Genomic DNA, 72089 nt, shown 5'->3' with positions numbered 1-72089 from the left:
TGACTACAGCTGCTTGTCTGTAACATTCTCCCCGTGACCTGCGTGGGTTTTCTCCAGGAGCTCCAGTTTCCTCCCAAACTCCAAAGACGTACAGGTGCACAGGTTTGTAGGCCAATTGGTTTGGTAAAACTGTAAATTGTCTCTGGTTATGTCAGTACGCAGTGGGCCGAATGGCCTGATTCCGCGCTGTATCTCTAAACTAAACTAAACTATAGACTGCTGCATTAATTTAACACCTAATCTGAAAGACAGCAGCGACATCCAACTGCTTCAGCATTGCATTGGACTGTCAGCATGAGCGGCAGGTTGAAATCTCTGAAGTGGGATTTGAGCCTGCAATAGTCTGATTTGTCAGTAATGGGGACTGAGCCATGACTGGCACTGTATTGAGGTAGTCAATGCTCAGTCAGGCTTGACTGTCAGACAACTTCACAGGTAGAAAAATGCAACAACCATGCCGAGATTTCCTTCCTTTTTTTCCACTGCTTTTTATTTTTCACCAGTAGAGAGATATACGATAAAGCCTTCAAGGAAAAATTAAGTAGGGTGCAATCCATTGAAAAAATGAATATAAATAGGGTTGTGGCACCAGACAATTACACCTTAGTTCCAAGAATAGTAGTTACATTCTCTGGTGTAGCGCTCGGTTGATTTGATAACTGACAATGAATGAACGAGATTATTCCTAATAATATAGGAGCATAAGAAATGGAAGAAAGAGTTAACCATATGACCTTGCGCATCCGCCCTGCCATTCAAAATATTCATACCCAATTTTCTATTTCAACACCCGTTTCCATCCAATGCCTCTCAGCTTTGACTGCACCGAAACGAAACACTCACATTTATATGGCTCCTTTGATGTGCCCCCTAGGATGACTCGAAGTGCTTTGCAAACAAGTGAATCATTTTTGAAGATCAAAAGTTCTGATGAAGGGTCATTAACCTTAAATGGCAACTCTGTTTCCATTTCCACAGACACTACGAGATCTGCTGGGCATCACTGGCATTATCAGCTTCTCCTTCAAGGACTTTTAAGTTGCACAGTTTTACAAAGCAGGAACCGCAGAAGCCAGTTACACACAGAAACGGCAATGAGATCGTGCCCGGACAATATATTCAACGACTTAGCCAGATCTGAATTTCACAGAGAAACATAAAACAAATCTCACGCCAGTCTTTGGCAGGCTATTGCTTCTCCTGTCTCTAGTTCAAGACTTTTGAGCCTTTGGAAACAACCTCTCCATCTTTCTCCTGTCATTCTTTTCCAGAATATTGCACATTCATATCACCTCCCAGAGGGAATAACCCACCTTGCTGAACTTTCCTTAAAAGGCAATATTCTCTGTCTAGGAATGAATCCAGTAAACCTTAATTCATTGCCCCAAACACAACTCGTTCCTTGGAACAAAAACTGAACGCAGAACAACTTTTTTTTAAGTTCATGGGATGTTAGTGCCATAGACGGCATTTATTGCTTGTTTTCTAATTGTTCTTGAGACATTGGTGATGAGCATTCATTTGAACTACAACAGACATGTGGGGAAGATAATCACACATTGTTAGGTAAGTAGATAAGCCCAATTAAGGTGATTTGCAACTGGTGGTGTGCCGATGCCATGCTCCCCTTATTATTCTTGATTGAAATTTCTCCCCAAAACTCCAACAGCTTTGCAATGAAGACTAAATATACCATTTATCTTTCCACTAATTATTTACTTTAACTGCTTGCTAGCTTTGTTCTTTATGTGCAAGGAAACCCAAATTGTTTATGCACCAACATTTAGCAATAGACAGGAGTAGGCCATTCGGCCCTTCGAGACAGCACTGCCATTCAATGTGATCATGGCTGATCATCCACAATCAGTACCCTGTTCTTGCCCTCTCCCCATACTCTCTGACTCCACTACCAGTTTCTCATTGTTTCATAAAATGCTTTTCCAATCATCTAACCAAACTGCCTGAAAATTTGCTCACAAGAGAGTTTAAAAATTCAACATTTTATCCACAATTTACATATGAAGACTCCTTACTGTATTATTGCGGATATTATTTCATTTATTTAAATTCCTAATGACCAAGTAGAGATAGAGAAGAAGCATACTCGAGCACATTAAACATTCATTAATAAATTCTGTCAAATAGCTAGACAATTTATTTTTGAAATATTAGCACCATTCTACATCTTGGAAAACTGTAAAGAGATTCATTTTGGTTTTAATGAAATACTGAAGGGTGGAAATCTTTGTGAATGCATTTGCAATGGCATGTTACCCAGCAGCTAAATGAATTCTTATTCCATTGAGGTTCCTAATGTTCTCTTTCACAATTTGTCTGCAAAATTCTATTTTAAAATGTGACCGAGGAAATAAATGGTAGTACTCACTCGAGCCCTTGAATCAGACAGTAAATTACCGCAAAATTTGATGGCAAACTCAGGAGATAATTTTGTGCATGCAACACCCAAGAAAATCTTACATTTTTCCTGAGCTGTGTGATAAACAACTAGTTTTACAAAATTGAACCAAAATTACAAAATCAGTAACTTTATAAAATAAGAGTTATAGTTCATGCATTTCTATTTTCTCTTCAACAATAATGTACATTGGAACCCATTTTGCAAATGCCTTTTGTATCTCTTTTTTTTTAAGTCCTATTTACATGCCAGTAATATAATTTTTCTAGTAATACAGCATTTATGCATTGGACTTAACAACCCGAAGAAAATATAGAGCTTATTTTTCACAATCTAATATGATCTTCGTGCTGAAGCTGAACGATAATGAAATTTTTGCATGAGACTCTGAGCTAATGCCACAAAAATAAGAATAAAAATGAAGCATGAATAAAATCAAGCTAATCTAATTTGATTTTTTTTTCCAATTTTCATGTGACCTTTTCCAGTTAAAATTTTTTTTTACACCCATTCTACAATGTCACTGCATTTGTCCGATAATTCACTGTCAAAATATTGTCCATGCTCAGAAATGATCTCTGAAAGAGCAGCGGGAGAAAATGCAGTAAGTGCTCAGCAGGTCAAGCAGAATCAGCTGTGACAGAAACAGAGCCAATGTTTTTGGTTTCTGTCCCCTCATAAATGCTGCTGGGTATTCAATACCTTCAGTTCTTATCCCAGTTAGAAAAGCGCAGAGGTTGGATTGAGCAAATTACGAAGCGGTGGAGGAACTCAGCGGGTCAGGAAACACCTTTGGAGGGAATGGACAGCTGATCTTTCGGTTCGGGTCCCTTCAAGACTCCTGACATGAATTCCGCAGGATCCCGACCCAAAATATCACCAGTCCATTCTCTCCCCAGAAGTTGCCTGACCCATTGAGTACTTCCAGCACTTTGTGTTTTGCTCAAAATTCCAGTAACTACAGTCTTAAGGATAGCGGAGTCAGGGGGTATGGGGAGAAGGCAAGACAATAGACAATAGACAATAGACAATAGGTGCAGGAGTAGGCCTTTCAGCCCTTCGAGCCAGCACTGCCATTCAATGCGATCATGGCTGATCACTCTCAATCAGTACCCCGTTCCTGCCTTCTCCCCATACCCTCTCACTCCGCTATCCTTAAGAGCTCTATCCAGCTCTCTCTTGAAAGCATCCAACGAACTGGCCTCCACTGCCTTCTGAGGCAGAGAATTCCACACCTTCACCACCCTCTGACTGAAAAAGTTCTTCCTCATCTCCGTTCTAAATGGCCTACCCCTTATTCTTAAACTGTGGCCCCTTGTTCTGGACTCCCCCAACATTGGGAACATGTTATCTGCCTCTAATGTGTTCAATCCCCTAATTATCTTATATGTTTCAATAAGATCCCCCCTCATCCTTCTAAATTCCAGTGTATACAAGCCCAATCGCTCCAGCCTTTGGAGGAGGTACTGATTGAGAATGATCAGCCATGATCACATTGAATGGCGGTGCTGGCTCGAAGGGCTGTATGGCCTCCTCCTGCACCTATTGTCTATTGTCTATTGTCTCTTGTACCTCCAGAGGTTGAATTGAGATGGATTTCTTTCCATTACATTCATCTGTATTCACCTGTATTTCTTTCCATTACATTAATCTACATTTACAGTGCAGAAGCATTATGAAAAGGGCACTAAGCCAAAAATTCTGATTTATGAACTGGGAGTGATAAATCCGTCTTTCAAGGGGAATCTGCAGGGTGAGGAGGGAGGGAGGGAGGGAGGGAGGGAGGGAGGGAGGGAGGGAGGGAGGGAGGGAGGGAGGGAGGGAGGGAGGGAGGGAGGGAGGGAGGGAGGGAGGGAGGGAGGGAGGGAGGGAGGGAGGGAGGGAGGGAGGGAGGGAGGGAGGGAGGGAGGGAAGGGGGAGGGAGGGAGAGGACGGGAAGGGAGGGAGAGGAGGGGGAGGGAGGGGAGGGGATGGAGGGGAGGGAGGGTGAAGGGTGAGGGGGGAGGGGAGAGAGAGGAAGAAGTGGAGAGGGGAGGGGGAGGGGGGGAGGAGAGGGTGCTGCACTAATGCAGGAAAGGTTTGGGCCCAATGGGTCCACTTGGTCTAGTATCTCCCTAAACCTTTCATATCTAGCTACCTGTCAAAGTGACTCATAAATGTCAGGATTTTAACTGCCTCTACCACTTTGTCTGGCAATTTGTTCCATACCCGCATAATCCTACAGTGCCTGGAGGGCGTCACATAACGTCTGATGCCTCAAACGCAAGAAGATCATCCTCTGTGTGAAAAAGTTGCCCCTTAGATCCCTTTTAAATCTTTCCCCTCCCAATTTAAACCAATGCCCGTCTAGTTTTAAAGTCCACTACCCTGGAGGAAATGATTGTGGCTATTCATCTTATCGATGCCCCTCACAATTTTCTGTACCTCTAAAAGGTCACCCATTTTGCCTCCTACATTCCAGGGGTAAGAGATCCACCTGATACAGCCTCCTCCTATAGCTCAAACCCTCCACACCTAGTAGCATCATCATAAATCCTTTTTACAACTTTTCCAGTTTAAAATCACTCACCAGTGTTTAACCTCAAGGATTTGTCAGTCTATATTTTCTCTGCATTTTTTTTTTTTTTTTCAAATTAATCCCTTATTTTTGCTGGTGCGTTTCCTGGTAAAGAATTGCCTGCTTGTGAACTACAATGACATTTTTCTCCCCGGTTTCCCCATAGCCGAAAGGTATTAGCAGTGTCAACTTGAAAACCCTAAAATGCTGGAAATCATTCCTTCTGAATCCTATGCATTAAAAGATGCACGTAGGCAATCACCTGTCCCAGGTGATATTTAACAGGCGTTATGATTGGAATAGGATGGAAGACTGCCTGTGAATCTGCATGTATTAAAATGCAAACCTATGTATAGATCATTTGTTAAACTGCTCTCAAAGGAAAGAGATGCGTTTTAGATGGTGGTATCATCTTGATGACGCACGAAGTTTGAAGTTAGTCCATTCAGTCCTGTGAGATTGTGATTGCATTCAATATGATCAAAGCTCATTCTGTTCCTTTGAACCATATCTCTGCCTTGCATCCACTTTTCTTAACGCCATTCCCAAAGTAAAATGTGTCAAACTCAATTTTGCCATTTTCAATTTCTCATCAGCATCCACAACTATTTTGGGGTGAGGGAAACCTTTATATTTTTGTTAAAAAAATGCTTCCTAATTATTGGAAATCAATATTAAACAAATTACTCACAGAACTGTGTAGGTCAGCTCTATTGAACGAGGAAAGGTCCAGGTTTACAATTAAGATGTAATCTTTCACGGACTTCAGTAGTCAATGTTTGAGATGGCATTATTTATAGGATTGACATAAATAAATCAGCACAAGAAAATATTCCTGGCTTGAGGATGTCTTATGCAGGACATAATGGCCAGATAATTTCCTGGTAACTGATGATTTATCTTTTCATGATATACTCCCAATGATTCTCGTGCAATCAATCAGTCCACATCAAAAACACTGTTAAGCAAGTACTCTGTATTATGAAAAGCAGGTAAAATATTAGAATCCAAATTGAGTACAACCACCACATTAAATCTGAAATATATACCATTTAATAGAAACATATGTTGATTCTGAAGTAAATTGGGCAAAAAGCATTTTTTTCATTATACATTTTCCTCTATAGATTAGAAAATAGTCAAATTGCTAGATTAGACAGATGTATGGCTTCAGTGTATTCATGACGTGTCTGAATTCTGAGCATAACAGATGTTAAAAAAAATATTTAAAGATATTTTTCAGAAAAGTTATGTCATTCCAGTACCAAACTAAATAACTAGCTTATCGTGGGTTTGCTCTAAAATTGGTTTGATATATTTTTATTACATCAATGCTATTTTTAACATAGCCACAGATTTAACTGGACAGGTAATATTTTTAGCTCTGGGTCTGTCTATTGATTTCATGACATGAAAGTGTTTACTCAAGGGAACACATTTTCTGTAACTCAGCTAGTACTGTTCTTAAAAAAAAAAGGAAGTCTTTAATGGAAAAGTGATAAATGTTCAGTTTATTACAAGCTGTTATTTAATCCTGAGTGAATAATGGAGCTGTAAAGAAATTCTAGGTATCCGGAGAGAGGATATACCAGGATCTTGACTCAAATAATCCAGTCATTGTCAGTGGGATACTTAACTTTGAATGATTTTAAGGTTAGTGTCATTACTATCCTCATCTTATGTCCACATACATCCTGAGCTCACTGGAGTACTGATGAAGGGCCACTGACCTGGAATGTTAACAGTTTCTTCACAGATTCCACCTGATCTTCCTGAGGATTTCCAGCAACTTCAGCTTTCATCTAAGAGGCATAATCCTTGTGGTTCGGTGTTGTGGAGAAAGTCCCTGACCCCTTTCCCACTTTCCATCATTGTAAAAGGCAATTTGACAACTTCACAGGGGAGCTCTACTTTTTGGACTTCAATCCTCAGATTATTGTACAAGATAAGCAAAGCTGATACTCTTGACTTTCTCCTGCCATTCAGTGAGATCATGACTTAACAGAATCCACCAACCGTGGTCCCAACCCTTGCTCTATACTTGTCCGGCAAATAAAATCTATCAGCCCAGATTTCAGATTTCTCAATGATTTTTTATGCGGGAGATTGCAGCACTTACGTTACCCTTTATGTGAATGAAGAGTTCCATACCTCTCCCTTGAATAATCTGGCTCTGACCTCAAGGTTATGTTTCATTATCCTAAACTCGTTCACCAGCAGGTCAAGAGCTTTCCTCAGTTTACAATCAAATCAAATCACCTGTTAACTGACATTGTTCCACGAATTATAAATATAGTCCATGTAGACAATAGACAATAGGTGCAGGAGTAGGCCATTCAGCCCTTCGAGCCAGCACCGCCATTCAATGCGATCATGGCTGATCACTCTCAATCAGTACCCCGTTCCTGCCTTCTCCCCATACCCCCTCACTCCGCTATCCTTAAGAGCTCTATCCAGCTCTCTCTTGAAAGCTTCCAACGAACTGGCCTCCACTGCCTTCTGAGGCAGAGAATTCCACACCTTCACCACTCTCTGACTGAAAAAGTTCTTCCTCATCTCCGTTCTAAATGGCCTACCCCTTATTCTTAAACTGTGGCCCCTTGTTCTGGACTCCCCCAACATTGGGAACATGTTTCCTGCCTCTAATGTGTCCAATCCCCTAATTATCTTATATGTTTCAATAAGATCCCCCCTCATCCTTCTAAATTCAGCATTATGATCTATACCTCAGATCCCTGAAAAACCTTTGGTGCTTCTACACAGAATTCCCCCTAATGTCAATAACTTGTCTTTAGAGCCCTTCACTGCTCACTGTATTTCATATGCGGTCCCACCAAATCTTTACATAGCTATAGGAAAACAACTCTCCTATGATCTGATCAGTGTCATAAAGATAACCACTTCATTATTCTTTCTGATCTAGATGCCTGCTGTGTTTTAATTATCTTTGTACATGAAGCCCCAGAGATTCACATGTTCCTCCTCCAACCTGATTTATTGCATTTAGCGCTCACGATGTTGTCTCCTCTACATCGATGGAACCCGACAAAGTCTATGTGACCGTTTCTGCTGTATGATAGCCATCTTGATCTACCGGTTACAAGTTAGTTCAACTTCCCAACCCAATCCCACAATGACCTACATGTCCTAGGCCTCCACTATTGTCACAGTGAAACCGAACTACACGAACAATACCTCATATTCCATTTCGATTGCCTTCTGCTTAATGGAATGAATAATACATTTTCCAATTTCAGATAACCAACACCCCTGTGTTCCTTTCCCACTCCCACCATTCCACAGTCCCAAGGTTCTCTCTCCCTTTGCTCCCTTTTTCCATTCCTCCCTCATCATTACCAATACTCATTGTTGTTCCTCACCTTCTTCCCATCACCAAGCAACCCATCCACCTGCTGGCTCGATGGGCCGAATGGCCTCCTCCTGCACCTATTGTCTATTGTCTTTGGTTCAGCATTCATGCACCTTCTCTTGCTTTGTGGCACTGGGCCTCTATTTGTTGGAGTTTAGAAGGATGAGGGGGGACATCATTGAAACTTACCGAATAGTGAAGGTTTGGATAGAGTGGATGTTTCCAATGGTGAGAGAGTCTCGGACCAGAGGTCATAGCTTCAGACGTAAAGGACATTCCTTTAGGAAGGAGATGAGGAGGAATTTCTTTAGTCAGAGGGTGGTGAATCTGTGGAATTCTTTGCCACAAAAGGCTGTGGAGGCCAAGTCAATGGATATTTTTTAGGCAGAGATAGATTCTTGATTAGTATGGGTGTCAAGGGCTATGGGGAGAATGCAGGAGAATGGGGTTAGGAGGGAGAGACATATCAGCCATGGTGGAAAATGGCGGAAAAGACTTGATGGGCCGAATGGTCTAATTCTGCTCCTAATTACAGTATGATCTTTATCTCTTGCGTTATCATCATGCGATAAATGCTTTATCATATTCTGGGCGTCACTGCAGTAATATGTGGGAGTATGGAACACACTGGAAGTCCAGAGCACCAGACTTCTTGCTCACCATTAAGTCCAGAGGTGTTCAGATACACTTTGCATCTTACCCCCTCAGCTCACACCAGCCAGAGTTGAGGCATAAACACATTTTATTTATTTGAAAAGCCCCCCAACCATAATTAAAAGGCATCTTTAACAAGATTTTTTTTCAATTTAGTTTCCTTTATTTCACAATTATCTTTTTGTTTTGAAAACATTGATATTGTGAAGTGCTTTTACCTTAATGAATGTTTAATCTTGTTTCAATAATGAAAACCACTATCAACAGTTTCTAAATGTCTTTGGTTATGAGCACAGGTTTTTGCCAGCAGAACTATTACCAGATTGGAGAGTTTAAATTACAAGAGATTAAATCGGCCAGGGGTTATTTTCCTGGGGCATAGGAGCCTGAGGGATGACCTTATAAAATCATCATGGCCATAGATAAGATGAGTGAACATCATCTTTTTCCCAGGAAGGAGAGTCTAAAACTAAAGGACATAAATTTTATATGAGAGGGGAAAAATTTAATGGGAGCCTGAGGGTGACTTTTTCACAAAGAGGATGGTGGGCATGTGGAACAAGCTGCCAGAGAAAGAGGTAGAGGCAGGTACTGGTACAATGTTTAAAAAACATTTAGGCAGGTACATGGAGAGGAAAGGTTTAGAGGAATACTCGACCAAGTGGACCCGTTGGGCCCTAACCTCTCCTGCATTGGTGCAGCACCCCCCCCTTCCCTCCCCTCCCCTCCACTCCATCCCCAACCCTCCTCAACACCCCTTATCTTCCCTCCTCCACCCCCCTCCCTCCCCTGCTTTCCCCTCCTCCCTTCCCCTCCCCCCTTAAACCACCTTATCCCCCCTCCCTCCTCCCCTCCTCCCTCCCTCCCCCCCTCCCTCCTTCCTTCACCCCCCCTCCCTCCCCCTCCCTCCCTCCCTAGGAGATAGATTTAAACTTTAAAATGTGAATAACTTAAAAAATATAACACCAATTTCAATTACACTTCTTCCATTAGCACCAAAGAGACGACGGTGAGTAAGGTGGCCCTAAAATTGTCACGCTATCGTGTACCGTTTTGGCTGTAGTTCAGGAACAAACAAACAAACAAACGAGAGTTTTAGTATATAGATATGCCAGATGAGGGCTGATGGGACTATCTTAGACAACTTGGTCAGCATGAACAAGTTGGGCTGAAAGGCCTGTTTCCCGTGCTGTATAATGCTATGACTGTTAAAAACCTTCAAGTCAGGGACTGGTACATCGGGATGCATCATCCAGAGAGTAGAAACCAGGAACTGCAGATACTGGTTTACAAAGAAAAGATACAAAGTGCTGGAATAACTCTGGAGGTTAGCTAGCAACTCTGGAGGGTCCAGACCCAAAACGTTACCTATCCATGTTCCCCAGAGATGTTGCCTGACCCGCTGAGTTACTCCAGCATTTTGTACCTTATTATGCATCATCTAGAGACCTGTCCACCATTTAAAGCCCAGCTCTCCCATGGAATAGCCTGGGATCCGGGGCCTCAAGTACATTGGCAGCAGCACGGCTGCCAGACTAGCGCAGGGGCCAGCAGGATCAATAAATTACAATCCAGCTCAATGTCTCAATTATCCTTACTGAGTCAGCAATGAGATCCGTAAACCAGTTTATGGGAAGTGGCAATTTGCTTTATGTTGATCAATGACAGCAGTCCAGCAGCACAATTACCAAGCACATTTTATAAGAGTTAAATTACTGAAGAAAAATTCAAACCTCCTATGAACTGCATCAAAAATGCAAGCCCACCCATGCATGAAACTTAAGAGCTGAGCAATTAACCACTGTCTTACCCATGGTAATAGCTACTAAAGTGCTTTAAATTTCACTAATTTAGCATACATTAGATCTGCTGCTAAACAAGTTAATTTAATAGATCTTGGTATATTTTATTTAATCAACGATAATTGACTTGATAAATGTAAAATATAAGAGTACAAAAGGACATTATTTAAAACACTCGGGAATTGGTACTTTGTAAGAATGAATTCATTTTTTGTTATTGCATAATTCAGAAACATTATGAGCAACACTCAAAGGATGAGTCATTTTAATGTCTCAGAAACTGAGGAGCTTAGTGATAATCCGCATTGCTTGCCTTATGGACGTTGAATGTTTTTTTTGGATTCTGCCAATGAGCTAACCAAGCACTCCAGGGACAGGACAAAACTAGAAATATACTAACACATACTCCAGTCTTGACTGTGGTTTGGTTTATTGGTAATCTTGTCGGACCATATTCCCAATCTCCCAATCCATCTTGTTGCAGCCTTTCTCGATCTGCACTTTCTCTGTTGCTGTAACACTATTTTCTGTATTCTGTTTCTTTTTTTGCACTCCCTGTTGTATTCACACATGGTTTGCTTGCACACATGCGTGGTATGATGTGCCTGGATAACACACAAAACAAAATGTTTCCCTGTATCTAGATACATGTGACAATAAAAGACAATGCCAGTGCATGATAGAAGGCTTTGTGGTGGAGTTAGCATATGGAGTATAATGTGAGAAACGAGAGGTTGTTCACTTTGATGAGATGAATAGGAAAACAGAATTTATTTAATGGTTGAAATTCTTCTTGGGCATTCCTTCAAATTCTACTTTGCTATTTAGTACTGAGGTGATTGGTAAGGCCAACATGGGAATGGCAATCTGTTCCACAGACGAGGCAGGAGGTGACCCTGTTTGGTAGATAGTTTGCCAGGTGATGTAATCCTTCTGCCTTTTATGCAGGGCTTCCTTTATTGCCGATGTATGGACTCCAGGTATAAAATAAAGGTGAATGTTTACACTCCAGTGCTGGAGTAACTCAACGTGTCATGCAGCATCTCTGGTGAACATGGATAGGTGGTGTTTCAGTTTGGAACCAGCATCTACAGTTCCTTGTGTCTCCAGTGAATGTCTACATACTGGCTTATTAAGCTCAGAAGAACACCATTCAAATAATATAATAATAATAATAATAATAAACATTTATTTTTTATAGCGCTTTTCCAAATGCTCAAAGACGCTTTACAAAAACAGTCAAGACATAAAAACAAACAGACAAACTATCCTGACGGAGAAGCGGCGAACAAATAGCGCCAGCGTCCTCTCACGTCAGGGTCCGGCAGTAGACAATAAAGAACACAAGACACACAATTACAATTTTTAACACAAACAGCCATCACAGTGATTGCTCCAGGCACACCCTCACTGAGATGGAAGGCAAAGAAAAGTCTTAACTCCTCCTCATTCTTCTCCCGTGGTGCCACGAGGTGATCGAGGCTCCCGACTTTTGAAGCCCCCACCGGGCGATGGAAAGTCCCAGGGCCGAGCCGAGCAGGCCGATGAAGGTCCTGAGCCCCCACCGGGCGATGGAAAGTGCCGCGGCCAGGCCACGCAGGGCGATGAAGGGCCTGCGAGCGGGTCAATCAAACCTCGCGCTTCGGGGTGGTCGAAGCTGCTACGGCTGGAGCTCCCGAAAGCCGGTCGCCAGCCAGGGACCTGCGAGCTCCCGATGTTGCGGTCTGCAGGGCCCACGGCCGAAGCCTCCGAGATGGTAAGTCCAGGCCCTGCGACCGGAGTCTTCAAGGTCGATCCCAGCTGGAGGCCGCCAGCTGGGAAATAACAAGGCATGTAGGCCTAGAATTCGGACTATGCCCTCATTCTGTGTAGCCAGATGACAATTGTGCTCAATTGTAATGTCAAATTGTTGGACTTCCAGAAATCACCAAACTGGGAACATTTAATTTTAAAACATGTAAAGGGTGGCACAGTGACGGAGTTGCTGCCTTACAGCACCTGGGACCCAGTTTCGATTCTGACTATGGCTACTGTCTGTATGGAGTTTGTACATTCTCCCTGTGACTGTATGGGTTTTCTCCATGTGCTCCAGTTTCCTCCCACATTCCAAAGACGTGCAGGTTTGTCGGTTAATTGGCTTCCGTAAATTGTCCCTAGTGTGTGGGGTAGAACTCGTGTACAGGTGATCGTTGATCGGCGCGGACTCGCTGGGCCAAAGCACCTGTTTCCACACCGTACCTCTAAACAAAACTAAGAATCACTCATTTGGTTTGCCCCCAGAATTAAAATGCAGCTTGCGCCGTTCCGATAACAGCTGCCTGCTGAAAGGTGGCCTGCTGCTCAGCAGTGAGAAGAGTAGATCACAGTCTTGAAGAACCATTCCCATTGCAGCTACGGTACAGGTGTGAGAGAAGTTGCCATGAAGGTGAGGGAGGATGTGGGGTGTGGGAGAATACAGATGTTCAATATGTACAGCTACACCCCTCCATGTTTACGGTGATATCTGTACTCTGCAATCCGCAGTAAACAATATGAAACCCAGTATTCCTGTAACCAATAGATACCACATTTTAAACTGCAAACCGATGCAGTCAGCAATACGTCAGTGGAGACTAAAAAGACTGCAGGTAGAGTCATATAGCATGGAAATAGGCCCTTTGGCCCAACCTGTCCATGCCAACCAAGATGGCCCATCTAAGATAGTCTCATTTGCCCCCAATTGAACTATATCCCTCTAACCCTATCCTATTCATGTGCCATCCAAGTGTATTTTTAAACTGTTAGAGAATCTGTCTCAGATACCTCCTCTGGCAGCTCATTCCAGATACCCAACAAACCCTCTGAGTGAAAAAGTTGCTCATCAGGTTCGTATTAAATCATGTCCATCTTACCTTAAACAAATGTTCCCGTGTTTTTGATTCCCCTACTCTGGGTAAAAAGACTCTAATGCATTCACCCTATCTATGCCCCTCATAGTTTTATACACCTCTATAAGACCACCCCTTAGCCTCCTGGGTCCAAGGAATAAAGTCCTAGCCTGCCCAAACTCTCCCTATATCTCAGCCCCTCAAGCCTTGGCGACACTCTCCAGCTTAATGACATCTTTATTATAGCAGGGTGACCTAGACTGGGCTATGGTACATTTACAGAGACTGAAGAATAAAAGTACCAAAGTCTTCTTCTTGTTGTTCAAGACTTTAATCAGACCAGAACCTGGAATGATGTGCAGTTTTGTTGCTCTGACAAAGGAAAAATGTGCTTCCCCATGAGGCAGAATAAAGTTGATTTACCAAATTAATTCCCATTTGTAAAGATCGGCTGACTCAATGGAGTTTAGGAGAATGTGACTGAAACATATAAGAACTTGAGAGAGATCGACAAGATAGTTAATGAGACCCGGGATCATGTTGTCTTAGGATGATGATTTGGCCTTTTGTTCTAGGGTTTTGATTACATCTGGTTCAGATCTTAAGAATTCTCTAATCCAAAGAGTTGAAATTAAAATTACCTTTTGATTTCAGTTTTGAATATGTTGATCACATCGTTCATCATGTTCAAAACTGCAATCAAAAGAAATGTGGACAAAGGATATCAAAAGTTCTGGGGAACAGGCTGGAAAGTTAGGGTAAAAGGTCAGTTGGGATGTTATTGATAGGAGAGGAGCTGATTCCTGCTTTATTTCCAACAAACTATTTTCAAGAACTTGGATTAAATTTCAGTCCAGTGGAGGTGTGCTTGCCAGAAGCTGACTACAAAGTGGAATTGGACACAGATGTGTAAAGTTATTCATTGATTTTCTGCCAAAATATTTCACAAAGCAATCACAAATAAGTAGTCTGGTAACATTTTCAATTAGAGGTATAAATATCAAATTGGTGATTTACTGAAACTTACACACAGAAAGAATCAAACTTATTTGAATGTAAAACCTTCCACTTAATGTTATTTTTGTAGTGTTCACAATTTATAGGTGTTCAGGCCTTGTCACTGATCACTTTAGATCTGCAGCATTTCCAGAGTCTTTCCCATTCATTTTGATAAGTGGACTCTCCACAGTAAGTCGTTTAAAAGCAATATATCAAGTCAGGCTGACCACAGTTAGTGGTTCTGAGCTTCTGGCCAAGCATAGCACATACTGGCTAAAAGCTCATAAACTATTCCCCTTAGTATCAGATATTGATTAAACCACTAGTTTTGCTCTTCTCATGTCAGGTTATATGATCATCTGTCACGCCAGTCTAAAGAGGTTTTAAACAAAGTCGGTCAGAGTTTGTGTGAATATTGGAACCACCCTAACCCCGGGCACTTTCCCTTGCAACCGCACGAGATGCAACACCTGTCCCTTTACCTCCCCCCTCAACTCCATCAAAGGACCCAAACATTCTTTCCAGGTGAGACAGAGGTTCACCTGCACCTCCTCCAACCTCATCTATTGCATCCGCTGCTCTAGATGTCAACTCATCTATATCGGCGAAACCAAGCGCAGGCTCGGCGATCGCTTCGCTGAACACCTGCGCTCGGTCCGCATTAACGCCACTGATCTCCCGGTGGCCCAGCACTTCAACTCCCCCTCCCATTCCCAGTCTGACCTCTCTGTCATGGGCCTCCTCCAGTGCCATAGTGAGGCCCGCCGGAAATTGGAGGAGCAGCACCTCATATTTCGCCTGGGCAGTTTGCGGCCCGGTGGTATGAACGTTGACTTCTCCAACTTCAGATAGCTCCTCTGTCCCTCCCTTCCCCTCCTCCTTCCCAGATCTCCCTCTATCTTCCTGTCTCCACCTATATCCTTCCTTTGTCCCACCCCCGACATCAGTCTGAAGAAGGGTCTCGACCCGAAACGTCACCCATTCCTTCTCTCCCAAGATGCTGCCTGACCTGCTGAGTTACTCCAGCATTTTGTGAATGAATGAACTCCACTGCAGGGGCCGGGCCGGGAGCTGAAATTCTGGAGGACATAATTTTTCAAATTTCATCTCCAGCATTTTTGTAACTCGTATTTTTTTTCTCTATGATGTCTGAAGAAAAAGTGCCTGATTAACATGGTGTCATCAATACTACTGATGTTACATCCTTCGTTATAAATGAAAGGGCAAGCAGAACAGAAAACAGATCTCATGTAACTATCCAGTCTCCAAGCACGGTATTTTGGCACAAAAATGTTCAGATATTTGAATCAAATGGAAGTCCTTTCAGATCCCCACACTTGTTCTTCTGACATGAGATGTCCCTCCTATGTCATGGCGCTATATTATCTGGACTATGGTGAGTGCTGAGCCACCCCTTCAAACTGCCATGTCTGGTATTGATCTGTTGTGGCTTCACCTTCACCATGTTTCTAAGCCTTAGTGAAGGCTGGTCATGGTCATGAACAATTGTTTTTCAGACTCGACAAAGATGAGTAGTGGTGTTCCCAGGGACTGTGACCATTATGTTTTCTGATCCAAAATGACACCAAACTTCATGGAGTGGTGAACTGTAAAGTGGATTGTGATCGGTAGAAGCAGGCTATTGGCTATTGGTGATATTGGTGGAAAGTGAAGTGCCTGGCAGATGCTTAGAGAAATATCACACGATGCATTTAGGTTAGACTAGACCAAGTGGACCCGTTGGGCCCAAAAACTCTCCTGCATTGGTGCAGCACTCTCTCCTCCTTCACTCCCCCTCTCTTCTCCCCCCCTTTCCCCCTCCCCTCCGGCCCCATACGAGAACTGAACAATACCTTTGCACTAGGCAACACCGTTAAAAAATCTTGTACTTAATATAATTGTATTTATTTGTATTTATTTGTTTTTGCATTTATTGCATATATGTTTGTACGCACCGTCAGGATTGGCTATTTTTTAATTTCGTTGTACTCGTTGCAATGACAATAAATGAATATTATTATTATTATTATTATTATTATGTGTGGAGGGAATGGAGAGGTGACATTTAAGATCGGAATATTTCTGTCTGAAGAAGGGTCTTGACACAAACCATTACCTGTCCATTTCCTCCATAGGTATTTGTCTCACCCATTAAGTTCCACTAGCACTTTGTGTTTTGGAATAAACGATATTGTTCTAAAAGTCGTGCAGGAGCAGAGGGACTTGCAATATGTGTACACTGGCCAATGAAAGAGGCCTGGAAAAATGAGAAAGCCGTTAATAATGCAAACACAGTTCTGGACTCAGTAGATATATGAAATATAAAAGCAAAGAAGTTATGCTGAACTTTTGTAAAACACTAGTCCAGCCTCAACCAGAGTCTTATGCTCACTTCTATGCCCTAAATGGACATTCCCCCCCCTACATCAAAAATCTTCTAACCCCCCTCTCTAACTCCAGGTCCCTCAGGTCGGCCGACTTGGGGCTACTCACTATCCCGCGGTCTAGGCTTAAGCTCAGGGGTGACCGCGCTTTTGCGGTTGCAGCTCCTAGACTGTGGAACAGCATCCCTCTCCCCATCAGAACTGCCCCCTCCATCGACTCCTTTAAGTCCAGGCTCAAAACCTATTTCTACTCCCTAGCGTTTGAGGCTCATTGAGGAGGCACTGTGAACTGTTTGCGTGCTACTGTATGTTTCATTTTTTTCCTTAGTACCTAATCAGATGTACAGCACTTTGGTCAACGTGGGTTGTTTTTAAATGTGCTATACAAATAAAATTGACTTGACTTGACTTGACCTGGTCACCTCAGTATAGGAAAGGAGGATTTAGAGAGGATTTAGAAAATATTTATGAAACTGGTTTCTGGAATGAGGTACTGCAGTTAGATTAGAGATGCTGGGACAATTTTCTTTAGAGAATTGAAAACTTAGGGGATATCTGTATAAAATAATATAAGTAAAATAAGGCGAATAGAGTGGATAGTGGGAGGCTGTTCCTTTTGGTAGAGCGATCTAGGTCTAGAGGCCTTATGTATAAAATAAAATGGAAAACAATTTAGAATAAGAAGATATTCATTGGCTCTCCAAGACAGACGTTAAGCCCACTGTTTGACCTGTTTTTACAAAATCAAGATCAAGATCAAGATCAAGATCAAGATCAAGATCAAGATATCTTTATTTGTCATCCAAAAAACAAGTTTTTTGGACGAAATTTTGTTAAATAGTCAGCTCGACATATGATTTCCTTCGGCTTTCATTCCAGGGATTCCTGGAACGGTAACATTCTCTCTGATCATGACCAATGAAATCTAACAACATCTTTCATCGGTTCAGGTTATCTCCTCAGGCCAACTAAATACAGCAGGTAAACTCTTGCTTTTACTCCTAATGCTTCAGGCAGCAGGTTGGGAGTCTTTAGGTGTTCCAGTGTGTTCTCCCTTAATTGCATCGTGCAGGTTGGTGATTTTTGGTGTACAGATCCATATTGTCTCATTTTGGAGGAAACATGTTTGGCACCAGTATTCTACTTCAGGCACTGAATCTAAATGTCGTGGTTTCATTCACCAGATCCATTGACACCATGTCTCAGTATCTTTGTCTCTCGTTCAACTCCTGAAATACCCGAGATCAGTCAAACTAATAATGTGCTCTGTTAAACAAAAGGCAAGCACTGTTTCTCCATGGTGTGCTTTAAAACCCCAGGCAAACCAGTTCTGTCTGGTTTGACACACTGAGAGCAGTTGCTCATGGACTTTTATTAAAGATGTAATTCACTTTGGGGATCAGAGCATTGCTGCAACTGGCAGCATTTATTGCCCGTCCGTAATTGCCCCCTGCGGAGGTGGTGGTGAGCCAATTACAGCGGAATGGCTTGTCAGGTCACTTCAGAGGAAGTGTAAAGCCAACCACAATAGTAGATCTGGAGTCACATAATCAGCCAAGTTACATACAGATGGAAAACTCCTTGGAGAATCACACGTCTTTCACAATTGTGCACTGGGGATTTACATTACATTATCCATTGATTATGTCAACTTTACTTAGATAAGAACATTGTTCCAAGTTTCTAAAGGTTAACTGAATTTAAATTCCAAGTAGGATTTGAACACATTTCTGTATTGTTTTCTAGATCTCTGGATTACTGGTCCAGTAATTTAACAATAGTTTTTTAAATGGTACCAGCTTTTTTCTCCAGAGATGCTGCATGAACTGCTGAGTTACTCCAGCACCTTATGCCTATCTTTGGAATAAAGCTACAACTGCAGTTCCTTTCTACACACCAGCCAATAGTAAATGTGTTCATGGGAGTGCATTAGAAAATTTGCAAACAGTAAGCTCCCTGGTTAAGTGATATTGATTGTGGGGTAAATATTAGGCAGTACCCCAGAGAGGATTATCTTCTATGAAATAGGTTCATGGGATCTTTTGCATCCATTTTAGGGCTCAACAGAGTGGATTCAGGGAGAATGTTGCTCTCAACCAGCTTGTCGAGAATGAGGGGTCAGTCTCAGCTCCCCGGCCAAAGGACTGAGATGGGATCTTTCTTGTCTGATAATGTACCTGTGGAATTCTCTACCAGAGAGCATGCAGAGGGCAATCCACTAAATACATTTTGGAAGATGCTGATAAAAAAAAACATCGAGGGGTTTGAGATCGCAGAAATATGGTGCTGAGTTAATGGAGTGGCCATTATCACATGACACAGCAAGCTTCGAGAGTCAAATGGCCTAGTTTTCCTTTTACTTTCTATATTTCCATTTCATACGTTCAGAACTAATAGGGGTAGAATTAGGCCATTCGGCCCATCAAGTCTACTCCACGATTCAATCATTCCTTAACTGGAACCTTGGTCTAGCATCTCATTGAAGTGATCTTCCCTCTGACAACACAGCACTTCTCAATATTACACTATTCAAAGGAACGCCAGCGTTAATTTGTTTGTGCTTAAATCTCTGGAGTAAGGTGAGAGCGACCTGATAACTATTGAGTTGCAGAAAGAGATACGACTGAATGAAGCTGATGCGCCTTTTCAAAGACCTTTTATCACCATGAAAGATCTATAATACTTTCCCATTGTTCCCTTGCTGATTCACAATACACTACTGTTGTTGAGTTGGAAGCAATGTTCAGCTTGTGTTGCTTTGCAGCTGTAATTCAGGGGCAGCCAAGTCCGTGGTAATTGTGGCAGAAGGTGGCAGAAACCTGAATCGAATGATGGATGAGGCAGTTTCTAGCACTTCATTGTTGGTCCTAGAGCTCTTCCATGAGATGTGTGGCAGAACTTTTATCACTGCTCTCTTCCTTTCTCTATTTCTGTCTCTCTTTTGATGAATGGAGATGAAGAAAGCAGGAGCAAGAGTCGGACATTCAGCACTATGAGATTGCAAACCATTCAATACAATCATTGCTGATCCCCTATCTCAATGTCATATTCCCACACTCTCCCCAAACCTCTGGATGCCTTTTGCTTCTTGAATCTTCTGCAATACACTGAGCAACCTGGTCACTATAGCACTCTCTGGCAGAGCATTTCACAAGTTCACCCTTCCCTCCCTTTGAATGAAGAAATATCTTCACATTGGTAATAAATCCCTTGTCCCATAATTTGAATGTGTGAACACCCCATCCTCCCGCCATTCTGCTGGACATATCCTAAACATTTTAAACACACAAGACCACACGACACCAAGGACAACGTCCTTCTGAGATTCTGTCTATCCACCCTTGTAAGAATCCTGCACGTTTCAATTCTTCTGGACACTAGTGAACACAAACGTAATCAACTGAACCTTATCTCACACAGTGGTCCCAACATCGCAGAAATCAGTCTAGTGAACCTTTGCTGCAATCTCTCCATGGCAAGTGTGTACATATAGAGGTAAAAAAACAAACATTTACCAGTTGGTTTAAACATTCACAAAACTCTGTTGCCCAGTTGCCTTCACCTGTCATCAATTCCCCACTTGCAGATGAGCATCCGATTTTGAAAAGTCCAGGCTGATATCAACCTAAGAGAACCAAACCCTGGTTCTCAGATTGCTTCTTCTGTAACCGGGCGTGCAAAATATTAGCTGCATAAAAATACAAATTTCTGGGGGATCCCAACAGGACATGCAGCATCTGGGGAGAGATATTAAAGCGAAGGTTGGCAGAGGAGCAGCAGTCTGACAGTCAGACAGGTACATGGATAGGACAGGTTTGGAGGGATATCGACCAAATGCGGGCAGGTGGAACAAGTGTAGCTAGGACATGTTGGCCGATGTGGGCAAGTTGGGCCGAAGGGCCTGTTTCCACTCTGTATCACTCTCAGACTCTATATATGGCCAGACAACGTTTCGGGTCAGGGCCCTCCTTCAGACTGAGGTCAAATATTCCAGCATCTGGAGTCTCTCGTGTCTCCATGCAATATTTATTGGAATGCTGGATAAGGTTTATCCTGCATAATAAGTACAGAAGTGTAAATGTTTTACTGAAACAGTTAATAGAGATGAGTAGCAATTTCCCTAACGGCCTTGCACACATGATACAGGGTAGCATTAGGGCTGGAATTACCATGTCGGTACATTTGAAGCAATTTGTGCATAATTGGCACAGTAGTTATAAGTAATTATCATCCAAACATTAAATGGTAATTTCTGCCTTTTCATATGGTAATTTAACATTAAGACACCAATTTGGGACACCATGCAATAATCTTAATTATGCAGAATAATTATACTTCCTTTAAATTTTAATCACACTGGAAAACTTCCACAATGCTCTTTACCTTCTGTACAGAAGGTTCCAAATATTGCTGCATTCTCAGCATGGAAATAGTACGTATAGTAAAACACAGAAGGGATGTTGATACACGTAGGGTCCACAGCATGGAACCTCTTCAGTGATTCAAAAAGCACACTGTTGTTTGCTGCATTGTGTGTGTGGGGTTAGCAAAGGGTTCAGAAGTGCCAAATCCCAAAACTTAGTGCGTGTCATAGAGCCCTTGCGTGTCTAATGCCTCCTAAAGCCTTTGTTAGCTCGGGCACTGTGACTAGAGCGGATCATGGGGAGTTTGTGGGGAGCACGGGAGGCGGGACAGAAAGAAAATCAGGGCAGTTCATCCATGCCACAGTAAATCTTCACAAGCTGAATTTGTTGTTTCCAAATTGATGTTGAGCCCAGTGTCAAAGAGTGATGTATAGTTGTTGACATTAGTTTATCCTTAGAGCTGACATATAAATATTAGGTAGCAAGAAGAATAGCCGTGTTAAGCTCCAATTACTGCAATTTGTCATTCATTGTGTAAAGCAATAATGCGAGGATTCGATGTATCCTTTCCATCGCTCCATTCTCCTCCGAGAGCAGTTTGCAATCACTGTAACCTAATCAACCCTTAGCTTAGCTGCCGTCCCATGTACGCTCCATCACAAACACCATCTAATTCCTCCTCAATAACATAATCTGCCTGTAATTCTGCTCTCATCTATCTGTCAATGTTATACTGATACCTTGCTTAGTCACATTCAGAGTTGACAGCTCCCCATAGTGGGCAGACCCCCACTATGCCAATGCTGTGAAAGTCAACTCAACAAAACTCGGCTGCTCACATCTTATCCACAAGTTAATTCATCCACCAAAATTTTTAACCATATCTGTTGGCAAACGTACATTATTGCCTCGTTAACACCTGTTACTAGTTCTCGTAAACTCAGCTGTTTAATGGTAAAAAGATGCACACATAGAGTTATGGCGCAGAAAGAAGCAGTTTGGCACATCAAATCCATGCGGTAGAAAGTTCTGTAGGACAATTCGCGCATTTCCATTCTTTCTTGTGAGTTTCCTTTCCTCAAACGTTCAACCAATTTTCTTCGAAGATCATTGAGTATCTTCACTTGTCAAGTCAAGTCAAGTCAATTTTATTTGTATAGCACATTTAAAAACAACCCACGTTGACCAAAGTGCTGTACATCTGATTAGGTACTAGGGAAAAAATGAAACATACAGTAGCACACAAACATAACAGCACATACAAAACAGTTCACAGCACCTCCTCAATGGGCCTCAAACGCTAGGGAGTAGAAATAGGTTTTGAGCTTGGACTTAAAGGAGTCGATGGAGGGGGCAGTTCTGATGGGGAGAGGGATGCTGTTCCACAGTCTAGGAGCTGCAACCGCAAAAGCGCGGTCACCCCTGAGCTCAAGCCTAGACCGCGGGATAGTGAGTAGCCCCAAGTTGGCCGACCTGAGGGACCTGGAGTTAGAGAGGTGGGTTAGAAGATTTTTGATGTAGGGGGGGGAATGTCCATTTAGGGCTTTATATGTGAATAGGAGTAGCTTGAAGTTGATTCTGTACCGTACAGGGAGCCAGTGGAGAGAGGCCAGAATCGGCGTGATGTGGTCCCTTTTACGGGTACCCGTCAGGAGTCTCGCTGCGGCGTTTTGGACCAATTGCAGGTGGGCCAGGGATGATTGGCTGATCCCAGTACATAGGGAGTTGCAGTAGTCTAGGCGGGAGGAAATGAAAGCGTGAATGATTTTTTCAGTGTCGTCGAATTGGAGGAAAGGTTTGATTTTAGCTATGGTACGAAGTTGGAAGAAGCTGGCTTTTACCACAGCATTGACTTGCTTGTCAAACTTTAATGCAGAGTCAAATATCACGCCGAGGTTTTTGACATGCGGTTTGACTAGGCAGGATAGGCTTCCAAGACTGCCTGTTATCGATTTGATGGAGTCGGGGGGGCCGAATAGGATGACCTCAGACTTGCTCTCATTTAATTGGAGGAAGTTCTGTGCCATCCAACATTTTATGTCCTCAAGGCAGTGTAAGAGGCTGTTTAAATTTGACTGGTTGTTGGGTTTCAGGGGGAGGTAAAGCTGAGTGTCATCGGCATAGCAGTAGAAAGAAATGCCGTGCCTTTGAATGATTTGGCCAAGGGGGAGCATGTATAGAGAGAAGAGAATGGGGCCTAGGATGGAGCTTTGTGGAACTCCGCAGGAGAGGCTAGCTGGAGCAGAGGAATAACTGCCTATGTTGATGGCGAAACTCCTATCTTTGAGGTAGGAAACGAACCAGCTCAGGGCAGTGCCATCAATGCCAACCGCGTACCGGAGACGGTCAATAAGGATGGTGTGGTCCACTGTATCGAACGCTGCGCTGAGATCGAGAAGGAGCAGGATTGCACAGTCGCCGGTGTCGATGGCGAGAAGCAGGTCGTTGTGTACCTTCAACAAGGCAAACTCTGTGCTGTGGTGGGCTCTGAAACCTGACTGGAAACTTTCCAGGATGGTATTTTGGTGTAGGTAGGGCACTAATTGGTTTAGAATTGCCTTTTCAAGGACTTTTGACAGGAATGGCAGTTTGGAAATGGGTCTGTAGTTGCTAGGCAAGGTGGGGTCTAGGTTAGGTTTTTTCAGTAGGGGCTGGACCACCGCGTGCTTGAAACAAGTTGGAACAGTGCCAGTGGCCAGAGAACTGTTGATAATAGAGGATGCTGGGACCGGCTATTGCAATGACATCCTTCAGAAGGGCAGTGGGGGCAGGATCAAAGGGGCAGGTTGCAGGTTTCATAGCGGAGACAAGCTTTGCAAGGGAGGATAGAGTGACGGGTTGGAAAAGTCCAATTTAGATGAACAGACTAGTGAGGCAGCTAGGTCACGGGTGGGAGGGGAAATGTTCATTCTAATGTTCTCAACTTTGCTGGTGAAAAATTTAGCGAATTCTTCGCACTTAGCAGGGGACCCAACTAAGCTGGTACTGGGGGCGGGACATATGACAGAGGTAATTGTGCTAAATAGGACCTTGGAGTTATGAGAGTTTTTGGAGATAAGGTCGGAGAAGTGTTGTGCTCTAGCAGACTTTACTGCTTCCTGGTATTTGAGAAGATTGTTTCTCAGAATTTCGAAGGAAATTAGAAGCTTGTCACATTTCCACCTCCTTTCTGATTTTCTGCACTCCCTTCTTAGGGCTTTGGTGGTGTCATTGAGCCAAGGCCGACGTTTGGGTTTAGGCTTTTTCATTTTAAGGGGAGCGATAGAATCCAGGATGGAAGTGCAAGTGATATTAAATAAAGAGGCGAGATCTTCAGTGCTGAGATGGGGGGGAGAAGCTTCAATAGTGCAGATGTTGGGGGCAGCTGTGAGAGCTTCGGAGAATTTACTGGCAGTCAATGAATTTATGTCGCGGGAGTAACGAACAGGGAGATGAGATTTTGCGGGAGATAAAGGCAGAGATGCGTCAAAAATGATAACGCTGTGGTCCGATAGACAGGCCTCAGTAGTTTCAATGTTGTAGATTGGGAATCCGGACAATAACACTAGGTCGAGTGTATGGCCTAACTTGTGAGTGGGTCCCGTGGTGTGAAGAGTCAGATTGTGCCCACCTCAGAGGCAGTGAGTTGCAGGTCATCGCCAGTCACTGGGTAGAAAGGTTCTTCATATCTCTGCTGTCCAAAATTTCACATCTGAACCCCCCCCCCCCCCCCCCCCCCCGAGTCATTCCTCCATCAGCTAATGGGAACACCTTTTTCTTTGTCTACCATATCTGGACATATTGTAGTCTTATACGCAAATATCAAATCTCCCTTCAAATTCCTTTGCTCCAAGGAGGTGGTGTTGCATTTTGGGAACTCTAACATGGGCAGGACCTACACAGTGGAGAGTGGAGAGTGTTGCAGAGCAGAGGGATCGAGGAGTACAGGTGCATGGTTCCTTGAAGGTGGAGTCGCAGATAGATAGGGTGGTCAAAAAGGCGCATTGGCCATCAGAGGATAGAAGTTGGGAGGGCATGTTGCAGTTGTATAAGACGTTGGCGAGGGCGCATTTAGAGCATTGTGTTCAGTTCTGTGCACCATGGTATAGGAAAGAGTTTGTCAAGCTGGAAAAGGGAAGATTTGCAAGGATGTTGCCAGGGCTAAAGGTTCTGAGGAGAGGTTGAGTAGGCTGGGACTATTCCTTGGAGCGCAGGAGGATGAGGGGTGATCTTATTGAGGTATATAAAATCATGAGAGGAAAATCATGAGAGGGTAGATGCACAGAGTCTCTTGCCCCGAGTAGGTGAATCGAGGACCAAAGGACATAGGTTCAAGGTGAAGGGGAAACAATTTAACGTGAGGGGTAACTGTTTCACACAAAGGGTGGTGGGTGTATGAAACAAGCTACCAGAGGAGGTAGTTGAGGCAGGGACCATCCTAACATTTAAGAAACAGTATGCAGGTACATGGATAGGACAGGTTTGGAGGGATATGGACCGAACGCGGGCAGGTGGAACTAGTGTAGCTGGGATATGTTGGTCAGTGTGCGAAAGTTGGGCTGAAGGCCCTGTTTCCACTCTGTATCACTCTATGACTCTATGAGGACAATCCCAGGTTATCCTATCTAACACTGTGATTCCCCCATCCCTGGAACCTTTCTTGTATATCTCCTTTGCACCTCCTTGAGAACCTTTACACCCCACACCATTAAATGTGGTTACCAGAAATGGAAAGAGTCCCAGCAAAACCATTTTGTTAGACTCAAAATATTGAAGTAAACAATGGCATTGTAACTATTGAAATTGTGTTGCATCACCTGCAGTTATCACTGTTCTTCAGTGTATGCAGGTTTTACATACTTTGAGTTCAGAGAGATTGTACTGAGAGGCTCACCAACTGAATGTCTAATTCTTCTGATGAATACAGACTTTCAGATCTCCAACGTTAATGCCTCCAGGAGACACAGTTCATGAGTTACAACACCCCAATCAACACCTTGGCAGTGAAAGATCTCCGCTGTCACCACTCTGTAGTTCTTGTACATCTCTGAAATTTGCACGGAAAATTTGCTTCTCTCTCTCTCTCTCTCTCTCTCTCTCTCTCTCTCTCTCTCTCTCTCTCTCTCTCTCTCTTTTTTTTTTTTTTTTTTTTCCTTTTCAAAGACTTTATTCAGCACATTCACATGATACATCACATCAAAACCACATTCAAGGGTTACAAGTCATCAAATAGTCATTATAATACAATGTTGCCTTCATTATTTACAATGCTCTCAACCCCCCGCGGTGACCAGCGCCCACGGAAGGCCTCCATAGTCCCCGTGGTCTCCGCGTGTTCCCTCTCTAGGGTCACGCGCGCACGGACGTAGGCCCGGAAAAGGGGAAGGCAGCCGACTCTGGCAAGACCATCGACCGCCCGCTGCCTGGACCCGCGAATGGCCAACTTGGCCAGGCCCAAGAGCAAACCGACAGGGAGGTCCCACCCCCCCGAAAGACCCTCCCCACCCCCTGCCTTGTGTCCAAACACTAGAATCGTAGGACTAAAGTGTAACCAGAACTTGAGGAACAACCCCTTCAGATATTGGTACAGGGGCAGTAACCTCTCACATTCCATATAGACGTGGAACACGGTCTCTTCGTCACCGCAGAAAATACAGGCGGTCGGCGAGCCCGTGAACCGGCTCAACAGTTTATTACACACCACCGCTCTGTGCAGCACTCTCCACCCCAGGTCCCCGATGTAAAGGGGAACAACTCCCTTATAGAGAGCCCCCCACTGAGGACCGTCCCCGTCTTCAGGTGGTAACACAGACCGCCAAGATGTATCAGGGCGGTGTACGAAAACAAGGAGGTGTAGAATGTGCAGGAGCATTCTGTACAGTGTGCGTCTCTTCGCATCACGAAACAGCACGCTGGGCATCTCGGAAAGGCGGCTCAAGTTGTGCGGAGCCGGCGCCCGGGAGAGATCCCGGAGCCTAGGCCCGATGAGCAAATCTGACGGAGCGGGGGTAAGCTCAGTCAGAACTACTCTAGGCACACGCCTCTCCTCGACACCCGCCATGACAGGGTGAGGACCAGCTGCTCCCGCAGCCACAACGTCCCCCTCCCTTTGTGGAGCAACACGTCAGCTGAAAACAACCAAATTCCTCACTCTAAGCACGTCCCGATAGAAACTAGGCAGACCCCGTAAGGCGGGTCGACTGATGCCCGCCACCGGCAGCCGCGAAACCCCCCGTAGGCAACAACCCCGACGAAAAAAATACGTGGCCAGAGCGTGCCACCTGGGGGGGTTCTCCGTGTACATATACCTCCGCAGAGTCCTGAGACGGAGAGCCGCCACCTGGGTACGCACGCATACCAAGGACTGGTCGCCCTCCTCCAACGGGAGACTCAGGACTGGTGCGGTAACCCAATGCTTCCTATTTCCCCAGAAGAAGTCCACCAGCTTCTTCTGTAAAGTAGTTGCAAAGATGGAGGGCGGGACAAGAGTAGCCAGCCGGTACCACAACATGGAGGCCACCAGCTGGTTTATGACCAGCACCCTCCCCTGAAAGGAAAGGACTCCAAGCAGGCCTGACCAGCGTCCCAGCCGGGCGACGATTTTCATCTCCAGCTCCTGCCAGTTCGCCGGCCAGGCATCCTCAGTGGGACTCAGGTACACCCCCAGATAGAGGAGGTGCGTGGTGCTCCACGCATACATCGCCATCTCCTCCGGCAGGGAGTCTACCTGCCACTGACCCACTAATAGTCCAGAGCATTTACTCCAATTAATCCTGGCGGATGATGCAGCCGAGAAAGTCCTCTGGCATTCACGCATCCTCCGCAGGTCACCAGGGTCAGTGAACGTAAGGAGCACATCATCGGCATAGGCTGAAAGAACCACTTCCACCCCCGGACCTGGTAGAGCCAGGCCTGTCAGCTTCCTCCGAAGAAGACACAGGAATGGCTCTACACAGACCGAGTACAACTGACCGGACATGGGGCACCCCTGACGAACCCCCCTCCCAAAATGAATGGGAGCCAACAACACCCCATTAACCTTCACAAGACACTCCGCTGCAGCGTACAAGAGCCGGACCCTGGCTACAAAATGCGGTCCAAATCCGAACGCTTGCAGCGTCCCGAGTAGGTAGTCGTGGTCTACCCTGTCAAAAGCCTTCTCCTGATCAAGAGACAGGAAGGCTACTGACTGACCAGTGCCCTGAGATAGATAAATCAGGTCCCTAACCAGGTGGATGTTATCCTGAATGGACCGACCAGGGACTGTATAGGACTGGTCCGGGTGAATCAGTTGAGACAGCACAGAGCCTAGGCGATTTGCCATCGCCCGTGCAAAGATTTTGTACTCTGTACAGAGGAGAGAGACCGGGCGCCAGTTCTTCAACAGGCGGAGTTCACCCTTCTTGGGCAGCAGGACAACGACTGCTCTGCGCCACGAGAGGGGCATCTCCCCGGTCGCCAAGCTCTCCCCCAGAACCTTCATATAATCATCCCCCAGGACATCCCAGAAGGCTCTAACAAATTCTACCGTCAACCCATCCAGCCCAGGGGACTTGCCCCTCCTGAGCTGGTGCAGGGCACGTGTCAACTCCTCCAGTGATAAGGAGTCATCCAGAAGATCGAACGCTTCCCTATCTACAGTCGGTAGACCCTCCCACAGGACCCGCTGAGCCTCCCCGCTGCAACCATCTGCGGAGAACAGGGTCCCATAAAAGGACCGGACTAAAGCACTGATCCTCTCTGGATCTGTGACAGAGGAGCCATCATCCGCGAGCAGCTCTACGAGCTGTTTGCGGGCTCCCCGCCCCTTCTCCAGAGAGAAAAAGAAAGGTGACGCTCGGTCCAAATCGTGCAGCATTTGGACCCGCGACCTCACGTAAGCTCCTCGGGACCGCTCAAGCAGCAGGTTCCTCAAAGCTTCCTTCTTCCCCTGAAACTCTCCCCATTCACAGGAGTCCTCACCAATCCGACCCAGGCGAGACTCCGCCCCCGATAGCTCCCTCTCGAGCCTCTCAACCGCTGAGTCCCGCCTTCCGGTCGACCCCCACGTATATTCCTTACAAAAGAGGCGGATGTGAGCTTTCCCCACATCCCACCACTGCCTAAGTGAAGAAAAGCTCCCCTGCCTCTCTCTCCACTTCACCCAACTCCGTCTGAATGACTCCCGGAAACACCGATCCTCCAGCAGCTTGTTATTGAAGTGCCAGTAAGCAGACCCAGCCCGCGTGCGCCCCGGATTGAAGTCCATGCGCACCAGACAGTGGTCCGAGCACGGCACCAGCCGCATTGAGGCCGCTGAGACACGGGAGACAAACGCACCGGAGATATACATCCGATCAATGCGGGAACCGCCCCCCTCAGACCTCCGCGAGAATGCGTTTGAGTCAGGGTGGAGGTTCCGCCATGCATCCACTAGCTCAAAGGAATCAAGCAAGCCTCTCAGTTTCTTTGCTACAGCAGGGGCACACTGAGTACCAGAACGATCTCGCACCTCAAGTGTGCAGTTGAAATCTCCCCCCAGAAAGACACATTCTCCTCTTTCAATAGTGCTCAACAGAGCAGTCACCTCCTGAAGTAGGCAGGCCTGCATCGTGCCACTGCTGGGGGCATACACGTTAATAAAATGCAACGGCATGCCATCCAGACTCACAGCCAGATAGAGCAAACGACCTGGCACCACTTCCTGCACCTTCAGGATCTCTGGCTGAAAAGTCGGGGCCAACAGAAAAGCCACCCCGCTCGAGTTTGTGCTGAGGTGGCTCATGTAAACCCCCCCTTCCCACTCCAGTCGCCAGGTGGGTTCGTCACCGACAACAGTGTGCGTCTCTTGCAGAAAACACACCGCGTATTTCCCCTCTCTCAGGACTTGTAAATGCTGAAATCTGCGAAAGCTCGCTCTACTGCCATTTAAATTTAATGTAACTACTGTGAATTTGCAAACACGTTGGAATTATTTCCTCACATTGCTCTTGATCACAGAACCTTCCCCCTTGAGGAACCTTGAGAAATCCCCAAGCTGATGCCTCACAGACGCAGTAATATCACTATCCTTGCTGCCAAGGATGCTATCAAGATCCTCAATAAATCCTGGCAGCTCTCCCCACCGCCTCTTCGCTGTTTCAACTTTAGTCTTGTGACTTTTAGATGTTTTGAGAAAGTCCTGAATCTCACGGATAAGGGTTGCGTTAAACACAGCCCTGAAGTCTGGGCGCCCCGCCAACCCACTCACACCTGGAGCAGCAGCCTCCTCTGCACATCGCTCAAGGCCAGTGTCAGAGTCCGTGGGACTACAGCTTGCTGAAAGCTCACCCACCCCACTGCACAGGCCGAGCCCATCGCTCTCCCCCTCCTCCGGCATGACACCACCCCCAGGATCAATGCCGAGGGAGGGTCCCGATGCCTCTGACAGCAACAAGCTGTCCGGTAAAAGGCTAGGCTCCTGCACTCTCCCATCACACCCCACCTCTGGGTCTGGGGAAGAAAAAACAGCAGGCACCCCCGGGGTCCCAGGTGTTCTTGGAGTCTCCCCTACTACCTCAACCGATGAGGCATCACTCCCCTCATCACTTCCACTGGTTCTAATACAGAGCTCAGAGTGGTACGTTTGATCTCCCGCTCCTCCCCCCTCAGGCTGACTCTGCTCATCCCCCATCCCAGGGAGCACATTTCCAGGGGAGTCAAACCCATCGACCGGCGTGCCATCACCCTCAGAAGGCCCCTGAAACGAGGGGACCTCCTCCGACCCAGCGGACACACTCCCAGGGGCATCAACCCCGCTACCCGATGAGATGACTTCCACGGAAGGCCCCAGAGACGAGGGGGCCGCCACCAACCCAGAGGACACGGTTTCAGGGGAGGCGATCCCAGTAACTGGTCTGGTAACACCTGCAGAAAGTCCCTGAAACAGAGGCTCATCCTCCGGCCCACAAGTCACCAGTCCGTGGTCACCGCTCTCGACAGGGGTGGAAGGTCTCGAAATATCCGTCCCCCTTAATTTGGGCCCACGCTCATGCTCTTCCTCGCTTTCCGACAGCCTTCTTTTTGTCCCGGTGGCTATGGGAGGTGCGGTGACCTCCATAGAGGAAGGGTCCTCCACCTCCGCACCACCCGTTGCCCCCTTTCTACTCCCATGTTTGCTCCCACCTGCCCCCTTCCGGTTCACCTCAGCTCCTTGCTGAGCCAAACCAGGTGCGCCCTGGACTTCACTGGGCCCACTGGGCAGGAGCCCATCTGCTATTGATTGATTCCCTTGGAGGGACTTATCCTTCTTCTTATCCTTATTCTTAGTCTTCCCCTTCTGCGTCACCCAACCTCCCTCCCCCCCTTCACCCTTCCCCTGCGCCTTGCCATCTACCACCTCCACAGGTTCAGGGTATGGGGGGGGGGGGCCCTCACTGCTCCGGGTCACCAAGGTAGTACTTGCAGCCTCTGATGGGTTGGCAGTGCCGTCCCGGGTCACCGAGACGGAGTCAGCAGCCCCAGCCGAGTCAGCAGTTCCACCCCGGGCCACCGAGGCTTGGAGGGCCGCCCCGGATGGGCCAGCACTGCATTCCTGGGCCCCTGCGTTAGAATTTCTCGCAGTGGCCCGGCTCCTGGGACACTCTCTACGGAGATGTCCAAACTCCTTGCACGCGTGACACTGTGCCTCTCCCCAGCTCCAGTACACGCGATTAGAGAGACCCTTATGCTCCACAGCGAAACTCCCCTCAGCACCCAACCCCACTTCCACCTTCATAAACACGCGCCTCTTGAAGCTCAGCACCCCTTTCTCATACGGGTCATTCCCGGGGTGCATGAGCCTAGTAAGCTTAGACCGCACCTCCCCAATCTTCATCAAGTGTGGAAGGATTTTTGCATCCCGGAGAAACGTGGGACAATTCCGTAGGAGAACCGATTTTACATTGGACACCCACGGTTCCACCTGTAGATGGACCCCCTCCACCGTGAGCCCCTTCTCCAACACTTGGGCCACATCCTTCCGGGACTTCAGTATCAACTGAACCTTCCCTCCTGCACTCTCGGAAGAGGCAATGACATCCCTCTTGAACAGATCATGCAAGCCCTTTGCAATTGCAGCCCTGCTCCACGTGAACCCGGTTTGAACCGAGATCCCGTAAATATCCCAGTCCAAGTCAACATGAGGCTCATCCACGAGTGGCCTCGAGGCCGCCGTCGAAGCCGCCACTGCGTAGCTCTGAACCTTAGGCCGAGCCCCCGCCTTCATGACAGTGGCACACCTCAGCTCCAGGGACAGCAGCACCTCAGCTCAAACGCGATCCTCAGAGACAGTCACAGTCTGAATGAGCAGCAGTAGCAGTTTCCTCCAGCCAGAGAAAGGAAAGTCCCCAAGCTCACCTCCACAGTCCAGAGCAGCTTTTGGAAGGCTCTTCAAAGCCCTGACAGAAGCAAAAGATACCCTCTTCACGTTAAGCCCAGGCAACAGCACTGTGCAAAACGGTATTGGGGCAGAGAGTCGGTGCTATAAATGTCAAAGACACCGAAATCATTCCTACCCACGATCTCCAGGCACTCTTGGCAATCCGCCAGCCACGGCTGCTCCCACCGCGGTGCAGAGGAACTCAGGAATTCCACACGAAATGGAGAAATCCTTAAACAAAGGAAAGTTTCCACAGTCCGACGTTCGGTCAAACTATGAAATCTCACTGCAACTGTTCCTCCTCCTTCGACAAGAACCTTGAAAGGTTGCTTCAAAACTTCTCAGTCGCCGGAGCAGAGAAAAACACGACCTCTCTCTCTCTCTCTCTCTCTCTCTCTCTCTCTCTCTCTCTCTCTTTTTTTTTTTTTTTTTTTTTTTTTTTTTTTTTTTTTTTTTTTCATTTTCAAAGACTTTATTCAGCACATTCACATGATACATCACATCAAAACCACATTCAAGGGTTACAAGTCATCAAATAGTCATTATAATACAATGTTGCCTTCATTATTTACAATGCTCTCAACCCCCCGCGGTGACCAGCGCCCACGGAAGGCCTCCATAGTCCCCGTGGTCTCCGCGTGTTCCCTCTCTAGGGTCACGCGCGCACGGACGTAGGCCCGGAAAAGGGGAAGGCAGCCGACTCTGGCAAGACCATCGACCGCCCGCTGCCTGGACCCGCGAATGGCCAACTTGGCCAGGCCCAAGAGCAAACCGACAGGGAGGTCCCACCCCCCCGAAAGACCCTCCCCACCCCCTGCCTTGTGTCCAAACACTAGAATCGTAGGACTAAAGTGTAACCAGAACTTGAGGAACAACCCCTTCAGATATTGGTACAGGGGCAGTAACCTCTCACATTCCATATAGACGTGGAACACGGTCTCTTCGTCACCGCAGAAAATACAGGCGGTCGGCGAGCCCGTGAACCGGCTCAACAGTTTATTACACACCACCGCTCTGTGCAACACTCTCCACCCCAGGTCCCCGATGTAAAGGGGAACAACTCCCTTATAGAGAGCCCCCCACTGAGGACCGTCCCCGTCTTCAGGTGGTAACACAGACCGCCAAGATGTATCAGGGCGGTGTACGAAAACAAGGAGGTGTAGAATGTGCAGGAGCATTCTGTACAGTGTGCGTCTCTTCGCATCACGAAACAGCACGCTGGGCATCTCGGAAAGGCGGCTCAAGTTGTGCGGAGCCGGCGCCCGGGAGAGATCCCGGAGCCTAGGCCCGATGAGCAAATCTGACGGAGCGGGGGTAAGCTCAGTCAGAACTACTCTAGGCACACGCCTCTCCTCGACACCCGCCATGACAGGGTGAGGACCAGCTGCTCCCGCAGCCACAACGTCCCCCTCCCTTTGTGGAGCAACACGTCGGCTGAAAACAACCAAATTCCTCACTCTAAGCACGTCCCGATAGAAACTAGGCAGACCCCGTAAGGCGGGTCGACTGATGCCCGCCACCGGCAGCCGCGAAACCCCCCGTAGGCAACAACCCCGACGAAAAAAATACGTGGCCAGAGCGTGCCACCTGGGGGGGTTCTCCGTGTACATATACCTCCGCAGAGTCCTGAGACGGAGAGCCGCCACCTGGGTACGCACGCATACCAAGGACTGGCCGCCCTCCTCCAACGGGAGACTCAGGACTGCTGCGGTAACCCAATGCTTCCTATTTCCCCAGAAGAAGTCCACCAGCTTCTTCTGTAAAGTAGTTGCAAAGATGGAGGGCGGGACAAGAGTAGCCAGCCGGTACCACAACATGGAGGCCACCAGCTGGTTTATGACCAGCACCCTCCCCTGAAAGGAAAGGACTCCAAGCAGGCCTGACCAGCGTCCCAGCCGGGCGACGATTTTCATCTCCAGCTCCTGCCAGTTCGCCGGCCAGGCATCCTCAGTGGGACTCAGGTACACCCCCAGATAGAGGAGGTGCGTGGTGCTCCACGCATACATCACCATCTCCTCCGGCAGGGAGTCTACCTGCCACTGACCCACTAATAGTCCAGAGCATTTACTCCAATTAATCCTGGCGGATGATGCAGCCGAGAAAGTCCTCTGGCAGTCACGCATCCTCCGCAGGTCACCAGGGTCAGTGAACGTAAGGAGCACATCATCGGCATAGGCTGAAAGAACCACTTCCACCCCCGGACCTGGTAGAGCCAGGCCTGTCAGCCTCCTCCGAAGAAGACACAGGAATGGCTCTACACAGACCGAGTACAACTGACCGGACATGGGGCACCCCTGACGAACCCCCCTCCCAAAATGAATGGGAGCCAACAACACCCCATTAACCTTCACAAGACACTCCGCTGCAGCGTACAAGAGCCGGACCCTGGCTACAAAATGCGGTCCAAATCCGAACGCTTGCAGCGTCCCGAATAGGTAGTCGTGGTCTACCCTGTCAAAAGCCTTCTCCTGATCAAGAGACAGGAAGGCTACTGACTGACCAGTGCCCTGAGATAGATAAATCAGGTCCCTAACCAGGTGGATGTTATCCTGAATGGACCGACCAGGGACTGTATAGGACTGGTCAGGGTGAATCAGTTGAGACAGCACAGAGCCTAGGCGATTTGCCATCGCCCGTGCAAAGATTTTGTACTCTGTACAGAGGAGAGAGACCGGGCGCCAGTTCTTCAACAGGCGGAGTTCACCCTTCTTGGGCAGCAGGACAACGACTGCTCTGCGCCACGAGAGGGGCATCTCCCCGGTCGCCAGGCTCTCCCCCAGAACCTTCATATAATCATCCCCCAGGACATCCCAGAAGGCTCTAACAAATTCTACCGTCAACCCATCCAGCCCAGGGGACTTGCCCCTCCTGAGCTGGTGCAGGGCACGTGTCAACTCCTCCAGTGATAAGGAGTCATCCAGAAGATCGAACGCTTCCCTATCTACAGTCGGTAGACCCTCCCACAGGTCCCGCTGAGCCTCCCCGCTGCAACCATCTGCGGAGAACAGGGTCCCATAAAAGGACCGGACTAAAGCACTGATCCTCTCTGGATCTGTGACAGAGGAGCCATCATCCGCGAGCAGCTCCACGAGCTGTTTGCGGGCTCCCCGCCCCTTCTCCAGAGAGAAAAAGAAAGGTGACGCTCGGTCCAAATCGTGCAGCATTTGGACCCGCGACCTCACGTAAGCTCCTCGGGACCGCTCAAGCAGCAGGTCCCTCAAGGCTTCCTTCTTCCCCTGAAACTCTCCCCATTCACAGGAGTCCTCACCAATCCGACCCAGGCGAGACTCCGCCCCCGATAGCTCCCTCTCGAGCCTCTCAACCGCTGAGTCCCGCCTTCCGGTCGACCCCCACGTATATTCCTTACAAAAGAGGCGGATGTGAGCTTTCCCCACATCCCACCACTGCCTAAGTGAAGAAAAGCTCCCCTGCCTCTCTCTCCACTTCACCCAACTCCGTCTGAATGACTCCCGGAAACACCGATCCTCCAGCAGCTTGTTATTGAAATGCCAGTAAGCAGACCCAGCCCGCGTGCGCCCCGGATTGAAGTCCATGCGCACCAGACAGTGGTCCGAGCATGGCACCAGCCGCATTGAGGCCGCTGAGACACGGGAGACAAACGCACCGGAGATATACATTCGATCAATGCGGGAACCGCCCCCCTCAGACCTCCGCGAGAATGCGTTTGAGTCAGGGTGGAGGTTCCGCCATGCATCCACTAGCTCAAAAGAATCAAGCAAGCCTCTCAGTTTCTTTGCTACAGCGGGGGCACACTGAGTACCAGAACGATCTCGCACCTCAAGTGTGCAGTTGAAATCTCCCCCCAGAAAGACACACTCTCCTCTTTCAATAGTGCTCAACAGAGCAGTCACCTCCTGAAGTAGGCAGGCCTGCATCGTGCCGCTGCTGGGGGCATACACGTTAATAAAATGCAACGGCATGCCATCCAGACTCACAGCCAGATAGAGCAAACGACCTGGCACCACTTCCTGCACCTTCAGGATCTCTGGCTGAAAAGTCGGGGCCAACAGAAAAGCCACCCCGCTCGAGTTTGTGCTGAGGTGGCTCATGTAAACCCCCCCTTCCCACTCCAGTCGCCAGGTGGGTTCGTCACCGACAACAGTGTGCGTCTCTTGCAGAAAACACACCGCGTATTTCCCCTCTCTCAGGACTTGTAAATGCTGAAATCTGCGAAAGCTCGCTCTACTGCCATTTAAATTTAATGTAACTACTGTGAATTTGCAAACACGTTGGAATTATTTCCTCACATTGCTCTTGGTCGCAGAACCATCCTCCTTGAGGAACTTTGAGAATTCCCCAAGCTGATGCCTCACAGACGCAGGAATATCACTATCCTTGCTGCCAAGGATGCTATCAAGATCCTCAATAAATCCTGGCAGCTCTCCCCACCGCCTCTTCGCTGTTTCAACTTTAGTCTTGTGACTTTTAGATGTTTTGAGAAAGTCCTGAATCTCACGGATAAGGGTTGCGTTAAACACAGCCCTGAAGTCTGGGCGCTCCGCCAACCCACTCACACCTGGAGCAGCAGCCTCCTCTACACATCGCTCAAGGCCAGTGTCAGAGTCTGTGGGACTACAGCTTGCTGAAAGCTCACCCACCCCACTGCACAGGCCGAGCCCATCGCTCTCCCCCTCCTCCGGCATGACACCACCCCCAGGATCCATGCCGAGGGAGGGTCCCGATGCCTCTGACAGCAACAAGCTGTCCGGTAAAAGGCTAGGCTCCTGCACTCTCCCATCACACCCCACCTCTGGGTCTGGGGAAGAAAAAACAGCAGGCACCCCCGGGGTCCCAGGTGTTCTTGGAGTCTCCCCTACTACCTCAACCGATGAGGCATCACTCCCCTCATCACTTCCACTGGTTCTAATACAGAGCTCAGAGTGGAACGTTTGATCTCCCGCTCCTCCCCCCTCAGGCTGACTCTGCTCATCCCCCATCCCAGGGAGCACATTTCCAGGGGAGTCAAACCCATCAACCGGCGTGCCATCACCCTCAGAAGGCCCCTGAAACGAGGGGACCTCCTCCGACCCAGCGGACACACTCCCAGGGGCATCAACCCCGCTACCCGATGAGATGACTCCCTCGGAAGGCCCCAGAGATGAGGGGGCCGCCACCAACCCAGAGGACACGGTTTCAGGGGAGGCGATCCCAGTAACACCTGCAGAAGGTCCCTGAAACAGAGGCTCATCCTCCGGCCCACAAGTCACCAGTCCGTGGTCACCGCTCTCGACAGGGGTGGAAGGTCTCGAAATATCCGTCCCCCTTAATTTGGGCCCACGCTCATGCTCTTCCTCGCTTTCCGACAGCCTTCTTTTTGTCCCGGTGACCGGGGGAGGTGCGGTGACCTCCATAGAGGAAGGGTCCTCCACCTCCGCACCACCCGCTGCCCCCTTTCTACTCCCATGTTTGCTCCCCCCTGCCCCCTTCCGGTTCACCTCAGCTCCTTGCTGAGCCAAACCAGGTGCGCCCTGGACTTCACTGGGCCCACTGGGCAGGAGCCCATCTGCTGTTGATTGATTCCCTTGGAGGGGCTTATCCTTCTTCTTATCCTTATTCTTAGTCTTCCCCTTCTGCGTCACCCAACCTCCCTCCCCCCCTTCACCCTTCCCCTGCGCCTCGCCATCTACCACCTCCACAGGTTCAGGGTATGGGGGGGGGGGGCCCTCACTGCTCCGGGTCACCAAGGTAGTACTTGCAGCCTCTGATGGGTTGGCAGTGCCATCCCGGGTTACCGAGACGGAGCCAGCAGCCCCAGCCGAGTCAGCAGTTCCACCCCGGGCTACCGAGGCTTGGAGGGCCGCCCCGGATGGGCCAGCACTGCATTCCTGGACCCCTGCGTTAGAATTTCTCGCAGTGGCCCGGCTCCTGGGACACTCTCTACGGAGATGTCCAAACTCCTTGCACGCGTGACACTGTGCCTCTCCCCAGCTCCAATACACGCGATTGGAGAGACCCTTATGCTCCACAGCGAAACTCCCCTCGGCACCCAACCCCACTTCCACCTTCATAAACACGCGCCTCTTAAAGCTCAGCACCCCTTTCTCATACGGGTCATTCCCGGGGTGCATGAGCCTAGTAAGTTTAGACCGCACCTCCCCAATCTTCATCAAGTGTGGAAGGATTTTTGCATCCCGGAGAAACGTGGGACAATTCCGTAGGAGAACCGATTTTACATTGGACACCCACGGTTCCACCTGTAGATGGACCCCCTCCACCGTGAGCCCCTTCTCCAACACTTGGGCCACATCCTTCCGGGACTTCAGTATCAACTGAACCTTCCCTCCTGCACTCTCGGAAGAGGCAATGACATCCCTCTTGAACAGATCATGCAAGCCCTTTGCAATTGCAGCCCTGCTCCACGTGAACCCGGTTTGAACCGAGATCCCGTAAATATCCCAGTCCAAGTCAACATGAGGCTCATCCACGAGTGGCCTCGAGGCCGCCGTCGAAGCCGCCACTGCGTAGCTCTGAACCTTAGGCCGAGCCCCCGCCTTCATGACAGTGGCACACCTCAGCTCCAGGGACAGCAGCACCTCAGCTCAAAAGCGATCCTCAGAGACAGTCACAGTCTGAATGAGCAGCAGAAGCAGTTTCCTCCAGCCAGAGAAAGGAAAGTCCCCAAGCTCACCTCCACAGTCCAGAGCAGCTTTTGGATGGCTCTTCAAAGCCCTGACAGAAGCAAAAGATACCCTCTTCACGTTAAGCCCAGGCAACAGCACTGTGCAAAACGGTATTGGGGCAGAGAGTCGGTGCTATAAATGTCAAAGACACCGAAATCATTCCTACCCACGATCTCCAGGCACTCTTGGCAATCCGCCAGCCACGGCTGCTCCCACCGCGGTGCAGAGGAACTCAGGAATTCCACACGAAATGGAGAAATCCTTAAACAAAGGAAAGTTTCCACAGTCCGACGTTCGGTCAAACTATGAAATCTCACTGCAACTGTTCCTCCTCCTTCGACAAGAACCTTGAAAGGTTGCTTCAAAACTTCTCAGTCGCCGGAGCAGAGAAAAACACGACCTCTCTCTCTCTCTCTCTCTCTCTCTCTCTCTCTCTTTCTCTCTCTCTCTCTCTTTCTCTCTCTCTCTCTCCCTCTCTCTCTCCCTCTCTCCCCCTCTCCCCCTCTCCCCTCTCCCCCTCTCCCTCCCCCTCTCCCTCCCTCTCCCCCCTCCACCCCTCCCTCCCTCCCCCCTCTCTCTCTCCCCCTCTCCCCCTCTCCCCCTCTCCCCCTCTCCCCCTCTCTCTCTCTCCCCCTCTCTCTCTCTCTCCCCCTCTCTCTCTCTCTCCCTCTCTCTCTCTCCTCCTCTCTCCCTCTCCCCCTCTCTCCCTCTCTCTCCCCCTCTCCCTCCCTCTTGAAAGCCAATCAAATACCTCTGGTTGTGTGATCAAACTATTTTTGCTTGCCGGCCGGAGCTAAAAGGAACTCTCCTTGCCCCTTCAACGCCCTTGTTTCCAATAGTACATCGTCTACCTTCATCATCAATTCCACTCATTTGCCTTTCATCCTTTCAAATATTTTGTATCCATGAATAATAAGTCCCAAGTCTACAACGATTTTAAACCACATTTCTGTTTCTCTCAATGCATCATATCCCCACACAGATTCTTGTTCACCATTGCACTTATGCAAAATATAGTGCTTCCAATCCTACCTATGTATTTCCCTATGCTTTCTTAGTTTGTTTCTGTCTAATATGCTTTATTTTCTGGTATCTTCCAATATTCTCATTCCTTTATGCACTTTATTCTTGTCTTAAATCTGTATGCCATTGCCCACCCCTACCCTAAACTCCATCAAAAGGAATCACTATTTATTTAGTATTTCATGTTCTCTTAGGTACTGTGGTAAAAACATCAGTATTCATCCACACACTAGTAAAGCTTCAACCCAGTGCTACCCATAGTCTCAGCAAGGAGATCAAAGGACTTCAAATCAAAGCTAGCTATTGATGTAGCCATGTTAATCCACATCTCTGACAATAGGAGTTCACCAGACTACTCATGAGTTGATTTAACAAAACTCCAGGTATGTACATAGCTCATAGGAATTGTTCATCTGCTAATAGTATGAGATGTGTTGGCCGCTCTAACCATCAAAAGATTACAAACAATGCTTTGTTCTTAGCGTGTCTATTTGAAATGGTCTATGCATATAAAGGTTTGGTCTTGCCATTGAGGACTTGCAGATCACCTTGCATCAGAACTCATAAATAAAGTACATTTCAAACCAGATTCAGCTGAATGTCTGATCAAAACTATCCCATACAATCAGACATAACTTAAATAAGGTATTAGTTAATTCCACAGATTGGCAGGACAGGCAGTTTTCATTCATGAAGTAGAGTCATAAAGGCATAGAGTGATACAGTGTGGAAACAAGTCCTTCGGCCCAACTTGCCCACACTGGCCAACATGTTCCAGCTACACTACTCCCACCTGCCTGTGCTTGATCCATATCCCTCCAAACTTGTCCTATCCATGTACCTGTCCAACTGTTTCTTAAACATTGGGATAGTCCCAGCCTCAATTACCTCCTCTGGCAGCTTGTTCCATGCACCCACCACCCTTTGTGTGAAAAAGCTACCCTTCAGATTCCTATTAAATCTTTTCCCCTTCACCTTGAACCTATGTCCTCTGGTCCTTGATTCCCCTACTCTGGGCAAGAGACTCTGTGTATCTACCCAATCTATTCCTCTCATGATCATATACACCTCTATCCTCCTGTGCTCCAAGGAATAGAGACTCAGCCAACTCAACCTCTCCCTATAGCTCAGACCCTCTAGTCCTGGCAACATCCTCGTAAAGTAGTCAGTTGCTTTGTGTCTAATGGTTGCGTCATTCTGCATTCTAAGAGCTATTATGTGGCTTCCAATGTTGCTAGGCAGATCTCTGCACTCCCTTCTCTGTAGGTCAATGCAACTAACTCTAACTAGCTAGATTTAGAACTTTCTAGCTCTAGCATGACTTGTAACTCCTTGTGTTTCTTTAATGTCATGAAAGCTAAAATTATAAAACTTTCTTTTAATCAGAATAAAAATTAGAATTACAAAATCATTTGCAGGTCAGGTATTTGCTGTGTAGAATGAAGGAGAATGAAAGAGTTCCTTCTTTGCATTCTCATTTAAGGTTTCCCAACATCATCCATTTGTGCCAATGGATCCACTGTGAGTGGTTTAAAGTGGACCGGTGTACCTCTATGAAATGGAATATTTAGATATGGCATGAAGATGAAATACAAGGGACCAATTTATTCTCACAATAAATAAATAAGGAATACACAAAAAAAAAACTCACTTCACTGACAGACAGAGAAAAAGGTTGCAGTGAAACAAATGCATTAATAGACTCAGCACTGAGAACATAATGGTCAGATTTTCCCCTCCAAAGAAGTTAGCTAAAATTACAAAACACAAAGTGTTGGAGTAACTCGAAGGGTCTCAACCCAAAATGTTACCTATCAATTTCCTCCGCAGATGCTGCCGGAAGCGTAGGTTCACGAGGTTAATCCCCGGGATGGTGGGACTGTCATATGAGGAAAGATTGGAAAGACTAGGCTTGTATTCACTGGAGTTTACAAGGATGAGAGGGGATCTTATAGAGACGTATACAATTATAAAAGGACTAGTCGAGCTAGATGCAGGAAAAATGTTCCCAATGTTGGGGGAGTCCAGAACCAGGGGACACAGTCTAAGAATAAAGGGGAAGCCATTTAAAACTGAGATGAGAAGAAACTTTTTCACGTAGAGAGTTGTGAATTTGTGGAACTCTCTGCCACAGAAGGCAGTGGAGGCCAATTCACTGGATGAATTTAAAAGAGAATTGGATAGAGTTCTAGGAGCTGGTGGAATCAAGGGATATGGGGAGAAGGCAGGCACAGGTTACTGATTGTAGATGATCAGCCATAAACACAATGAATGGCGGTGCTGGCTTGAAAGGCCAAATGGCCTCCTCCTGCACCTATTTTCTATGCTTCTATGTGTAAACCACTGAGTTCCTCCAGCACTTTGTGTTTTGCTCACGATTCCAACATCTGCAGTTCCTTGTGTCTCCAAGCAAAATTTACAGCTTGGCAAACTTTCTACTCTAACATGTATGTGGCTTGTGTTTCTTTAAACATGTAATGAAAGTTAAAATTATAAAACTTTCTTTTAATCAGAATAAAGAATATATACTTTATTAAATACTCTGCAGGTCAGGTATTTGCTGTGGAGAATGAGAGTGAACATTTCAGCTGACTAACCATTCGAACGAGGCAAGGTTAAATATTTTGCAGAATATGATAATTTATAAAATTAATTAATTGGGTAGACAGTCAGAACCTTTTTCCCAAGGTGGAAATGTCAAATACTTGAGGGCATAGATTTAAGATCAGAGGGGAATGTCTGAAGGTTGCGTGGGGCAATGCTTTTGTAGACAGAAGTGTTTTTGTGTTTTGCATTTTGTAGCCTGGAACATGCTGCCTGGGGAGGGAGTGGAAGCAGACACATGAATATGCAAAGAATATACTTCTATGTTGCAAGGTCTTTTATATCCATCTCTGAAAGCAGACAAACAGCACCTATCACTAGGCAGCAGTTATACAGCACTGCACTGAAGCATAATCTCAGATTTGCAAGCTCATATAAGTTTAAACGCCAAAGCCTTTCAGTCAGTGGCAAGAATCCCACCAACAGAGTCATGATCAACACTCCAGCTTCATCTCCCACCCCTTCAAATGTTAAAAGTCAGTGGCTCCTAAACCTTTTGACCAGTGGCTGAAAACTGATCAAATATTTGGACTTATGGCTCATATTTAAAGGTGGCAGGAAAAACTGGTTGATAATTCTGTCAAAATGTTTTGAGTTTTCACGAACAGTGAAAGGCCTGGATGGAGTGGATGTGGAGAGGATGTTTCCACTAGTGGGAGAGTCTAGGTCCAGAGGTCATAGCATCAGAATAAAAGGATGTTCCTTCAGGAAGGAGATGATGAGGAATTTCTTTCGTCAGAGGGTGGTGAATCTGTGTAATTCTTTGCCACAGAAAGCTGTGGAGGCAAAGTCAATAAATATTTTTAAGGCAGAGGCAGATAGATTCTTGATTAATATAGGTATCAGGGGTTGTGGGGAGAAGGCAGGAGAATGGGGTTGAGGGAAAGATAGATCAGCCATGATTATATGGCATAGTAGACTTGATGGGCCGAATGGCCTAATTCTGTCCTATCACTTATGAACATATGACTTTATGAAAATTTAATTTGGGCTGTGCAGATTATTAATTGCAAAATTAAACCATTAAATAAAAATCAAATGCAATCATTCAAAACAAAATTAAAGGAATGAAATAAAATTCAAATTAAATTGTTGAACACAATATTAAAGCATCAAATAAAAATCAGATTAAATTATTAAATACAAAATTAAAGCATCAAACACAAATGACATTACATGCAATTATAGTGTTCAATACAAAAGTCAAAGCCTCAAATAGAAATCAAATGAAAGCATCCAACATAATCAGTGATTCTTTGGTGCTGATGTGTTTCAGCTAACGCATTATTCTTGGGAGAATTTTCATACAAAGTGCTCGGCGCAAATTACGCCAAAGGTCAAGGCGCCAAAAATTCAAGAGTGAAGAGCCAAGTTAAGAGTGTTTAATTGTCATATTTGAAATAACAAAATTCTTACTTGCAGCACACCAGGTTTTTAAACACAGTACTCAATCGATAACATAGTAAACAAACAGAAAAAGTGAAATAAATAAATAAAAAAACAATATGGAGTAAAACAAAAATAAAAGACCAAAGTCCCAAGTGCAACTAAGGCAGTTTGTTGCTGGTACTTTAGTTGCTGTTTGTAGTGTTCTATAGCCTGCTGGCTGTTGGGAAGAAGCTGTTTCTGAATCTGGAGGTCACAGTGTTCAGACTCCTGTACCTTCTTCCTAATGGAGGAGTGAAATTAGAATTTGGCCAGGGTGATGTGGGTCCTTGATGATGCTGGCTGCCTTTTTGAGGCAGTGCCGTCGATGATGGGGAGGCAAGCACCTGTGAAAGACCGGGCAGTGTTCATCAATTTATGTAATCTCCTTCATTCCTTGGTTTAAGCTGCCAAACATGGCTGTGATGCAACCAGTCAATATGCTCTCTACCATACACCTGTAGAAGTTCAAGAGAGTATTTATTGACATACTGAATCTCCTCAATCTATTACGGAAGTAGAGGCATTGATGGGCTTTCTTTATGATTGCATCAATATGTTGGGTCCAGGAAAGATCTTCAGAGATATAAACAACCAGGAACTTCGATTTGTACCAGCATCTGCAGTTATTTTCCCACAGGAACTTGAAATTGTTGACTCACCTCACACGGACCCATCAAAGAAGACAGGTTGTTGATGCTCAGCCTTCATCTTCTAAACTCAACATTCAGCTCCTTGGATTTACTGATGCTGAAAGCAAGCCTGGTGTTCTGGCACCATTTGGTGAATTGGTCAACCTCCCTCCTATATTCTGACTCATCATCATCTATAATTCATCCAACAACGGTGGTGTTGTCGGCAGCCTTGAAGATGAATTGGAACTATGGCCAGCTACACAATCATGGGTATAGAGTGAGTAGAGCAGAGGGCTGAGCACACAGCCATAAAGTTCCCCTGTGCTGATGGTTATCGAGAAAGAAGTGTTGTTCCTGTCATACCGATTGTGTTCTGTCGATGAAGAGGTCGAGGATCCAGTTGCAAAGGGAATACGAAGGCACAGTTCCACAAGCTTGGTAACAGGTTTGTGAAGGATGATGGTGTTGAGCGTTGAGCTGTAGTCGATGTGGCCCTTATGGCTAAAGGGATCAGGGGGTATGGAGAGAAGGCAGGTACAGGTTACTGAGCTGGATGATCAGCCATGATCATATTGAATGGCGGTGCTGGCTCGAAGGGCTGAATGGCCTACTCCTGCACCTATTTTCTATGTTTCTATGTCTCTATGTTTCTATGAACAAGAGTCTGACATATGTTTTTTTTAAATGTCCAAGTGGTCCAGTAGAGAGTGGAGAGCCAGTGAGATAGACAATAGACAATAGACAATAGACAATAGACAATAGACAATAGACAATAGACAATAGACAATAGACAATAGGTGCAGGAGTAGGCCATTCAGCCCTTCGAGCCAGCACCGCCATTCAATGCGATCATGGCTGATCACTCTCAATCAGTACCCCATTCCTGCCTTCTCCCCATACCCCCTCACTCCGCAATGCGTCCCCCATTGTACCTGTACCTTAATTGATACCATGTGACAATAAACTGACCTTGAAACTTTGACCTTGATCTATTGTGCTGGTAGGCAAATTGTAGTGGGTCCAGATTCTTGCTCAGGGAGGAGTTAATATGCGTTACAACCAGCCTCTCAAAGCACTTTATCACCAGGGTCATTATCTTCACTAATGGCCCTGGTGATAAAGTGCTTTGAGAGGCTGGTTGCAACATCAACTTAGTCTTCTTGGGCACCAGCATTAATGATGCCCTTTTACAGCATGTGGGAACCTCACACCTCAGTAGAGGTTAAAGATGTCCGCAAAAACTCCATCCAGTTGGTCCACGCTGGTTTTGAGATTGCCTGCAAGTATGCCATCAGGTTCAGATGCTGCTCTTATAGATAAAGTAGGATCTACTTCAGAATTTTCCAACCACTTTTGGTTTTAATTCTCTGTAATTAAAACAAGATGTAAACCACCTCACAGGCCAGTTTCAATCCTTCATAGCTCAATTTTTAGCCAAGTCCAGAGGTTGGAAACCCAACAAGTTAAGTACTGGATTTTCTTTTTCTGGTGTAAATGACTGCTCGGTGAATGAACACCAGGAATCCCCTTGAACTGAGCCAAGAACAAGCAGCCAGGAAAGGATGGTTGGCACCAGAAGGGCCAAAAGATCCTTGTGAGCTTTCTTTGAGCTCAACCACAAGCAACATGCCTTTAAGCTGTAGAGAGTGCAAAAAGGATTTACAAGCATCTCGTCAAGATTAGAGAGGCTGGACTATAGGGAGAGGTTGGGCTGGTTAAATCTCTATTCCTTGGAGCACAGGGGACTGAGGAGTCATCTTATGGAGGTGTATACAATTATAGGGTGAATGCACAGATTCTTTAACCAAGGGCAGGAGAATTAAAAAAAAACACCAGACATAAGTTTAAGGTGAGAGGGGCAAGATTTAATTGGATCCTGAGGAGCAACTTTATCACACAGATGGAAGAGGTGGTTGCGGCAGGTACTATATTAGCATTTAGAAGACGGGTGCACAGATAGGAAATGTCAGACGTGGGCAAATGGGACCAGCTTAGATAGGACATCATGTTCAGCATGGGCAGGTTGGGCTGAAGGGTCTATTTCCATGCAGTATGACTCTATGACTCTACTACTTTGATGATAACAGCAAACTCCAGGCCAAGAAAACCCCACAAAACCTGCTTTTAATCAACAAGACCAACATTTCTAAAGTGAATAAAGACAGACAGCCCATGAGAGTATTCAGAAGGCAGTCCAGAGGCATTTCATGCATGATGTTTAGGGATTATGAACTTTTCAGACTACTGAAGCTTAAGAATTATCCAGTGCAAGTATTGAGATGCACTCCCAATGAATCCTCTCATCTGTAAAATTTCTTATACTTTATAATGTTCATAAAAATCAATTGTTAGGAATGTTTAAACCATTGGCTAGACTTCCCTCTAATTGCCCCAGAGAGTAACCCACCGGCAATCCGCCGGCAGCTGCGGCACCCATGGCAACGGTGCTGTAGGCCGCAGGCTCCGGGTTAACATTGATTGACTCACCCGAGGAGTTTTCCTCTCATCTCCCTTTCCCATCCCATCCCCTCAGGCCATCCCGCCCCTCCCTCGATCCTCTCCCCTCCCCGTGGAAACTGGTGTACTTGTTGTACACGGCCGTGTATCCATAGGCCGCACAACTGGTCGGCATTATCTTTAAAAATAACAAATCCCCCCCCCAAAACCTCCTACACAAAATAAAGTGAAGTTTCCATCACGCATTTGTAACGCCTCTGGTGCCTTTTTCCTTCTCCCCCTCGTTTCTCAATCTCTCGCTCTCTTGCTTTCCTTCCCCCCACCGGACCTCCTTTACTGATGGCGGGTTGGTGAGTAGGGACCTTGCTGTGGGTGGGGTTGGTGAGTAGAGACCTTGCTGTGGGTGGGTGGGGTGGGGAGTAGAGACCTTGCTGTGGGTGGGGTTGGTGAGTAGAGACCTTGCTGTGGGTGGGTGGGGAAAGTGGGACATTCACGTTTAAGTGCATGGCGTGAGCAGGGACATCTTTCCCCTCCTCTCCATGGGCAAACGCCATATTCCAGCTCAAGGTAGGGTGACGTTTGTTTTACCTTGAATACAACACAAAAGTGCTGGGGCAACTCAGTGGGAAGTTGGGAAGGAATTCCCTCCAAAGATGCTGCCTAAACCACATAGTTCATCCAGCACTTTTAAGCTCAACTCAAAATTTCCAACATCTGCAGTTCCCTGTGTTTGTCTCTCTCTTTGTTTCTCTTTTAACCTTGGCTGTACTTAGGCAGGAGAGTGCGGAGGATGTAAGATAAATTACATCTTGTTCTCATTGGAGGCCCGAACACTTGTGTGTACAGAACAATTAAAAAATAATAATTTGGCATCTCCTGCCTACTCTACAATTCAATGATAGATCAGCCATGATATTATCTCTTTACAACTCGCCTTCACTAACCCTATATCGTTTCATTTGCTCCAAGCTAAATTTTGCAAGTGCTGATTTCTGTTCACGAACTTAAAATGTAGTGGCCAGTTGGAGTCACAAGAGACTGTGGGTGATGTAATTTATAGAGACAAAAACAGACTATTGTAGGAATTCAGCACCCGTGGCACCTCATCTGGACTGATTGGCTAGGTTTTTTTGTGCTACATGTATTATTTGCAGAAATTATGTATTTGCATTCTTGGGCACCTGTTCATCTATACATTTGTAACATTGGGCAGTTTTTCAAAATTATTTCTGTTGAGATTGAGCAATGTTCTGGGATTTGGTTTGTTTAAAAAAGTACTGATGCAAACTGATGAAAATGCTCCCTTGAGACACCACCTGATAATTGCCACACTTTGGGAGGGTTTGGTGGTATTAGATTAAACCTTTATAACAATACTAAAAGTATAAACAATAATAAGTGTAATCTTATAAGAGTGGTATTCTTTAAAAAACCTTTTCAGTTATTCAAAGTTCAATAGTTAGCAAAAAATATAATTTAAATATATTTTTAAAAATCAAAATTAAACGCAAACAAATTTTAACTTTTAGTATAAATATCTGTTCAAATGTTTCTGGTTTTATGTATTTCCTTTTTTTCATTCTACCCCTTCTCTTGTTATCACCTATCCTTGTGCTTTAACTCTTTTCTATATTTCTTAAATTCATTACTTTTAACAAAAATCTTAATTTCACTGACTAAACAACTGACAAAACCTCCGTTGTTCTCAAGGCAGACAACTGCACATTTCCACTGTCATAAAGAGAAATAAGTGCTTACTGACATCATCCACAGACAGATAAAACGCTATCAAAAGATACGTCCAATATTCTTTGCTCTTCCATGACAGAGCAGATAGCTTCTCTTTGTTAGTTCTTCAATCAGTTTTAATGCTGAATATAGATAACATCTAAAGTTTCAGGAATACAGGCCTAGCCGACACAACTACCCACTATAGTCCAAAATCATCGTTGCTAATTAGCATTTTATGCCACTCCAAGGTCATATTTCCTTCCTGGTTTATTTACCGGCACTGAACAGAATAATCTAGAAGAGAGTGCACGCATTAACTTTAAAGTTGTATCCTTGATGTTAAGAGTGGGGGGGGACGGGGAGGGTGGGAGGTGGAGAGAGTGGGGGTGGGAGGGAGAGTGGGACTGGGGAGGGGGACAGCGGGGGTGGTGGGGAAAGGGGGGGTGGGGGAGAGTAAGAGTGGTGCTGGGGGAGGAGAGAATGGGGGGGTGTGGGAATGGGCCCCACGGTCTAGTTTTTCAATAAAGCTCTTCAGATTAATGTGTAATGCACAAGTTTTAATTGGTTGTGCAGGAGAAGCAGTGAGCTCTGCGGAGGATGACTGTTGGAAGTCTCTTTCTTTTACGGCTGATGAACTGGGTATTAACTGGCTGTCAGCATTTTTCAGTACGCCTGGTGTTATAAGGATTGACTTTAAATGATAATGTATCTGCAACAGTGGCTAGAGCAGCCAATAAGGGCAAACTAGACTAAATCCCGAGAGTAAATGTGGTGAAATGGGCTGATTTCATACCATAACATGAGCTGTGAGGAATTGCAATGAACTGTCTGGTCAATCGACCAGATCGCCGAACATGCTGACAGGAAATTCATGGAGTTATTGGAATAATTTCCAGGAATAGCCTTTGTTTCAGGTTGGAAGGTGGCAGGATTGGTGGAGTGACTGGCCCAGCGGACTGGTTCCTGGCTGTTTGTTGACTGGTGAAGCCGGTTCCTTGAAACACGGCTAGGATGTGGGATCTACTAGCCTTTCTGTCGACTGGCAGCTCTTACTATTCGTTGATCCTGTTTGCTAATAGTCATAGATTCATACAACACAGAAACAGGCTCTTCGCACCAACTTGACAGTGTTGATCAAGATGCCCCATCTACATGAGTCCCACCTGCCTGTGTTTGGCCCATAAGCCTAATAATTTCCCATAAACATCATCCAAACTTATGGAGAGTTCTCTAGCACTCATTGCAGCATTAGTTTCTGTCCTCTGCGTTCCAGAGCTAAATACGACAAAACCTATGAAATTCAAGGTCGAAGGCAGCTTTATACAATATGAACATCAAATGGTGTTTTTTACAAATACTGGTGCAGGGTTTTGACCCAAAATGCCGACCATTTCAACCATCCACATATGCTGCACGACCTGCTGAGTTCCTCCAGCAGATTGGTGATTTTACAAGATTGAATGAAAATAGCAGACCAGGAAAACCCTTTTATCATTTTAATCTACACATTGCTGAAGGTCCAATCATCCCACCTGTGCAGCTTCCAAAGATTTCTGCAAATATTCCACAATACTTGGCTCCATTAGGTTACAAATCCTTCATGTGTTTCATCATTTAGGGAAGAGAAACATATTCTAGGTTAACACAAAATCTATTTCTTGGTTTGAACCTGTGCGTTTTCACTATATGTAACAGTTTACTGTGGCGTCTTTAGCAAAGCAATTCAGATTCTGCCACACTCTGCAGTCTTGCATATCCTTCCTATCACGAATAGTAGCTGTCAATAAACCGAATTAAAGGGGAAGTCTTGATACAAAAACATTGTCATCCTAAAAAATGGTGAATATCCAGCAGGTGAGTGCAAGTATCAAGTTTTTCAGCCCTTGCAAGATTCAGCAGCCATGTTGAAGTCCCTTGTCTTCCTCTCGAGTTCTCCACCATGACGAAACTCAATCTTTTGACAATTTCAATATTTCTACAATAGGCAATTTCTCTGGTACATCATGGTATCATGTAGTTGGGCTTGCTGTTGCAAGCATGAGTTGTCAATTTTTCTAAAGAAAGAACTCAAGTTGGCAATCGAAATTTCCATGAAACAGCATCACAATATACTAGAGAAAAGGCCAAGGTCACATAAGCTAAATACGCGATATTGACAAAAACAAGTGTTGCATTTCACTTACAAAAAGCAGTTTCATTGAGTTGAATGGGACAAAATATCAAAAGTAGTGTAACTACAAATCTGAGCAATGGAAGAGATTGACGTAAAGGTAGAAAAATAAGGAGGAGAGTAGCAGTTTCAAAAGATTTTCAGCCTGATACATTAACTCTGCTTCTCCCTCCACCAATCCCCTCAGGTTCGCTTTCAATTTCTCTTTTAATTATAAAGGACGAGTTCTAATAGGGTGGGGTGCAGGGCTTCACTGTGTGGAGTTTCTCAGTCTTGAGGCTACCAACTGTTTATATCAATGGCAAGGTGTAAAATTCTCAAAGCCAGTTGTTCAAACTTTCAGAGGATACCAAAATGGGTGCATATGTCAGGGAAATTAAAGGAGGCAGCTCAAAAAATAATAAAACCTTCCCACACCCATGAATTGAAATGCTATTGCAGATGTAAGCACAAAACCCAGTGCAGTGTACTAAGAGGCAGATGTCGTGTCAGAATTGCAGTCCTTTGACTGTGATACTATAGACAATAGACAATAGGTGCAGGAGGAGGCCATTCGGCCCTTCGAGCCAGCACCGCCATTCAATGTGATCATGGCTGATCGTTCTCAATCAGTACCCCGTTCCTGCCTTCTCCCCATACCCCCTGACTCCGCTATCCTTAAGAGCTCTATCTAGCTCTCTCTTGAATGCATTCAGAGAATTGGCCTCCACTGCCTTCTGAGGCAGAGAATTCCACAGATTCACAACTCTCTGACTGAAAAGGTTTTTCCTCATCTCAGTTCTAAATGGCCTACCCCTTATTCTTAAACTGTGGCCCCTTGTTCTGGACTCCCCCAACGTTGGGAACATGTTTCCTGCCTCTAACATGTCCAACCCCTTAATAATCGTATACGTTTTGATAAGATCATCTCTCATCCTTCTAAATTCCAGTGTATACAAGCCTAGTCGCTCCAGTCTTTCAACACTGTCTTTCAATACTGTTTTAGACTAGGACACCTGCACCTCGCCCAAGTGATGTAAAATAAGGACTCATAGTGGTGCAGCTAGTGAAGCTGCTGCCTCACAGAGCCGGAGACTCAGATTCAATCCAGACCTCGGATGCTGTCTGTGTAGACTTTGCACGTTCTCCCTGTGACTGTGTGGATTTGCTTTCGGTGATCTAGTTTTCTTCCACATTCCAAGGACATGCAGGTTTGTAGCTGAATTGCCTCTGTAAACAAAAAAAAATGCCCCTAGTTTGTAAGGAGTGGATGAGAAAGAGGGATAGCGTAGAACTAGTGAATGGGTGATCAATGATTGGCTTGGACTCGATGCGCCAAAGGGCCTGTTTAAGCTCTATGTCTAAATTAAACAAAACTGAAATATCCCAAAGTTCCACAAGGACAGTGAAAATTTACTCACAATTGACATGAATAAAAAGGAGATTATCAGGTTGTTAAGATATCTCTGACTGTGTATAGTTGGAACATTATTTTCTTCAGAGAATAATGGCATTTTAGATACTAATTGACTTAAAAACCAATGGCTTACTGCAAGAAAACAGTACTGAAGTAAAAGGCTCACTGTGATCATTGAATGATGAAGCATGCACTGGGGTAGTAGCATGCTACTGCTCCTTCCTCTTTTGTTCTTGTGAGATGGAATTTAACTCAAGGTTGGAAACAGATTTGATTATTTTCCACGGGTGTATTGATTAGTGATTCCATTCTTCTGGGATAATGCTGCACATTTTCGAAGTGAAAATTAAACTACTCAAATTCTTTACAAATAACCTGTGGAAAATAATACTGAAAAGGATCTTGAAGCTGCTGTAGATTTAACCTAGTAAATGCCTATAAATTAATCCCTGGTCACCTGGAATAAATGCATATAAAGGCAGCACAATCCATTTCCCTGCCAAAATTCACTTCCTTCCACTTCAGTGAAACTACATTTTAGAGCATATCATGCAAACAGTACTATGCGACTCATTTACTATTACTTACCGGGGCTGATGTTCTGGGAAACTATCCATACAAAACAGAATGGCAATCAGCAAAGAACATAATTTTTTTAAGTATATAGCTGAAATAACAGAATATAAACGAGAGAAAGTTGTAATGAAAATGTTCAGTCTCTGAGATATTCAAAAGCTTGAGGCAGTGTTAGGCAGAGCCATGAGAATGCTCCTTAGTGACATAGATCTGAGAATGAGGATAGGAAGCTAGGGCTTTCAAGCTTGTGAAGTAATGGTTTGCAATTTTCTCAATAATTAAAACATCAGTTAAATTATCTAAAATGCATACATGGATTTGGAGCTCAAGAGAAGCAGGTAGTCAGTGTCAGCAGAAGATGAATGTGGGGTTGTGTCAAGCAGTGTGTAAAATAGTTAAAGGATTAGAAACTGTAAATGTGAAATAAAAACATTGAGTTAAATCTGAAATCCTTCGTCTTGTTCTCGAATCCCTCCATGTCCCTATCTTCGTAATGCCTTGCAACTCTTCTACCCTATCTGAACTCTTCCAATGAAAGCTTATTTTGTATCTCTGCATTTCATCATTCCACCATCAGCAACCTATGCTCTAAGCTAGTGGGCAGACTGTGGAACGATTCTAAAGGCTGGGCGATAGAACTCACTGAAAATTTGTGAAAACTGAATAATGCCAGTCTTAGCCATCAGTTGCAACCTAAAGTAAACTAGAGCGAACCCATGCTTAGATGAGGCATAAGAACTACTACGCAGACTCCAAGGCAAGTGTTTACCATTGGACATACATGCTAAAAACAGAACAGTGCATGGCTTTTGTAGCACACAGCTCGCTAGAGCACAGCACGGCAAAAAACTATTTACCTCATCCTATGTACTCACAGGACATGCAGGGTTGAGATAGGTAGGAGAAAAAATGTTTAAAGAATAATATAAAAATATTGTAAACTATGGATTGGGGAGCACCTGTCCAAGGATGGAGGCTGACTTGCAATGAAGAGAGTTTGTTCTGAAGGTGACCCCTAGATTCTGTGAATTCTTGCCTCTTACCCAATCAATAGACAATAGGTGCAGGAGGAGGCCATTCAGCCCTTCGAGCCAGCACCGCCATTCAATGCGATCATGGCTGATCACTCTCAATCAGTACCCCGTTCCTGCCTTCTCCCCATACCCCCTCACTCCGCTATCCTTAAGAGCTCTATCCAGCTCTCTCTTGAAAGTATCCAACGAACTGGCCTCCACTGCCTTCTGAGGCAGAGAATTCCACACCTTCACCACTCTCTGACTGAAAAAGCTCCTCTGTCCCTCCCTTCCCCTCCTCCTTCCCAGATCTCCCTCTATCTTCCTGTCTCCACCTATATCCTTCCTTTGTCCCACCCCCGACATCAGTCTGAAGAAGGGTCTCGACCCGAAACGTCACCCATTCCTTCTCTCCCGAGATGCTGCCTGACCTGCTGAGTTACTCCAGCATTTTGTGAATAAAAAAAAAAAGTTCTTCCTCATCTCCGTTCTAAATGGCCTACCTCTCAGGCAGTTGGTTCAAGACCCTATCACCATCTCAATTAGCCTCTAATTCCTTTTGGTTATGTAGGTCTTTCCTGTGTACTCTAACGCAATTTAAAAATGTTTCAATGCCAGGACCCGAGGGGCTGAGCTATGGGGAGAGGTTGAGCAGGATAGAACTTTATTTCTTGGGATCATGTTCCGCATGGTAGGTTGCTCTGGGAGGTTAGATGGCATAGGATGCAAGGAGAGATAGCTGAATGGATAGAAAATTGGCCTCATAGAAGAAAGCAGAGGGTGATGATGGAAGGTTGCTTTTTGGACTGGAGGCCTGTGAATAGTGGTGTGGCTCAGGGTTCGGTGCTGGGCCCATTGCTGTTTGTCATCTCTATCAATGATTTGGATGAGAATGTACAAGACATGATAAGCAAGTTTGTAGATGACACGAATGTGTGTGGTATAGTAGACAGTGAAGATGGGTGTCAACATTTGCAGCAGGATCTTAATCGGTTGGGCAGATGGGCTGAGGAATGGTTGATGGAATTTAATACAGAGAAATGTGAGGTGTCGCATTTTGGGAAGTCCAACAAGGGCAGGACCTACACAGTGAATGCTAGGGTTCTGGGGAGTATTGTAAAGCAGAGGGATCTAGAAGTGCAGGTAAGTAGTTCCTTGAACGTGGCATCACAGGTTTATGAGGGGGGGGGGATGGGAGGTTAAAAAGGCTTTAGGCACATTGGCCTTCAGCAGTCAGAGTATAGAAGTTGGGAAGTCATGTTGCAGACATATAAGACATTGGTGAGGCTGCATTTAGAGTATTGTGTTCAGTTTTGGTCACCATGTTATAGGAAAGATGTTGTCAAGCTGGATTAGGTGCAGAGAACGTTTACGAGGATGTTACCAGGACTTGAGGGCCTGAATTATAGGGATAGGTTGAGCAGATTAGGACATTATTCTTTGGAGCACAGGTGGATGAGGGGTGATCTTGTAGAGGTCATAAAATCATGAGAGAAATAAGTTGGGTAAATACACAGAGTAATTTGCCCAGAGTAAAGAAAGTGAGTACCAGAGGACATGGGTTTAAGGTGAGGAGGAAAGATTTAATAGGAATCTGAGGGGTAACTTTTTTACATAAAGGGTGGTGGGTGTATGGAATAAGTTCTCAGGGGAGATAGTTGAGGCAGATACTATCGCAACAATTAAGAAATATTTAGACTTGCACATGACTAGAATAGGTTTAGAGGGATATGGGTTAACCACAGGCAGGTGGGATATTTGTCCATTTCCCTCCACAGGTGGTGCCCAATTATTTGAGTTCCTCCAGCACTTTGTATTTTTTACCCTTTTAATGAAACTGGGGCCCTGGATCTTGTGTTCCTTTTATTCAAACCATGTTCGCTGGAAAACGTATTATACTGCTAGGTAACATCTAAAAACTGTGAATTAAAATTGTGTTGAACTATAGATAATATCCAATAATCCAGAAAATATGCCCATCCTGCATCACCAAAGACCTAGGGGTGCCGGATAGTATGGTACTTGCATTTGCAGGGGAACACTGAGGCAAACTTAATTCATGCAATATGGTCTCTGATAGTATAGATATGAAGGTGAAATTATTTAAGTTTCATTCATTTCTATTGCTCTGTAAAGAAAATAAGTAAAATTAATTGGCTTGTAATTGTAACCTGTGTCTGCTTTATTTGTCTGGATCAATAAAATCAGATGTTCTTAGTATAGTGGTACTTTGCGAGCATTTCTACAATTTCTCCTGTCATTCAGCGCTTCAGTATTTGTATCCCCGAAGCCAATGACACCTCACACGCCACTTCCTGTATAATGAAAAACATATCTGAAAAACATACTGCACTGAAGCAATAATTCCCAAGGTAAGCTCAAGGATCGGCAACTCATCTTTAGTAATGGGACATGAAAACCCTCAGATTGTAATGTGTAGGAAGGAACTGCAGATGCTGGTTTACACCAAAGATAGCCACAAAATGCTGGTGTAACTCAGTGGGACAGGCAGCATCTCTGGAGAGAAGGAATGGGTGACGTTTCGGGACAAGACCCTTCTTCGGACGGAGAGGCAGTGGAGAGGGAAACTAGAGATATGGAAAGGTACAAAGCATGCAAGGTGTGAAAAGGACAGATCAAAGCAGACGGTGATCAAGGAGATGCACAATAGTCTCCATCTACAGCATCTGTAGATGCTACCTTCCTTTTCAGTGTTATTGCTGAAGCAAAGGCAAGCCACGGCTGACATTCAAACATCTGCTCCTGGGACTGGTTTTGGCTCCCAAAGTGGGGATTGGATCTCTACCTGGAGAGTGCTCCTTTGATAAGATGATGATTTTATGCCCAGCCTTATGTTCAAAGCTTAAAATCAGGTTTGGCCAGCAGACAGCATTTACATTTCATGCTGCAGAAACTGCTCTTTGACCCGAGTCATAGAATCATAGAATGATACAGTGTGGAAACAGGTCCTTCAGCACAACTTTCCCACACTGGCCAACATGTCCCAGCTACACTGGTCCCACCTGCCCGCATTTGTTCCATATCCCTCCAAACCTGTCCTATCCATGTACCTGTCTGTTTCTTAAATGTTGGGATAGTTCCTGCCTCAACAATCTCATCTGGCAGCTTGTTCTATACATCACTACCCTTTGTATGAAAACAATACCCCTCAGATTCCTATTAAATTTCCCCTTCACCTTAAACCTATGTCCTCTGGTCCTCGATTCTCCTTCTCTGGGCAAGAGACTCTGTGTATCTACCCTGTGTATCAACATGTTAGTAAAGTCTGGGATTAACAGCTCACAAGTCATCAGAAGTGTTTTATTTTGGTATTTCTTGGTGTTGCTCTAATTAGATGAACATACAAAAGTAATGGCAATATCGGTTAAGAACAAGTTGGCCATGGCTAAATTCATCACCAGTTTCACCAGTCGTTGTCTGACTTGTTTATACATTGCTCCATGAAAACAAAGCTTGCACTTACCCTTCACAATGTCCCAAACCACTTTGCCGCCAAAACAATACTGTTGAAATGGGATTCCTGTTGTAACATAGGAAATGAAGTAAACAGTTTGTGCACAACCCTCATAAACAGCAGAATGAATATAATCAGATGTTCTATGAATTTTGGTAAACTTAATCAAGGGATAAATACAGACCAGAAATAAATCCCCTATTCATTTGGGCAATTATGTCCACAAACAAAAATAAAGCACAGAAACAGACACTTTCACCAAGTTAATCTGCATCAACCACAATATGCAGCAGGGTGGCGCAGTGGTAGAGCTACTGCCTTACAGCGTCAGAGACCTGGGTTCAATCCTGCTTGTCTATATGGAGTTTGTACTTCCTCCCCGTGACCCGCGTGGGTTTTCTTCGAGATCTTTGGCTTCCCCTCACACTCCAAAGACGTACAGGTTTGTAGGTTAATTGGCTTGGTGTAAATGTAAATTGTCTCTAGTGTGCATGGGATAGTGTTAATGTGCGGAGATCGGAGGTCATTGCGGACTCAGTGGGCTGAAGTGCCTGTTTCTGCACTGTATCCCTAAAACTAAAACATCAACCACCTATCTACACTAATCTTACATTAACCCCATGTTTTACTCTCCCTATATTTTCAATGGTTCAATGGTTCTATATTGTATAGTGAAATTCTTTTTTTAACCTACAGTTAAGTAAAGTATTACTGTACATCAGCATATTCTTAGATTAAGTATAATGTGTATAGAAATAGTCCACTAAGACAATATACACCAGGTTTTGGTGCCAGCCTTGGAGGGCATCTACAACACACGATGCCTCAGAAAAACCACCAGCATCCACAAAGATTCTTCACACCCCTGCAACAGTCTGTTTGAACTCCTTCCATCGGGCAAATGATACAAGGCCTTCTACGCCCGCACCTCCAGACTCAGGAACAGTTTCATCCCCAAGGCCATAGCTGCTATGAACAGGTCTGCTGAGCCGGATGGTCACATTGCACAGTGATCCAGCACAGATCTACTTGCACTTTATTCTGTTTTTAAACTGTTACAATTTGTTTCATTGGGTTGTTTAAATTAATGCTGACTAGCTAATTAAATTATTGTATCGTATGGGAGGCGCATTCCCAATCTCGTTGTGCCCCTGTACAATGACAATAAAGATATATTGTATTGTATTGTATATTGTATTGTATTTTGAATGTCCAAGTCGCTTTAAGTCAACTGGCCATAAAGGCTTGTTATCCTCATCAACTCCCCCAGATTATAGCACTCGCCTACACATTAGGAGACATTTACAATGGACAATTAACCTACTAACCGGCACATCATTGGGATGAGGGAGGAAACCGGAGCACTCTAATGACACTCACGGGGTCACAGAGGGAATGTACAAACTCCACACAGACAGCACCCAAGGTCAAGTTGGAACCAGGGTTTCTGGCACCATAGGTAGTGGCTCTACTAGCTGCACCACTGTGCCACCTTTTGCATGTTAGATAAAAAGGTACCTTTTTCTTAAGGGAGCAAACAGGGTTAAAAAAAGTAATGCCTCGTCTGTGGGATGGCAAATGAGCTGCATTCACTTTGAAGTGTATTAATCCATCCCCCGGTCAGCCTCACCACCATCAACGTCATCTATACTTCATGTTGCTGCCTCAGGAAAGCAGCCAACACAATCAAGGATGATTGGCACAGTGGGGCAGGTGGCAGAGCCGCTGCCTCATGGTGCCAGGGTTCGATCCTGACCTTGGGCGCTGTCTATGTGGAGTTTGCACATTCGCCCTGTGATCCCGTGGGTTCCCTCCAGGAGCCCCGGTTTCCTCGCACATCCCAAAGATGTGCGGGTTTGTAGGTTAATTGGCCTCTGTATATTGCCCCTAGCGTGTAAGGAGTGGGTGAGAAAGTGAAAAATATCATAGAACTAGCGTGAACAAGTGATCAAATGTCGGTGTGGACTCAGTGGGCCTAAGGGCCTGTTACCATGCAGTATCTCTAAATGAAACTAAACTAAACACTTACACCACATTCATTCTCTATTCTCCCCCATTCAGCAGAAGGTACAAAATCATAAGCACATGTACTACCAGATTCAATAACAGCTTCTTCCCCACTGTTATTAGACTCCTGAACTGACCTTGCATATGCTAGGTATGAATTCCCAATCTTCCAATCTACCTTGTGGTGGCTCGCACTTTTTTAGCTGCACATTGTCAGTAACTGTAACACTATATTCTGCACTCTGCTTATTTTCTTTTAGGTACCACCCAATGTACTCATGTATGGCATCATTTTCCCGGACAGCATGCAAAATGATTTTTTTCACTGTACCTTGGTGCCCTTAACAGTACAAAATCAATACCAATACCGGTAGATCAGTAGCCTAGACTTTATGTTTAGGTCTTGGAGAAAGACTCAAATGCACAGCCTTCTAAATCAGAGGCAGGCACACAATCAATTGACATGCAATAACAGATTTTCTCACTGGGACAAACAAAGAAAAAAACAAGTTTTGGCAAAAAGATTGCAGACTAGGTCAGCAACCTGAGTGGGGAGAACTAAAAGCGAGGAAGTTGATATTTGGGATGAGCAAGGGAATTGATTGCTCTGTAATCACACAGGAGAAAAATAAAAGCTGTTTCTCCTTCAGTTCCACTGCATGTTGGCAGAGTCTGCGATTAACAAGGAGGTTTGGAAACTGGCCGTGATATATTCCTGGACAGCTGCAGAGCAGGCAAACATTAATAACCAGATTGAATTTTGTGTAGTTTCATCTATTTTCTGTCTTAACGTACTGCCTTCTCTAACACTCTGTTATCATTTTTAAGCTGTTATCAGATATGAAAACTTGGAGATGGCTTTGGGACTAAGTTTCAGTATCAGGATGGAAGATAAGTTTCGGTGACCGCATCCGGAATGTTGGTCATCTGTGAACACGATTGTCCAGCTATCTACATAAACAATCATTGTTTTCAATGGAAAATAGAGATGGCCCATGTGTTACAGCCTTCCATCTCACAGAAATTTACCCTGACATAATTCACAAATCACCATGCAAAATCTGAGTTATAGAATAACATACCCTCTTACTGTATTTATATAATGTAAAGTGAATAAACACCAAAATTATTTTGTTAACGTGTTTCTTGATGCAGACCCAGATGATGCTGCTTCACATTCTGGAAAAACAAAATATAGACCATTTGGTAGGAACGTGATATACAATATATATTACTGATTTGGATGATGGAATTAAAAGTAACACTAGCAAGTTTGCAGATGACACAAAGCTGGGTGGCAGTATGAACTGCAAAGAGGATGTTAGGAGGTTGCAGGGTAACTTGGACAGGTTGAGTGAGTGGGCAGATGCATGGTAGACGCAGTATAATGTAGATAAATGTGAGGTTATCCACTTTGGCGGCAAAAACAAGGAGTGTTTATTTCAATGGTGTCAGATTAGGTAAAGGGGAAGTGCAACGAGACCTGGGTGTCCTTGTACACCAGTCACTGAAGGTAAGTGTGCAGGTACAGCAGGCAGTGAAGAAAGCTAATGGCATGTTGGCCTTCATAACGAGAGGATTTGAGTGTAGGTCCTTCTGCAGTTGTATAGGGCCCTGGTGCGACCACATCTGGAGTATTGTGTGCAGTTTTGGTCTCCTAATTTGAGGAAGGACATCCTTGCTATGAAGGCAGTGCAGCGTAGGTTCACGAGGTTAATCCCCGGGATGGCAGGGACTGCCATATGAGGAAAGATTGGAAAGACTGGGCTTGTATTCACTGAAGTTTAGAAGGATGAGAGGGGATATTATAGAGACGTATAAAATTATACAAGCTCGATGCAGGAAAAATGTTCCCAATGTTGGGGGAGTCCAGAACCAGGGGCCACAGTCCAAGAATAAAGGGGAGGCCATTTTAAACTGAGGTGAAAAAAAACTTTTTCACCCAGAGAGTTGTGAATTTGTGGAATTCTCTGCCACAGAAGGCAGTGGAGACCAATTCACTGGATGAATTTAAAAGAGAGTTAGGGGCTAGTGGAATCAAGGGATATGGGAAGAAGGCAGGCACAGGTTACTGATTGTGGATGATCAGCCATGAACACAATGAATGGCGGTGCTGGCTCGAAGGGCCAAATGGCCTCTTCCTGCACCTATTTCCTCTGTTTCTATATTTCTAATAAGCAAAATAGATGGTCCACAATTTCCTGCAACGTGAAGATTGGAAAAGCCTGCTGCAAATGTTACCACCGTGCAGGCTAATATTGGTGATACTAACTCTTAGCAAATGTTTTTTGTTTTAGTCTATGATGCTCAGGCACCTGTTCCTGCATTACTCCAGTTTAGAACTTTTGCCACAGGCTGGCTAGAGTTACCTTCCCCCTCACCCCAGCCTGTGCAGTGAGCAGGCACTGGTTTACATGGTTACATATGTGTTCTTTATAAACAATGTATTTTCCCAAATAAATCCTGTTGTTAAATAGCCACTGTTTGCTCCTTGCTTAAAGTTTAAGAAGATTAGTAATTTGCCATCTTGCTTAATGGGTCTTACCAATGTAGCGAGACCGCAAATCTGATTTTAAATACCATGAATCGAATTAAATCAGCCGAGATTGCAGTTTCTCGTTACAAATTAATCAGGATAGATTGAAATGAAAGGTTTGTTTCATTTCATTTGTTTGCTTCTGTGTTGACAGAACATACAGAGACTTGTGTCTGTGATGCGTAAAGTGATTATATTTAACGCTGCATGCAAGGAATGCTAAACATTTAGACTGCTTAACTTAAATTTCAAGATTCATGTTCTATTATCCAAATGATTTGCAGCACTTTAATGTGTGTTGCTAGGTGCTAAGTGGCTAAATATTATTGGATCGCATTTCCATTAGTTTGTTGGGATAATTGGAATCTAAATCTGTGAGCTCCTAATGAAAATAATCTGCTCCATTCCAGTGCAGGCAGTTGGGAATAACAAATGTGAAGACAGAATGGTGCAATTTCTCAACAGGTCAAGCAGCCTCTGCGGAGCAATGAAGCCGAGTTTTAAATATTTTTGGGGCTTACACCTGTCTTTTCATCTCTGCCCTTCGTCGAACAAAAATAAACCCTCGCATGTGTTCAACTATTTATTACCGGCCATGCTGTCCTACCCACTCCCCACCCCCCCCCCCCCCCCCCCCCCCACCCCTCTTTTCCAGCTTTCTTTCCTGTTCCAACCAGTCTGAAGGAAAATTCCATCCTGAAATGTCGCCTTGTTCTCCAGAGATACTGCCTGACTCGTAGAGTTACTCCACCATTTTGTGTCGACTGCAGACCAAAGAGTGTCTCTTTACCAGCCACTTCCTCACTACTCTATCGTTCTGCAGAAGGGTCTCAGCGTGAAACGTTGACTGTCCAATCTCCATTGACGCTGCTTGGCTGACTAAGTTCCTCCAGCACTTTACTTTTTTAAATTTCCAACTACAAATATGGTATAAACAATGTTGAGGTTTTACCTCGTGACATGAGGTCTTGAAATGGTAGCACCAACCAAGCTTCAGGTAGTCAAGAGAATCAAGAGTCAGGTGTGTTTAATTGTCATATGTACCATCAATTCAATTCTTACTTGCAGCAGCATAACAGACTTGTATCACAAAACACCTTGATAATATATAACAAACAAAAATTCAATAAACTAGTAACCACAATACTGGTGCAAAGGAGCCCAATATCTTTAGTGGAACCAAAGGCAGTCCATAGTTCATCTGTTAGTGTTGTGTGATATTCAAGAGCCTGTCGGTTGTTGGAAAGAAGTTATTCTTCAGTAGTTTTTTTTACCGGCTAATATAAAAATGTTCTTTAAAAAAAATAGGTGAACACTCCAAAGACAGGTAAGTATATTTATGCTGGAGGTTTATAGTCATTGATGAATCACCACAAGTCAGTTGTAAGCTTACAGACACAAGAGACTGCAGATGTTGGAATCGCGAGTTAAAAAAAAACTTCTACAGGAATTCAGTGCGGATGGAAATGGTCATAAGTGATAGGAACAGAAACAGGCCATTCAGCCCATCAAGTCTGCTCCTCCATTCAATCATGGCTGATCTATCTCTCCCTCCCAACATTATTCTCCTGCCTTCTCCCCATAACCCCTGACACCTGTGCTAATCAAGAATCTATCTATCTCTGCCTTAAAAATATCCATTGATTTGGCCTCCACATCCTGTGGCAAAGATACAATTTGTTTCTCAGCCGAACGCTCTGCGGTCTGTGACTTCCACATTCGACACCGTTATCACTGTGTGATGTGGTTCCAATTGATGGACTTATATGTTTAGTTCCTATTTTTCCTTCAAATTTGAAATGATCCACTTCTGAAGGGATTCATTTTCACACCTCTCAAGGTGTGTAATATGAAATTTATTCCTAATTTGCTGATCTATCTCTTCCTCTTCTGAATCTTCCACACTGCTCATCAAAGCAGCAGGTTTTAATCACTTGCAGTGTGCCCTCTTCAACGGGCATCATCAGAGGAAGAGCTGGGAGCTTGTGATCCTCTCCCATATCACTATCAGTGGCATGAATGCTATGCAGAAGACATTGTTTCTCTTCTATATTTACAGAATACTGTCAGCTCTAACAGAAGGTATTTATTTCACAAAATGCTGGAGTAACTCAGCAGATCAGGCAGCATCTCAGGAGAGAAGGAATGGGTGACGTTTCGGGTCGAGACCCTTCTTCAGACTGATGTCAAGGGGGACGGGACAAAGGAAGGATATATGTGGAGACAGGAAGATAGAGGGATAACTGGGAATGGGGAGGGGAAGAGATGGACAGTGGAACTATCTAAAGTTGGAGAAGTCAATGTTCATACCGCTGGGCTGCAAGCTGCCCAAGCGAAATATGAGGTGCTGTTCCTCCAATTTCCGGTGGGCCTCACTATGGCACTGGAGAAGGCCCATGACAGAAAGGTCAGACTGGGAATGGGAGGGGGAGTTGAAGTGCTCAGCCACCGGGAGATCAGGTTAGTTAAGGCGGACTGAGCGAAGGTGTTGAGCGAAACGATCGCCGAGCCTGCATTTGGTTTCGCCGATGTCCTGATCTCCTGAGATGCTGCCTGACCTGCTGAGTGACTCCAGCATTTTGTGAAATAAATACCTTTGATTTGTACCAGCATCTGCAGTTATTTTCTTACACTACCTGTCAGCTCTAACAGGGTGCTTTCTATCTTTGAAGGCCACGTGACATGTTGGATTCTCACCTAAATCAGTTTTCGTTCATGTGACCAAGTGTTGAGGAAGAAGCACACCAGTGCTGCCTTCACATGCATCTGGGCTCGTTACGGCTCCATACATTTCAGTAACTTCATCAAAACAAGCAGACATTAAATATGCGACACTACCATGGTAACTGGTGCAAACGAGATGCCAGAATATGGTTTCTCTTAAGCTTCCAAACTCCTCCATTCTGTTCTTTGGCATTATCTCTTGTTACTTCTGTTGTGTTATTATTATGCACGAAGAAAGGCTTCACTTTGTCTAAGATGTGATTAAATGTTTCCTCTGTTTTGTAAAAAGTAGCGAGGAACCCAATCAAGGCCACTCTTGTACATTTTTTAGCACAACCCCCTTTTTGCATTGCTAATCTGATTTTAGTATTTAGGAATGGCTTCTGTTTTGCCACGTGGCAAACCTGGACGTTCATGCAGTTTTACTTCCCGCGGACTGCGATTTCTGGATATCCCATCCTCATCGCCAGTGCAGGAATTCTTTGGGCTCTCTCTCCTAAGCTGGTCCCTGAAGCTGAGCATCACACTCATTTACTCAGTTGGACATGGAAGTTCATAAATTCATAACTGATGTGATAAGTTGAAATTAACGCAATCTTTACTTATGGCAGCCATTGAACTGCAAACATGATAGTATTAAGCAATATTGCAAGATATAACCCAACACACCACAATCTTTCAATGTAGCAGCAGCCAACCGACCTTAAAGTTGCAGATTCCCTGCGCAGCAACTAAATATATGCACCACGAAGCATAAGGATAAAATAATATCAATGTTCAATGGTTCAATGGTATTTTATTGTCACATGTACCGAGCTACAGCAAAATTTATTTTTGTATACAGTTCAGTATCACTATATATAGTACAGTTGCAGGAGATTCCAGTGTAACATAAGCATTGGTTGAACTCTTATTTATGTCAAGCAAGATAGAATGTTGCATCTCTGGGAAATAGGAGACAATGATGAAGAGATCATTTTATCCAGATCAGCAGTACTGGAGTATTAATGGAAGATACAGTGATTTCAGAATCAGGTAATGCTGTATGGATCAGAGACATGGAAAACAACAAAACACACAACAAACAGGCTGCAAACATTCATTAACACCTGCCTCAGGAGAATACTAAACATCTGGTGGAGATACAAAGTAAGCAATGTGAACCTGTGGAAAAGAACAAGCCAGGATCCCATTGACTTACAAATTCAAAAGAGAAAATGGGGTTGGATTGGACACACCCTCAGAAAACCTGCCACAAACATCATCCAGCAAGCCCTGAAATGGAACCCCCAAGGAAAAAGGAAACGAGGTCGCCCCAGGAACAGCTGGAGAAGAGGTGTCCAGGCAGAAATGTCTGGCAGTGGGCTCTCGAACGAACCGCCAACAACAGAGTGAGGTGGAGGACATTTGTCAATGGCCTATGCTTCCTAGAGGAGCCAAGGACTTAAGAAGAAGAAGAAGACAGTAATTTCTCAATTTCCTGGAAAATATTTCATAAAGTAAAATTTGTAAATGGAGGTGGTTGAGCAAAAAGCATTTTGGACCTTTTGGCACAATGTATACCAATGCGTGGATGATAGTGGCACTCTCTTTATCACAGCAAGAAACAGCTTTGTAAGTCAATGGCATGGACTGCAAAATGCCAAAAGGTATTGTAACAGAATATGTTTTTACATTTGAAATATAAAAGGAAATATAAAAGGAACTGCAGATACTGGTTTAATTGAACATTTGTATACTGAAGAAATACTGAAATGCAGGAATCTTTCTGCAGGGATAAATTAGTCAGCTCATATTTAGCTAAATATCCAATCAGATCAAATAATACTATACATAAATACAATCAAGCCAAACTCATGTACACTAGGGAGAGCAAAACGGAAGATATAGAGTGCAGAAATTGGTTCTGAGCATTGTCGGACATTCGTTCCACAGACAAGGTCCAATGTCTATGGAACAGGGTAGATGGGAATTGGACAGTATCCAAACTTTATGGAAGGATCTTTCACAAGTCTAATAACAGGGGGTAAAAAAAGGTGTTCCTGAGTCCTGTGGTGAGCACTTTCAAGCTTCTGTACCTTTTGTTTGACAGGATTAGGGAGAAGAATGAATTTTGCGCCCAAATCACAAACATTATCCTCATCCTTCATTGTTATTAACACAAAATTCTGGACTTCTTTTCCAAAAAAATTGTTCGGGAGTACCTTCACCAGACCGACTTCACCAGAGAGAGCTGAAGGGCAGAATGGAGTTCCTGGCCATTGCTACAAGGTCGCACAGCAAAGGGCCAAGTCAAATTTCAAGAGCAAAATGTATTACCTAGAAATGGTTTCTATCCAGTTTTGCGCCAGTAAAATGTTCTCAATTGTGTAGCAGTGAAATAAACAGCATCTTCATCCAATTTTCAGAGATTGGTTCATGATAATAGCTTGAAGTACGGGCCATGGGGGGCTTTGGGAGCTCATTGGAATTGTGCAATGGACGCCAAATTAAAACGAGCTGTCACAAAAGTGTAATAGAACCACGGATCAGGCCCTTTTCAGCCACTGATCTGATTAGTTTGGTCACAGTACATAAGTGGATGCTTTGTGGAATGTCAGGAAATGTAAATTTCTTTCATGAGAATCTCATAATGTGAGATTTTGGAATTGAAAATGCCATCACATTAATGTGTTGACTTTGAAACTGCATGTTTGCATTAAGGAAGGAATGTTTTATTTTACATAAAATGTAATCTCGAAGGCAACTGATGAATAATGAAAGGGAACATGTTAGTATTACAGTGAACATTATCTGCAGTAATCCATCCTTCTGGGATAATGCTGATGTTCTGCAATAGTATAAGGTAGGATATAGTGAATCTGCCTTTACATTGCTCACTATGTAAGAACCATACGGTAATAACTGCAAGAATTTCTAAATATTGTTTGAAGAAGAAACAGTTGATAGCCTCCATGAGGGTCAGTTTAGACTCGGAGGTTGGTGAGCATAAGCTAGAAATATTAAAACATAGCCATAACACAATGACAATAACTGAATTAAGCATAAATGGCTCCTACACACTATATTTAATCATTTTGGCCAGAACTTCCTGGACTCAGTTGCCTCCTCAGTTGCCAACAATATTCTCCCCCTAAATGTTTAAAAAAAATTTGGCCAGGTACAAGGATAGGATAGGTTTAGAGGGATAAGGGCCAAATGCAGGTGTGGGGGACTAGTATAGATGGGGCATGTTGGTCGGGTAGGTACGTTGGGCCAGAGGGTATGGTTCCATGCTGTATGACTCCATGACTCTATGACATTATGACTCTATCTTTAATGGTTGATGTGCAGAGGAGCATGTTGTCAGTCCACTGCCTGGAGAGAGGAGATAAGATATACCTGAAGCATATCCTCCTGAATGTCCTGACAGGTTTTGACAGAACGTGGAGCTGGTGTCAGAGCTTTGGTAGCCGTCAAAGCTGTGAAGCATATTGGATGCTCTTAAATATATCTAATGGCTTCTGGACAAGCAGCTGGGCTGCAGGGTTATTGATATCGAAACGCGAGTTCAAATCCCACCAGGGAATTCAAATGCAACAAGTATATAAATAATTTGGATTTTTTTTAATAATCAGTTATAAAAATGGCAACCAAGATATTACTGCATTTATGTGAACACTTATCTACAGAAAGCAAATCTGCTATCCCTTCACAGTTTGGTCCATATATGACTCTGGACCCATCAATGTGGTTGAATTCCCAGAATTAGTTGGAGACAGACAGCAAATGTAAGCATTATCAGCAATGTGAGGGCGTGCAGCGTAGGTTCACTAGGTTAATTCCCGGAATGGCGGGACTGTCGTATGTTGAAAGGCTGGAGCAATTAGGCTTGTATACACTGGAATTTAGAAGGATGAGGGGGGATCTTATTGAAACATATAAGATAATTAGGGGATTGGACACATTAGAGGCAGGAAACATGTTCCCAGTGTTGGGGGAGTCCAGAACAAGGGGCCACAGTTTAAGAATAAGGGGTAGGCCATTTAGAACGGAGATGAGGAAGAACTTTTTCAGTCAGAGAGTGGTGAAGGTGTGGAATTCTCTGCCTCAGAAGGCAGTGGAGGCCAGTTCATTGGGTGCTTTCAAGAGAGAGCTGGATAGAGCTCTTAAGGATAGCGGAGTGAGGGGGTATGGGGAGAAGGCAGGAACGGGGTACTGATTGAGAGTGATCAGCCATGATCGCATTGAATGGCGGTGCTGGCTCGAAGGGCTGAATGGCCTACTCCTGCACCTATTCTCTATTGTTTATTGTCTATTGTCTGCATTGTGCAAATGAATATACAAAAATGCATTGAAAGATATCGAAAATCTACTGAAGTAGAACAAAATATTTGAACATTTACCAGACCTCCCAACATTTGATTTTACAAATTCATAATTTTGATGTCCAAAATTCAGAATTTTACATCAAAATTCATAATAATGCAACTTTTCAGCAAAAAAAAGGTATGCACGCCAAATGCGCATACACGTTGTGCTACATTCATGTGTGAAAAACGACTATTATTTCCAACAGTCTGTAGTTCTTGGACTACATGTACAATGTCAGGCCTATCATGAGTATATTCTGCTATTTATAGATTATTGGACAGAGATACTTTTTGCAACGCAAAGAAAAAGTTGTTTTGCTTTGTTTTCTCTGGTTTACTTTTTCCTTACACATCCCAATTCTTTTGGTATTGAATAAATGAACAATGGTCATAAAATGTATGACTAAGTTGTGAAGAAAGAGTTGATATATGCGACTCGACTAAGCATATGGAAGTACTCGTTGAAGTAAATTTGCACATTAATTGATAATCAGCCCAAAAAGGTGGTAATTGGCTTTTCTGCTGTGTTTTATATTTTAAGATTATCTAGTTATATAATCTTGCCCTTAAATTTAATATTTACTCATTACAGTTCTACCGCTGATTTTCTGACACTCTTGGTTCTAGAGCTTTGCTGGTTTATCCAGTTCGCTATGGAGGCTGGCTATGGGGATAGATGTGCTGCCTCCAGCTGGGCTGGAGTTCCAGACCCCCGGCTGCAGGTTGCAAATTCAACCCACCGATCGGCCATTGAAGTCCCAAAGAGATCGAGATTGGCTGCCTTGCCCAGCCCAGGTGCCACATTTTCGGGGAGACTTCCAGGGCGCGGGGGATTTCTCGCGGAATCCCTAGCGACCTCTAGCAGCCGAATTGACAAATTGCAATTACCGACTGTTTTGTGGAAAAATGTGAGACGAAATCGGAATGGCGGAAATGAAATAAGAAAGCGGAAACTTTCTGTCAAATTCAGAAGGGTTCGGAGGGGTGCATTTACCATTATTTAAGAAGGGCAGCAATGACAAACCAGGAACCTAAAGGCTGGTGAGCATGACATCATTAGCGGGGGAAGTTGTTAGAGGGGATTCTGAAGGACAGGATCTAACAGGACTTTAATCGGTCTGATTTGGGATAATCAACATGCATGGTAAATTGTCTCACAAATCTGAGACATATTTGGAAGAGGTCACCAAGAGGATTGATGAAGAAAGAGCAATGGGCGTTGTCCACATGGATTTAAGCAAGGCTTTGACAAGTCTCACATGGGAGGCTTGTCTGGAAGGTTGAATCGCATGGGATCCAAGGTGAGCTAATCTTTTTTCTAAAGATACAATAGAGGATTCTGAAATGAGAAGCTATAGGCTTAAGGTGAGAGAGGAGCAGTTTAACAGGGGCCTCAGAGGCAATGTTTTCACTGAGAAGGTGGTCTGTATCTGGAATGAGCGACCGATGGATATCATAGAAGTAGGTACAATTATAATTTTTAAAAGACATTTGGACAGTTGTATGCATCGGGAGGGTTTAGGGCACAATGGGCCAAATGCAGGAAATTAGCCGAATATGCCAATTTGTTTAGCATGGACAAGATTGGCCAAAGGTCCAGTTTCATGCTGACACTATGCACTATGTCTCTATAAATTAAAATTATTTCATGCTATTTAAAATAAAAATGATTTAAACATAATTTAAACTAATAGAAATGTTAACATACAACACTTAGAATTAATTAAAAACATAAAAGTAAAATAATTAATAATATCTTTCACTTTGCTGTCTAATCTACAGGCCAGGAGGCAGATATAAGTGGAGGACTTTGAAATCTGGTCATTGATAGCTGAAGGGGAATCAGAACATCACTGATCACTGAGTGAACAAATACGGCCATTTAAAATATGCTTTTTTGAGTTCAGGAGCTCAGGATGTCCACTTGGTCCCTTCAGCTAACAATGTACAATTAAAGTATAGCCATGGTCATTATGCAGTAAGTGCAACAAATAGAAAGCATACTGTGAAACCTCACAAACAATCTAACTGACGAGCGATAAGATAAACTGTTTCTTTGACAGTTGTGGACATTTACTGGCCTGGACCCAAGAAGAACTTTCCTGCTCTTGGTTTTGAGACGTGAAAAATTTGCACTCATCAAAATGGGTTTTCTTGATTAATTAATTAATTGATTGAAAGATACAGCATGGAAACAGATTGACAGCGTCTCTGCTGCATCTCATAAGTTCATCAGTTCTAGGAGCAGAATTAGGCCATTCGGCCCATCAAGTCTACTCCGCGATTCAATCATGGCTGATCTATCTCTCCCTCTCGACCCCAGTCTCCTGCCTTCTCCTCATAGCCCTGACACCCTTACTAATCAAGCATCTGTCAATCTCCACCTTAAAAATATCCATTGACTTGGCCTCCACAGCCGCCTGTGGCAATGAATTCCACAAATTCACCACCCTCTGATTAAAGAAATCTTCCTCATCTCCTTTCCAAAGGTAGGTCTGTTTATTCTGAAGCTATGGCCTCTGGTCCCAGACTCTCCCACTAGTGGAAACATCCTC

The sequence above is a fragment of the Rhinoraja longicauda genome, chromosome 3 (assembly GCF_053455715.1).
Source record: "Rhinoraja longicauda isolate Sanriku21f chromosome 3, sRhiLon1.1, whole genome shotgun sequence".
Taxonomy (NCBI): domain Eukaryota; kingdom Metazoa; phylum Chordata; class Chondrichthyes; order Rajiformes; family Arhynchobatidae; genus Rhinoraja; species Rhinoraja longicauda.
Note: the sequence above shows the minus strand (reverse complement) of the source record.